Source organism: Sesamum indicum, linkage group LG11 (genome assembly GCF_026168435.1).
Source record: "Sesamum indicum cultivar Baizhima isolate 11 linkage group LG11, ASM2616843v1, whole genome shotgun sequence".
Taxonomy (NCBI): Eukaryota; Viridiplantae; Streptophyta; class Magnoliopsida; order Lamiales; family Pedaliaceae; genus Sesamum; species Sesamum indicum.
The window spans coordinates 9971143-10043231 of record NC_142667.1 but is presented as its reverse complement, the minus strand read 5'-3'; the positions used below and the strand labels follow the sequence as shown (position 1 = coordinate 10043231).

Genomic DNA, 72089 nt, shown 5'->3' with positions numbered 1-72089 from the left:
ACTTTTTGTCATTGCTAATGATTCAAAATTTTAAAAGAATTATGATGAATATAAATTAAATATGACCATCAACTGTTGTTTTTATAAGTAAATTAAAATATTAGTCATAATTAACAACCATGCTAAATATTAGTTCATCGTTGTAGGGAATGACCACTAGTACGTATTCTCTCTTTACTGTCCCACATTACTTTTACAAACCATTTCTTACTTGTTTGTATAAAGCCATTTGGTGCCACGAATTTGAAAAGTTAGGCAGATGCATTTTGGTGGAAAAGGCATATGCACGCGCGCACGCGGCCTGGTCCGGCCCGAGTTGGGTCATCAGTTTTTATATTTCGTGAAGAAAGAACATATATAAAATCTTACACTTATCCGGCCCTATTTTTCTCATAAAAATAAATGTTTTTTAATTATACGTATTTTCAAGGTTTAATTTAATAATTTATTTGATATTTGGGTCGATTTAATTTATTAAATGCATAGATATGTGAAGCATTAAATAATTATCTATGGATATAATTAATATGACAGTCCATTAAAAATAATCCAACTCGAATATGTTGAAAATTATCTATGTTTAAATATTTTATGCTTCTCAATACTCCTACAAATTTGAGAGTTTCGGCAACATAATTACGAAATTGGTTCTTAATTTTTTCATGATTTTGCGTATAGAATAAGACACTATTGAGAGTTGATGAATTTTTACAGTCATGATCAGCCATTAATATCTTCATGTAGGACAGCAATCATAACTTTAGGATAGAGACAATAATCGTGACTCCCCATTAGTACAACTTTCTAAATTTTTTGAGTTTATTTCGTTACTATATATACAGTGATAAACTAAATATTGATATTTTATAAATAAAATTATTTTAAAAAATATATATAATTATAAACACAAATCATATTATATCTACGACAGAACATTCTATTTAATGTAAGAAAACATATGTTGGGATCACAATTTGTCTAATCAACCTCACTAATTAAACAAGCACGTGGAAACCCTAGTTGTGAGTGTATATGGATATACATGGAACCAATCTAGATAAGTGCCATATGCTATTATTGGGCAAGCAAAAGAGTCCGCCAGTTTTAATTTAATTCAAATAAGCTTAGGTTAAATGCATCTCATGATCACTTAGACGTCTGCAAATAATTATGAATTTGATGGAAAAATATTGATTTCTTTATGATTCTATGATCGAATATGAGGCCATAGGTTCCACTATATTAGATGTGTACGTATTTATCTTACTTTATATAATTTAATTAGAGAAAAATATAATTTTAGTCCTCTAATTTATGGTACATAAATTGATTTTCGCAATTTAGTCCTGTAATTTTAAAAATTTGGCGATTTTTATTGGCCAGAAAATTACATGTGACTTGCACACGATCCAATTAAACTGTAATTTTGGTCCTATAACTTAGGGGACATTGACATTTTTAGTCCTATAACTTGGGACAATTGGCATTTTTGGTTGTTTATGAATTTATTTACAGGACTAAAATTGCAAGTAAATTGCAATTTCCGATCAAATTAGCTGGAGAAAAGGACTAAAATTACTAAAATTATAAAGTTAGAGAACTAAATTGCAAAAATTAATTTGTACAGGACTAAAAATGCCATCACCACTAATTTATAGGACTAAAATTATAATTTTTCCATTTATTATAATATATTATTTTTTTGTAATTTGTAATTTAAATGTTATTAAGCATTATATTGATGTTTTGACCATTATTTTTAAAAAAATATAATAATGTAACTATCGTTGTTACTAACAAAAACATAAGTCCCATTCCTTCACTTGGACAAATGTGTTTCTTTTTTTGTTCTGCTACTGTGGTAGTGACTGATTTTTTATCCACTTCGATTTCAACAACTTTAAAAAAAATAACACATTTGATCCAATTTCTACAAGTTGAAAATACAAATTTTGCTATGAAAGCGGTTCTCAAATGCCAAGCAGGTGCCTTTTTCTGACAGAAATTAGACCAAATATGTTAATTTGTTTAAGTTATTATTCTCAATTGCAAAATTGAATTCGACAAAGACCAAAAGTGTCACCCCACTATAGTTATATTTCAAAATATGTTTTTTTGAAAAATATTTTTCGAGCGAACTATCCAATAAATTAATTCAAAATATAAAGAAATACATCCATAATTCATCATTCTAAAAATTCATAACTATCTGCATTGGGTTCAAGATGACTTCATTGCTGTGATCAGACCCATCCAAAAGCAGAAAAAAGAAAAAGAAAAAAAAAGGGCTTTTGGATCTGAGATCTTAGTTCTTAATTGGTTTTCAATAAAATAATTAAAATACCTAAATATAGAGTAAAATATTAAGATGAAGTGAGTTGATATATGTCTGGAGAGCACAGACAATATTCACATTGTCCCCCATGGGACTGCAAACCGATGCTAGGAATATTGTCACTAGTTAACACTACATCCCACTACTCTGTAAATAAAATTATACACAAACCATCAATCATGATTATGTAGAATATAGTATGTAAATTCCCCATAAAAACAAATAAAATCATCAAGACTAGTACTTATACTTATGCCTTATATATATATATATCTAGAATATATATAGAATTAATAAAATAAATAAAATCAATGAAGAATAAAGATATTAATTACTTCTTGAATGTTGTTCTCTCATCAAGTATGGTTGAAGGGCCATACCTAATTAATTCCATTTTTTTTTATTAAATTTATTCACATGCATGAGCTTGTAAATGTATCACGCAATATTCTAATCTTAAAATGTGTGTGTATATATATATATATAATGGCATCAACGTTTTATTTTTCTTAAATTATAGTAATTCTTACAAATCAAGCCACATATATATACACAAACAACATGCAAGTAATTTTGAATGCATCAATTTTCACGCCTCAAATTTCTGTTTCTTTGTTTTGGTATTGGTGTATTGATTGAATCGATATATTACTCAATTTATTAAAATATTGATCTAACTATATAATTACAACTTAAATAAAAAAATATACATATCTTATAAATTATTCTAAATAAATTTAGCCCAACACCCTAAAAATCTGGTCCAAATTATTACTATTGGTGGATATATATATTACTACATATTCTGCACAAAAGTAAGTTGACAAAGTTGTAGAGGATGAGTTGGTGATGAAGAAACTTTTTGGCATGAATATGCATGAAGAATGAAGATTCTCCACGACAGTGAGTAACCCTTTTCTGACAACTTGGGAAAAAATAGGATCATTTTAATAATTATAAACTCCACAAGATTTACTAGAAATGGACATGTCATTTGAAGTAGTAATACTTTAGAAGATGTGGTAAGAGAGAACATGTTCGTTTACGATAAATGGAAATCTCCATGTGTTTCCTTTTCGGGAAAAGGCAAACAACCTGTCAGAATAAGTCCACTTGCCTACACCCACTTCACCATACTAACCCTAAAGCATCCTACATGACAAGAACTCATCAATTCTCATGATCACTCCTTTTTTTTTTTCTCAAAAAAGAAAATCTATATTTATGCCATAAAAATCAAGAAAAAGGTTAAAATTTTCATTACATAGTGGTTGTAATTTTAGTCTTGTTCGAATTCAATTCGACAATAAAAATTGATACATTAAAGATAAAATTTACCATACATTGTAAATCTAATCGGAATTTGACATATGCTCCTCATTTGAGCCTCGAATTTCGACCAAATTGTGATTTCTAATATATTTTGTCCTTAACGTATCAATTTCTTTTTACAATTGCATATATGCAAGTTTGATTGTCAAATTAAATTTCAATAGGACTAATTCCTCTAAAGTTACAAAATCAAACTTCCAATTTTACTAAAAATATGATACAGAACATTATTTTCGTAAATTCTTGAAGTTTTTCTTTAGGTTCTTGACTCAAATATATGCTACCATGAGATTTTGATTTATTTGCCAATTACGTCTAATCATGTTATGAGCTAATATTTGTATAACTTTCAATTTGAATAATCTAAATTCTTGAAGTATGAATTAATAAAAGGGTGTATATATAATTCATTTAAATCAGGGTCTCCCAACTAATAGGTATGGGATCCAGTTTGCTTTATTAGTGACATAATGTACGTAGTAGATAAGATAGAAAAATTGGAAAACACTTGTTTATGGTTGACTTTCCTTCCAATCTCTCACAAGAATTAGGGTTGAAAAATAGATCAAACTACTGAAATCCATCTATAAAGACTCATTCGAATTCAATTTGTTAAACTTACTCGAGCTCGATTGAATTTGATCCAATTAAAATTTGATTAGCGAAACGCAATTTCCCAATCTTGATAATAATTCAACAAGTTTGAATAATAATGTGTTCGACTTGATTCGAACAATTTGCAACCCGAAGAGAAATCAGTCACGTAATTGTGCATATACATAAGATACGATCATATATATGCAACTAAATTAAGGAGAAATAATTAAATTTAGCAATATTACAATAATCTTATAAGTTGTAAATCAAAAGGAGGGATATAGGGATGCATGTGAAGTCTGATATGGAGTAGCAGTAGCAAAATGGTATGTGGAAATCCAGCTTCTTGCCTTCACACACACAGCTCAACATAAATTATATTCTAGTATTTGAAAAGCTGTTTAAATAATATAAGATATTCTCATATGTCTGAAAAGATGTCTCTAAGTACAAAAGATAATATATATATATATATAGATATATTTGTGTGTGTGTGTGTGTGTGTGGAAACAGGGATGGAGTTTGAACTACGTACATACATACGTGTAATTCCCAACTTGGTGTATATAAATGTTCCATTGCCATTTGATTAGATTAAGTAATAAATGCCTAATTGTTAGCTTTGGCGTATGAAAACCCATATATAGTATGTGAAATCTAGAGTGGATTCGTGTAAAATATAAAGGGGGAGGAGCCTTGACAGTAGTGTTTCATGTAAGAACTAATTAGTGATCACTCCCATACTTCAAATTCAAATATCCAGGTTGGGTCGCTTTTCATTAATTAGAGTTTAGAATAAAGAATTTACGAGTATGCAAATTAATCGAGTGCACTCAGTATAAATGTACATGTTTATTTTGTTTACAATTTAAGAATTTCTGTGTGCTTACTTAAACTTACACTTAAAGGATTGGTCAGTCTGACCTAGTACCATACATAATTTCCCACCCAAAAATACATCACATTGTCTTCGGCACAAAAAGTTCTGGTCCTGTCCATCGTATCTAAAGACCTATTCACAATTCAGAATTTGTATCGCTCATTAATGCAGCCATAAGCAGTAAAGTGTACAAGTGCTAATAGCAGTAGTTAATTCTACATTAAGAATTTTCTGCTGTACATCTCGAACCATCAGCGCACCCACAGTGCGTGTATCTCTATGTACTCCATCAAATCGTTTAATGTTGAGCTCACGTCAGATATGGTACACACACCAGGCCAAAAGAGCACGGTAGGCCGTAGAAACATAGTATTTGCCTCTCCATCTGCTAGTAGCTCATAAGACATCAGTAGCCCAAACTCGGTTTGGCCAATCGAATCGAAGTGTGCGTTGAATCACCCTCAAGTAGCCACGCGAATAAGTGCAGCGATAAAAAAGATGATCATGGGTCTCATCAGCACAATCATAACAAAGTATGTAGGATCTATTAAGATGAGCCAACCAAGGCTTATTCATAGTAGAGAGTCTATTAAGGATCGTCAGCCATAACACAAAAGCATGTCTAGGGATTCTGAAGCGGCCCAACAATAGTGAAGCCCAACCTATCTTGGGCCCTTCACCCCGTAGTGAACGAATCATCATAGTAACTGTTAGTTGTGTATATTTTGACTGCCAAAGGATACGATCAGCCCCTCCATGGATAGATGGAAGGGAATGCAAGAGTTGTAGGGAGTGAGTCTCAGTGATAGAGGGCCAACACCAGTGCCCATCTAGAAGGAAAAAAACAACCTTGTCCGTCTCCATAGTATTTGTAAATCGAGGGCCCTACGGGAACTACTGGATGAGTGGACCAAGATCATGCCAAGGATTGTGTCATAGCGAAAAAGTAGTTTCATCCCCTATGAAATAATGAATAAAAGGCAGAAGAATTGGCCGTAAGCGAAGGAGTTTCCTCCAACCCCAAGAACCCCCTCACTCAAGGGTCATCCAGATAGTAACCTTTCTCAGATGTGTATGATAGATCCAATCAACCCAAATAGAAGTTCGGTTGCCGCGAATAATCTTCCACAATTTCAGTCTCATAAGTGCGCGGTTAAGAGTAGCAATATCTTGAATCCCTTGACCACCTTCTTCAATAGGACGACATACACAATCCCATGCCACCTTTGCATACCCTCGAGCAGATAATCCCTTCCATAAGAAGGTCCTCCAACCGTTTTTCTATCTCTCGAATGATGCCTTTGGGTAGAATAAAAGCGAACGCCCAATAGATACTAAGGGCAGTAAGAACAGATTTAATAATCTATACTCGTCTTGCATAAGATAAAGCCGTGCCCTCAAATCCTTTGATGCGCTGATCCAGTTTTAACAGTAAGGGTCGATAATTAGAAATAGTGAGCCGTGATGAGATAAAAGGAAGTCCCAAATAATTCATTTGCAGAAATCCCAAATGCTCGAGTAAAAAAATTACGTACTGACTTAAGTATTGAAGTACTGACTCCTATTTCTAGATTAATTCTCCTTTGGTCTTAAAATTTTATCAAAAATTTTTCAACACAATATAATATATCCTTAACCTCGATACGCATCAATACTAATAATGATTTATCACCACTAACAACATAAAGGCTAAATGCTCAAAAGCAAAATATCAAAAATCGGAAAACCAAGAAATTAATTACAACACATAGGAATCTATCCCCATGCATATATGGCTGTGGTGCATGGGAAGAAGCATTTTAGCACATGCTTGTGATTTATGAATGCATTATACATCGGCGATTCGGTATCCAAATCTAGTTCACATTCCAATTAGGGTAATATGCCAAAGTGTGTGCTGAACTATATCCAACACACTTACACGTCTGAACAACCAGAAACTTTCCAGCTTAAAAATCTATACTCAACAATCACAAAAGTATTATAAACCCTAAAAATATATACAAAATTAAAGTGATCTACAACACGAATATGGATCTGTAATGAGATCCACTGCATTTGTGCAAATCTTGGTGGTTGGCCTACTGCTCCTCCATTATAATACAACAACTAGCAGACCGTACTCTTTGATATTAATCATAAAGTGAGTTTAGAATTTATAATTAGGGTTTGTAGATTCCACACTCGATTGAAAGATGGAAGGCGTGAGCGATTCGAAATCGGAGCCCAACTTTCAAGAATCCGACGACCATCCTCCAAAAGCTACTTTAGTATTTTAAGAAAGCATTACCGCTTGAGCTCTCCATCGCGCCCACCAAATGCTAATGTCTCGGTCAAGAATGGTGGAAACTGTGTTAGAAAGGACTTGTTATATTATGATTTTCAAGAATTGTTGCAAGAAAGATAATATTTTGTTATATTTAATTGTCATGATTAATGAAGAATAATCGTATTAATAATAATTAGTCACAATTATGTTATGATTGTGGTTTTACTACAACAAATTAGGCCAATAGCTAGGAAAATTGGAAAGAATACTAGATTTAGCGACGAATAAGAATTTTAAGTTTATCTTGTGATTTTAAAATTAATATTAGAAACAAAATATTTTCGTATTTTGATTATGAAGAAATTTTGCTGTTGTAAAACTTTGTAGCCAGCCTTGACAAAAATTTGAAAAGTCCTTTTTAAAATTTTACTACTAAATATTTTCATTAATAAGATTTTTAGCAAAATTATAAAAAAAAAAAAAAATCGATGCTAAAATCAGCAACTAGTTGATTTTCCAGTAAATATTGTTCTTGTTAAATTCGTTGCTAAAAAAGTTTATGTTTGTTGTTAATGACATCATTTCTTGTAGCATTTTTGCTTTAGTGGGTGAAACCAAAACACTAGTTATAATTAAAAATCAGGACAAATATTTTTTTCTTTAGTTAAGGACCATGGTAATAATACTTTAATCAAAGCTAAAATCATATCAAAAATCAATTTAACCATTGTTAAAATTTAAATTTTTATGTTGACTTGTTTGAGCCGAGTTAATAATATTAATTTACCATTATTTTTAAGTTGTGTCTATTTGTAATATAGAGATTAGTCCAATTTTTGTAGCGAAAGCTGGCTCTACATCGAAGTGAACAGAAATTAAATTAAATGAGCAAAAATAACTTTATTTTTTTTCCCTATATTGTGCAAAAAATATGTATCTTTTTGGTACAAAATAATCTAGTTTTTGTAAAGCGAGCACTCTATAGTGGTCTTATTTCACCTTAGTTATTAGGGAAACATGTATTATTTTTGTACATTAATTTTGGAGATGACACTTTTTGGTCTTGCTACTTCAATTTCAGTCTTGTAATTAGGACAAAAACTTAAAAAAGAAATAGCGTATTGGGTCAAACTTTTGTCGGAAAATGTCCATTTTGTCAAAAAAGAAAAAAAAAATGGCAGTTCTGACAAAACTGCACTAAACGTACATATTAGTTCTTGTCTTTTCATTTATTATCCTCAATTATAAAATTCGAAATTGGAGTAGACTAAAAGTACCACTCCCATCATAATTATATAACGAAAAATGCATTTTTTTCTGTAATTTTTATATAAAATATTGCAACGCTACGAACGTTTATTGAATAACATAAGACCTCAAAATTTTTCCTAATTAATCAATCAAAAAATGGAACCTATTGTGATTAAATAACCAACGACAAGATTTATATTGCCATTTATTATTTTTTCCCATTAAAAATTCCCTTTTATTCTTCTCTTTCTAGCTAGTAGAGGCAATCGTGCTTCATCAAAATTATTCTTCGAATAAATAAAAATCCATCAAAGTGCATGTATTATTTTGCTAATTAATTAAATTATTCGTTAATGATGGCAGATTCACCATTAATAAAAAAAAAATCCTACAACAACAACAATAATTAATAATAATAATATATTAATTGAATCAAGAGAGGGCGTGCTATTTTGACTTCTTACATATATAATACAATGATGTCTTATGTTGACAAGAAGATAATGTATGAAAATTTTATGTAATAATTCAGCAACAACGTCAAATCACTCAATCAGAAATTAAGGTATGATTAGTATTAGATTCGGAAGGATTTGCAAGTCTAATCACAGAGACTCTAGAATTATTATTGATAGATCATGTGATCTTCAAAGAAAAAAAGTGTTGATTTTCTTGGCATTTAGAATTCCACCTAGATGTCAATGCTACCTCAAACCTGACAACAATTTTGGGTCCCATTAAAATTTAATCATAGGTCAATAACCAAGTTTCAAATCACAATTATAGAGCTTCTACCAAAGTTATGCCCCCCAAAGAAAGGAAATTAATAAAATAAATACATAAAATATTTATTATATTTTTGAACTATATGTCAGTAACATATATAAAATAAGATAATAGGATTTTATAAATTTTTCTATAAAAAAATAAGAAATTCTAATTTTTTTTTCTATTACTCACATCTCCCTGATTTAATTTATTCAAGTGCTTCAAGATTTTATTTTCTGTAAAAATTGTTTATGATGGAATTATTGAAGTCGTGTCGTGTATGAGCAATTGTCCTATAAGCGAACTCCAATTAATTTAATTTTTTTTTTTTTGGGAAGGAAGTTGAATTAAACGTTCACTTTAAATTTGAGAAAAAAATAAAAATAAAATGCACGTCAAGCATGTTTCACTCGTTATAAACGAGTTTTGGTTGAACAACAAAATTTCCATTAAAATTCAAAAAATAAAGATGTATGGCCTGGTGGCCGAAGCCTCCTGCGCCACCGTGTGGGCTTTCCTCCCCAACCCACCCATCTATCCATTCCAATTGTTTGTTGTAAAGGGTTTCATTATATAAACACACTGGCTTCAGCCGCACGCGACTCTCGCGAGCATAAAATTTTTAAAATATAAATTTGAATAGGTACAATTATTTTATTTCTAATTTAAGTGCACACAATTGGCATACTCGTAAAATTTTTAATTCTTATTCATGGAACTAATATATCACGAATTGATATTAAAAGAATGACCCAACTTAGGCCTAGAAATTATTATCTAACAATGGTGGTGCAGTTTTGTCATTTTAGCTGAATGGGAGAAAGGCTACAAGTAGTCATTACCAGTACTTTTAACATTTTATAAGGGGTAAAATGCAATTTATCTCTCCTGGTACGATAAATGAGCAAAAATATTCATGTAGAAGAAATTAGTAAATTATTCCTTTGTGTTTAGGAAAATATATCAAATTACCTTCTAATAACGGTTTATATATATAAGCGAGTAATTTGGTTTATTTTTCTGAACACATGAGATAATATGCTATTCTTTTTTTTTTTTTCATAAAGAGCTTTTTACTAATTTTCTATATCCTAAGGGATAAATTGCATTTAACCCATATTATAAGTTTCGAAAGAATGTATCTTTATATTCTATATTTATATCTTTATTTATATAACAAATAAAGATATATAATAGAATATATAATAGATATAACCCATATTGTAATAAAATAATAAATAACCCCTGAGATTTTGTTATATAATCTATATTTATATCTTTATTTATATATATCTATTATTATATATATATATATATATAAGCATGAATGGGCATATAAGTTTCTTTCTTTAACGCACCCTTAAAATTCTATTATTCATTATTGGATTAATTAATTAATTATATAAATCCATTTCTAACACCAAAAAACTCCAAGAAACTTAAAGCTACAATTAGGGGTGGCAAAACTACAGGGTGGGTTAACTTTGGGCCGAATTGAAATGGATCGGGTTGAAAATAGGTTCAAGTGGGCGGGTCCAAAATAAGTTGGTTCGAGTTAATACAAATCATTTTATTAATTTGAATTTAGATGTTTCAAAATTTCACACAATAAAAAGCAATAAGGATAATGTTTGGCCACAAACTATATGAACTCTTTTGTTTTTTTTTTTTTTTACAAAAATGAAAATATTAGAAATTTTTTATTTTAATATATATAGTAAATAGTTATAAATTATAATTATTTTTATTTTCAAATAATTTCTAGGATTTATTTTACTATTTTTAAAATTAAATTATTAGTTGGTCTGAAAATATATTAATATTTGAACACAAACTATAAAAATTAAAATTTATTATGAATAAAAGTATTAGATAATTTCATTTTATTAAATAATAAATTAATTTTTAAATTATAGTTATTTACATTAGAGATAAATATTAGAAATAAAATAAAATTTATTTCTTACTTTCTTCAGTCAAAGTTTATTAAAATAATTTTAGAATAAATAATATTTAATTTTAAAAATAATTAAAATATGCTACAATTTATCTAAAATAAATAATTATAAATTATAAACTATTTTATTATTTATATTAAAATAAAATTTCTTTATTTTTTTTAAAATAAATTTTATTCTTATAATTTATGGTCAAAGTTTATTAAAATATTTTCAAAGAAAATCAACATTTAGTTTAAAAAAATTAATAGTTGCTAAATTTATCTTGAATGTAAATAATTTTAATTTAAAATTTAATTTATTATTTAATAAAAAAATATATCTAATACTTTTACTCAAAATATAAATTTTAGTTTTATATAGTTTGTGATCAAATATTAATATATTTTTAGACCAAATAATAATTTAATTTTAAAAATAGTCAAGAAGATCTTAAAAATTATTTGAAATATAACTAATTATAACTTTAGAGCTATTTTGTTATATATATTAAAATCGAAATTTTGTAACATTTATATTTTTGTAAAAAATAAAAAATATCTTATAAATTATGCCAAAGTTGGTCAAAATAGTTTTTTTTCTTTGATTAATGGTACCAAAAAATACACTTTTTTGTTGTTTTGGTACCATTAAACATGATCTGTGAAGTCAAAAGTCACATGAGTGAATAGGAGGTTACGACCGTTAACACCCACGTGTGAGACACATGGTCTCTGTCGTTAACTTGGAACCGAAAAGACGTATTTTTGTGTTTTATGATACCAAAAACGATGCTCACCACAATTATGGTACTAAAAATAAAAATAAATCTTTTTTTAACAGGACTGAAAAATAATTTTGCCCTCAAGAAAAGAGTTGGAAAAAAGAGGAAGAAATTAAGGACAACCTACAAAAGTCCACAGAAACACAGCAGGAATGTCGTTCACGAGTTGCTTTAATTTCCAGTTTTGATGGATTGAATTTTCTGCTCTTTTTGTTGATTGAATTTTCGGTTTTTTTCTGCTTCAATTTTCTGTTATTGTTGCTTCAATTTTCTATTTGGTATATAGTGTTAAGGTATTAAGTTTAATTGGGTATTTCATTTTTATTAGTCATTTCTTATTACACATTTGTGTCTGAGCAACCTCGAAAACGACGTCAGGAGTTGGCATTGGTCCAAATCGTCTAAGTCACAACAACATTGCCACATAAACAAAATTCAAAAAGAGTTCATAAATTCAAAGGAAATCGGCAGTGATTGTTCGAATTTCCCGACTAATCACTACTTCGCAAGTTCGACATTATAATCGAACCGGTAACACAAATTTGTTATAAGTTTAACTGAAGGTAAATTATAAATTAAAGTCAAATTATAATTTAAAAAATTGAAAAATGTGAAAATTAGCAGCAATTTTGAAACACCCTTTGGAGAGATTTACATCCGAGGCTGGACTTGTTATTTTGGAAAGGACGGAAGGTAGTTTGTGTAATTAGACCTAACTTTAAGGATTGCTGATGCGATGTACCCATAAATAAATGTTAATTGATCCGTTTCAATTAATCTCTTGTGAATTTAGGTTTAAATAGCCACAAACACAGGGTTAAATGTCATCAATCAATTGGACGTGTTGATATTACAAACTTCTTCCATTTTTAAAAAAATATTTTTAAAATAAAATCTTACATCGTATAAGCTCTAAATATTATCTTATAAGATATATCGGTCAACTTCATAAATTATTTAAAATAAGTTCGGCCAAGCATTCTCTTAATAAAAAATTATACGCGGACAACCTCGGATAAAGGCTTCGTATAAATTATAAAAGCACTCTTTCATTTGTCCCAATTCATTTTACGCAATTGATAGACAAGTTTTGAGGAAAAAAAAACTTCTCAATCGCTAATATTTGTGATTTACTATATTGATCAGAAAATATTATGAGAAACTTGATTAAATAAAAATATTTGCTCTAGTTTTTAAATCATTTACACTATATACTTCAAGTATTAGAACCCATACATAAATATTACCGCTGAATTAATTTGATCAAATGATTTTACTTTTTACCCATTTGAATACATAAACACACACCCATATAATAATTTGCTCTAGTTTTTTAGTTAGTTTAGCAAATTTTGTCATTTTCTTCCACGATATATGAAATTTGTAAAATTACAAAATAAAATTGTCAAAAAAGATTCGTATAGGATTAAAATCGCCACTTTACGAAATAAAAATATAATTTTAGCTAAGAACAAAACAAGTGACAACAGGGTAATGATGATTAAGTTATCATCAACACCAATTATCAGGAGAGAACTTCATCAGTAAATGCTTCAACTAGTTTAGTAAAGTACGTTAAAAGTTTCAACCACTTTAATCCCTTGATCATATGTTCAGAAGCAATAAAGAGAAAGCAAGTTTCAAGTTAATTTGAAACACTCAACATGGTACCTTATGCCACTAACAAACATTTAAAGACAAAACTTAGGTACACTTACTACATAAAGTTACATATATAGTTGGCATTCTTTATACACCTTAAGTTGTTTTTAACTATATTTTAAGGATAATTATAATGCCCTCTTACAAAATTTGGTAGGAATAATTATAGTTTTGGTCGTCATATATTGTCATTAACTTGTTTTCAATCTCTAGACATATTGAAATTCTATTTTAGTCATTCAACTTTTAAGATATTAACAGTTTCGGTCCTTAGGCCTAATTAATGACTATTTTGTCATTTCAAAGAAAACATATAGTCCAACTATCTTTTCTCTATGTTCATGATCAGGCCCGACATGCTTTCGAAAATAAAATTAAGCCTTTATAAATTTATATATACTTTTTTTTCGACCTCTTTATTTTGAGGATGTTCCAAATTCTCAATATATGAACAAGATGAAAAATGCATTACATAATTCACGAATGATCAAATTCCGCAATCCATAAACTAATCAACTTCCCATAAGAATAAATGTTGAGAAAATAGACAATAAATTAATGAATAATAATTGAAAAGGCACATTCTTTGTATTAACTAAAAACTTAAACCGATTATTGAACCCAATACATTTATTGAAAAAAAAACTACAAAAAATAAAGAAACTAATCCACTTCAATGGAAGAAGTGTTTGATACACAAGGATGGAGCTTACACACGTAAAATATATTTTTGAAAGAAATCGATTACAAATATAATTATTCCTGTCAATATCAGTAGATAACAACTCCTACTATGCAGATAGATCAACTCCTGTTACACAGCAGGTAACATCCCACGCACCTGGTGGGGTTCAGACCCATGACCGCTAAGATCATGGAGCCTCAACTTCGCCAACTGAGTTAGGCCTTATTGACATGTAAATTATATTTTTTATCCTTATATATACTCACTTATTGTATTTGGTCCGTAATACGCGCCATAATTTAAATTTCAAACATTTACGAATTTGGTCCGAAATTTGACGGTATGACTAAGTCAATAAGAATTTGTAAATATAATGGACCAAAATCATGACAGGTGAGCATTAAGAACCAAAAGCGAATGAGTGCTATAATGTTGCCAGCCACTGAATTGGCATCGGAGCAAGCTCTCCGGTTGCGATAGGTCCGCAAGCAGCCTCTCTTAGAACCTGTTGTAACAAATAAATTAATGAAGTCAAAATTTCTGAAAGAGAATTAACTAAGCAATATATGTCTCTTATACACATGATGAACTGAAATTATTTGGTACCTTAAAATTGGATTTATGAACATATCTTCTTTTTTCTTTATTGGTTTATGAATATAAATTTTTCAAGGTATATGTGCTAGAGATAATTTACGAAATAATCTAGTTCTTAACTTAATTATTTCTTTGAAATATCTCAAATATATATATATATATATATATATATATAACGATATCATTTATTTTGTAATAACTCGATAGCTAATCCAACAATTTTCGCGAAATTTGATTGTCATTTGTTGGGTATTGCCACCAAATATTGGAGTTAGTTTTGCTTTACCTTCTTAGTTAATCACAACCATGCCATTGTCATTAATTATATTGTATTATCATACCACTAGCACGTTTAAGGTTTTTCATAGATTCGGACATTACATCTAGTTCTGTCCATTCTAAACTTTCTTGTGCATATGTGCAACAAAATGGCAATTGTGACTACTCCATCATTTATTTTATTATATAAGAAATTTTTTTATCGTAATAAATTTTGAATACTCGAATTTATTTTTTATTACATTTATTCCCTTTAAAAAATTTTGATCAGTTTAATAATTTTAATATTTTTTAATGATCTCATAATTATTTTTTTCTTAACTACCCACTACTTCATATTTCTCTCTCACCTTACTTCTTCACATTTATTACAAATTATAATTATTTGATTTCAATTTGTGACGAATGGGTTCATATTGTTGTATTGATTGAGACGATTTTTCCATAATGTATATATAGGACTTGCTAACAACTTTCTTTAAAACTATTATCCTTTAAATTCTGGAACCAACGAAAATTACATTTTTATATCTATAAAATTCCTATTGCTTTCATTATCCAATACTTTGAACTAAATATTTTACAAAATGAAATTGTTTTCCCTCAATTTCTTCTGCTGCCCGCTTATATTCAATTTCTTGATTTTTATTTTGAATTCCTTTGTTTTCGCCAAAGACTGAAGGAAGTTGAGAAATTAATTAGAAGAAAGAAAGTAAATAGAAGAATTCATCTTTTTTTTTTCCAAAAAATAAAAGCAATGGAGAGTTATGAAGAAAGAATCAAATAGAAAAGTTATTGATTTGTTCACCAATAATGCATTACGTAAAATATTGCCCAAGGCCCATTCACTTGTTGGATGGCTCTAATTATTCACCAGGCCCAACTCACTTCACTCAGCCCATGACCCGATCCAGTCCATCGACCCGAGTCAGTGAGTATTTAACTTTTCAAAACTTAACTCTAACTAATTTTCCCACTCCATTCTCTCCTTCCCCTTCATTGGCTGCGGCCGTCTTCTTCTCTCCCCCTTCTCCCGCCTCCTAGTCTTCTCTTCCTCCTCTGGTTCTTCAATGGGGGCTTTCCAATGATGTTGGGAACACCCTCCACTGCCTATCTCACCCTTCTCTCTTCTCTTTTATCAGTATAAAATTCTCCCACTCCTTTATGAAAAAAAGAACCGAAAATATTAGAAGCAAAACTTTGTGTTTTGAATCTCTTCGTGAAATCCTAAGTGGTTAGCTAGTTCTCCTTTGTGGCTGGTTCTAAGTGAATGATTGGTGTTTCTCTTGGTGAGAAATAGAGCAACTGTGAGTAGCTTGGGTTGTCGGCTTTCTTGTGGCCGTGTCTTGACCCCCTCCGAATCTCTGGTTCTCTCAACCGATATTTTTACTGCATTCTTTTATTTTTTTTTTAATCTGTAATTATTAATATTTGTTGTAAATCTGGTTGTATTATTTAATGGTTTAAAACACATAAATCTGTAATAGTTGGTTAGGTTCCTCATGCTTCCGCTTGAGGGTAAATACCCAACAGTGGTATCTGAGCAAGGTCTCTGATTCTGTGAAATTATTACTGTTGTTTGAGCATTTTTTATGTTGCTGATATCTGCTTTTGGCCGATATTTTTTCTGTTAAATTTTCTGAATTTTTCTTGTTGCTACTGTTTAACATCTGTTTGGGCGATAATTTATGCTGCTGTTAATATCTATTTTGGGCGATAATTTTCTGAAATTTCTGCCTCGATTTATCTCTGTTTACTGTTATTTTTCTCTATTTCGGTTGAAATAATTTTTTGTGATATTTTCAAAATATTACTGTTGGCCCATTCCCCGATCTCCCCGTCAAACCACTCACTTGGAAGAACCCTTTAGGTTGCAGGTATCTAGTTGAGCTTGACCGGGATCCTTTCTAAAATTCTGTAGTTTATTTGTTGTGACTGTCATTATTATCTTATTTTGCTGTATTTTGTTGAAAATGTATGAATATAACTTACAAGCATTTGATGGAAAATCTGAATTTGCAATTTGGCAACAAAAGATGAAGGGGATTCTAATTTAACAAAAATTCTTTAAGGCTATTGATGAAAAATACACATAAAATATTTTCGAAGAAAAAAGACTTGAAAATGCTGAATTTGCATACTTTTCTATAATTTTGAACCTATCAAATACTGTTTTAAGAAATGTAGGTAAACAAGATTCTGCTAAAAATCTGTGGAATAAATTAGAAGAACTTTGTATCAAAACATCGTTATCTAGTAAACTTTTTTTTCATGAAAAATTCTTTGGGTATAAGTTAGATTTGTCTAAGAATATAGACGAAAATTTAGATAATTTTACTAAATTAATTCAAGACATTAAGCTAACAGGAGATAAAAATATAGATGATTATACTCCTATTGTTTTATTAAATGCAATACCAAAGCCTTAGTGATGTCAAAACAACAATAAAATATGGCTTAAAAGGCTACTTAAGAAATTGGTTTTTTAAAGGAAAAGGTAACTGTGTTTTCTTATAGTCAATTAGGTATACAACTTTGCAAAAACCCAGTGTTTCATGATAGGACAAAGCATATTGATGTTAAATATCATTTTATAAGAGATATAGTTGGAAAAGACATCATTAACCTTGAAAAGATAAAAACAGAACTTAACCCAGGGTTATTCACTAGCTCTATTTATTCACCACGCCCAACTCACCTCACTCAGTCCATCCCCTTAACTCAACTCGGTGAGTATTTAACCCCCCAAAACATAACCTTAACTCATTTTCCCACTCCATTCTCTCCTTCCCCTTCACTAGCTACAGCCGTCTTCTTCTCTCCCCCTTTTCCCGCCTCCTAGTCTTCTCCTCTAGTTCTTCAATGGAGGCTTCACAATTGGGAACACCCTCCACCACCTATCTCACCCTTTTCTCATCTCTTTTATCGAGTTAAAATTCTCCTCCTCCTTTGTGAAAAAAAGAATCGAAAATATTAGAAGCAAAACTTTGTGTTCTTGAATCTCTTCGTGAAATCCTAATTGGTTGGCTAGATCTCCTTTGTGGCTGGTTCTGAGTGAACAATTGGTTTTTTTCTTGGTGAGAAATAGAGCAATCATGAGTGGCTTGGGTTGCTGGCCTTCTTGTGTCCGTGTTTTGACCCCTTTCGGATCTCTGGCTCCCTGAGCCGATATTTTACTACATTCTTTCATTCTTTATTTTTCTCTGTAATTATTAATATTTATTGTAAATCTGATTTATATTATTTAAGGGTTCAAAATTCATAAATTTGTAATAGTTGGTTAGGTTCCTCATGCTACCACTTGAGGGTAAATACCCAACACATTATAATATATATGAAGTCGGTACTTCTACGTGAACTCGTTATGAGAACATATAAAAACAAATTACGATATGAGATGGAGAGGACAAAATTGTGGAAAATGATTGTGGTGAGAGAATGAGAAAGAAAAAATTCTGTTAGAAGAAAGAAATGTGGGATGTGGGAGAAAAAAATATATTATATTTATGGATTTAATAAAAATATAAAAATTTGTAATAAAAACATGAAGAAGTTAGATGTGAGAGGAAAAAAAATTATAATTATGAAAATATTAAAAAAATTAAAATTACTATTTTGACCATTTTTTAAAATAAAAAAAATAAATTAAACGAAAAATTTGGATATTTAAAAGTTGTGCCAAAGTAGTTGTCGCACGAGGTCTCTACGAGCATATGAAAAAGAATTATAGTGTCGGATTAAGAAAAAAAAGGTTGTGAAAAGATATAAATGTATATAAGGTAAGAAAGAAATAAATTTGTTTAAAAGAACTAAATATAGGGTAAGGTGCGAGACCTAAAATTAAACTATAATTGTGGATCTTTATGTTATTCTTTTCTTTTTTATTGGAATCCAGCATTTTGTTTGGGTTCTTTTAAACAATTACTGATGGTACTTCCTTAACGTTGTTTCTCCAATCTGTTTATTAAGTTGAATGTTATTCTTGTTACATTGGTTCCACTGGTTTTGTACGATAAAATGTTAATGTTTTGATTTGCACCAATAGAATAATACAAAGGTTTGATTTGTTTTTATATATCGATATTATTAATCAAAACCCGCATATGAGCATAATACTAAAAACTATATGCAATATATTTGGCAAGAAGATAGCATCCCAAATTATTCATAATAGTGGAAGCTATTTCAATTCTATTCTGTATTTATTTATTTGTGAGCAGAATGTTAAGAGACAGAAGGCAAAAGTTTGTGAGGAAAGAAAAAACGTGAAAGTAGTGGGTTGAGAAAATTAAATAAGTTACAATTGTGTGGTTACTAATATTAATTAAAATTACTATTGTGCCTAACTTTTTTATTTTTTTTTTATTAAAACATGATATGCATGCTCAAAGTCAACTAGGGAGTATATTAGTGGCAGACGCAGTTATTAGCTCACCTTACATCTAGTTGAACTGCCCAATTAATCCTAAATCATTTATTACAACTTTTATAATTCTTTTGTAAAAATTTTCTCAATAATTAATTGTTTGTCGATATCTATCAATCTATCTATATTGTAAAGAAAATCTTTTTGTCATACCAACTTCCGAATACCTACATTTACCCTTCAATTCATTTTTTTAATTGTTAGAAAAATTGATCATTATAGTAATTTCAATATTTTTTAATAATCTCATAATTATATTTTTTTTTTCTTTCTCTCAACCTACCACTTTATATTTCCCTCTCACCTTCTTTATTTTTTTATTACTCACAAACTTTTACATTTTTAATAGATCTACAATTATATTTTTTTTTTGTCTCGCACCTTACCTTACATTTATTTCTTCTCACAAACTTCTTGTTTTGTCATCACCTTATACTGCGTTCAGTTCGGAAGTGGTCAGAACCTAATCAATATTTGTATAGTGAATACCTCAAATATTACAGATGGATGTCGAATGAAAAAGTTTGGTAGAAAAGAAGATCACAACAGAAAGTTATCGGTCGGATACATGTTGCATCACCAAATGAAGGAGAAAGGTTGCATTTGCACATTCTACTCAATCATGTTAGAGGACTAAATTATTTAATGATTTATTGACAACAAATAATCTACATTATCCGACATTTAAGCAAGCTGCTGAAAAGCGTGGCCTTCTCGAAGAAGATAATAGTATTTGTCAATGCTTAAGGCAAGAGTTAGAATGCCTTCAGCTCTCAGAAGATTGTTTTCCACAATCTTTCTTTATTGTCAACCAATTGGGGTAAGACAGTTCTCGAAAGAAAATTATCCCTATATGAATGTCTCAATAATTGCAGCAAGTTTGATTTGACACCATCTTAAACAGAATTTTAAATATTGTATTTAATTTTTTGTTTCAAAACTTAATACAAAATTAAAATATTGTATTTATTTGGCGATTTTTTTAAACCTTTTTAATGTTGAATTAATGCTAGGTGGGGGTTTTACGACTCCAACTCTCTTATAAATAGCTGTTGATTTTAAAGCACACCAACACCAACACAAATCTTATCTCTTTTCTCTCGGTTTTTCTCTCCAACATCCAAGATTGTTCTTCTATTTTCTAGAAGGTAATTGAGTATTGTCTGAGGTGTTTTCTGGTACAGTACAGTGCTGAAAGAACATAACCGTTTTATCCTGAGAAAAGTTAACATAGTACCCGGCGCATTTGGATACGTGGCTAAACAGAAGAATTTTTGTGATTTGGTTGGTAATTTGGACCGAGAATTGTTACGATGTAACTCTCTTGTAAGTTTTTTATTTAAATTTCTGTTATGACAACATATCTAATTTATTTTTTATTTGTTCCAACGTGTTTGTTTTATGACTTGATTTCAAAAACTGTTATTATTTAGATTTTACTGATTTTCAAATTGTACTGCGATTGACTGAACTTTTTCTAACAGTATAATTGTCGATCACGACTATGGATAACATGTGAATAAATTGACACCAACTTTGTGTATGTATTAATTGTCCATCACAATTTCTAAGATTCATGGATATTTCACCAAACAAGTCCGTCAAAAAGCCAATGAGCCCTAACTCAGTTGGCAAAGTTGAGGCCCATAGGCTCCAACCCCGCTATAAGCGTGAAATATTGTTTCTACTGCATAATAGATATGTAATGATAGATACTAGTTAAATGTAGTTTATTCAATATTATTAATCAGGATATGATTATTGTAATAGTCACTCTTAGTTCAAAAATTCTATCTTGAATTAGATCGCAAATATGTATTGTTTAACCTCCACATTTGCTATGGATTTGTGATGGGTCTTTTGTCACGAACATTACAACATCTTCCAACTGGTTCGTGATTTTCTCACAATTTCCTTGGTCTCATATTTTGTTACCACATATTTTTTACGAACGAAAAATAAACTTTTCATTGCAAAATGCCACTTTTTTTTTAATAATTGATTTATTAACTTGTTTTAAAAGTTATGGAAGTAGTTGAAATTAATCTATAACAAATTGTGACTTACGTCTACCCTTTTGGCGGACTTTAATAGCTAGTACTTCATCCTATACTTATTTTCTTGGTCTTTCCAATAATACTTTATCCCAATGTGCAAATCGACTTAGTATTTATAGCATTTAATAGGAGAAATAGCATTTATGATCTTATAAAGTAGGGCCGCTTCATTTTTGTCCCAGACGTTATGGGATTAATACTTTTAGTTTCTTAACTTATAAAAATTAGTACTTTTGATTCTAATTCACTTTTTTGTCTATAATTTAACGAAATAGATCACATGTTTAGCACTTGGCTGTTAAGTATTTTATGTTGGAAGGAAAATTGGTGCATTTTTCAACTGGGGACCACTTTTAGGGGGAAATGTAACTACATTTGGGGGATGAGGGGGTTCTGTTCTATTACAAAAATTGAATCTCATTCTTCTCATATTTCTATAAGTTAAAGCTGAGTAGAAGAATAATACAAAGAATCATACCTTCCACAAGTTAACCAAATAGGTTAAGTGGAGCACTCATATGCTACTATTGGAAGAAGGGTCAATTTTCCATCTAGTCAGAAATACTTAACAGCCATGTGCTAAGCATGTGATCTACACCATTAAATTGCATACGGATAAGTGGATTAGGAACAAAAATGCTAATTTTTGTAAGTCACGAAACTAAAAATACTAATCCCATAATGAATGGGGCCAAAAGTAAAACGAGCTTAATTTATGGGACTAAAAATGATATTTTTTTATTAATATATATATATATATATATATATATATAAACAAAGTTAGATGAAATTAATAAAGTCTATTTGGCCGCCTCACATGTCAAATATAATTGAGTGGATAGCTTAATGAAATAGGACATTAGGTCATGGACAAACACTTAAAGAAATAGCGAAAAACATATCAAGTGATAATTTTGATGTTATCGTTAATTATATATATGTAGTGATAAAACTTTTATTATATCAAAAATAATAAATTTTATGATTTAAATAATCATAGTTCATAATTCATTTGTGAAAATGGCCATAAGTAAGAATTATAGATAATAAATTGTGCGTAAAGTTATAACTAAAAGTGATAGTGACCATATTATTAAGTTGTCATTGTAAATATGTCACGTACTAATTATATATAATGACAACTTTATACACAAAATTTTATCATTAATAATTATATTGTGGCAATATTAATTTCACTACAAAAAAAATAAGTTTAGTGATAAAAAAAAAATATCAAGTGACAATATTAATATCATCACTAGTTACGTATATTTAGTGACGTCACTAATTATATTTAGTGACGCCACTAATTATATTTAGTGACAATTTTATACAAAATACTTGTCACTAATAATTATAAAGTGACAAGATAAAAATTATCACTTAATATATATTTTTAGTGATAACTTAAAAATTGTCACTTGAGATTTCGTCACTAATATTATATTTTCTTCTAGTGATTTAATTTCACTTAATATATATTTTCAATGATAATTTTAGAATTATTTACTATTTTTTCACTAATGTGATATTTTGTTGTAGTGAAATGAAATAATATAGTATTTATCATACATTACATATCTCAAGTCCTCGATCAAATTTCCAATTCATAAACTCACTATTAGTTCATTAAAAAATTAATTGATTTATTCCGACATAGTGAACTATCCTCGTCATATCGCAGATGTCGCGTTCTTAATTATTTATAAGAACTGTTTAATCTTTGTGATCAAAAGAAGCCAAAAGCGGGATTAGGTCTTTTTAAGTCTATTGGAATAAGGTTTTACTGCTGATTATGTTCAATACTTTTTGACCACTTTTTGTGCAAGAAATGAATAAATAAACTCGCATAATCCTAAAGCACGCTAATATAATAAAGTTTTGGGGAATAATTTGAGTTAACGTCCCGATTAAATATATTAATCTCCACATTCCATCACATGTTAATTCTCATTTTTTAATATACACGCCCCAATAATGACGATTTTCTTATAATTCTTCGCCATAATCTCTCTTAAACAAATGGCCGTCGTGAAAAAGATTTTCAGAAAGCTGCTTAATTATTCCACGACAGCCACAAACATATCGAGTAATTATTATGCTACTTGATTAATTAATTACTATATTTCATTACTTTGATTGAATTTTATGAATATTTTCAAAGGTCGGTGATAATTATGCATTTGGAACGACAATTTATTTATATATATTTATGCACATGGATCCGATTAAACAACAAATACGTTTACGATAAGATTATTCTATGCTAAGAATTTTGTAAAGTTTGATGTAATGTGTTGAGGAGGGCATCTTAATATGACTCCCACTGCAAAGTCACTTAACCTTTAATACTTTTTTCGCCTTTTAAATGTGCTAATATCATCGAAAACTCGCCGTCATGGCAGAATATTTGTACATCATGTGTTGTCTAAATATACAGTAATTGATTCTAGACAGTTTCTTGTTTGTGTGTGTATATATATAGCACTTTTGCACTTGCAAATGTTTCAAAGAAAAATTGCACTCGTAGTTTGTTGTATAAATCCTTAAACAAAGTGTGTCGTTTGAATCATTTCAGAGGCGATTAAGTATTAATTCTTGACGTCGAGTTAAATTTGGGAAAGGAGACATACGGCATTGGCTTCCGGAGGTTGCAATAAAGCTTGGATCACCATTTTCTTGAATATTTCAGTACGTATTTTCGTTCTGATTATATGCATTCGTTAATGTTTTATCGCAGTTTATTGCATGAATATCAATTATTGTGTAATATGTCATGTTATAGCCTCTTCTTAGTTTCTTTTCTTCATAAACATTCCCAATTGCTTAAACTAGGAGCATTTATTTACGGCACATTTATATGTAAGTTCATATCTTTTATTTTTGTATTGAAAAACCTAAACTTTGTTCAAGAAAATCTTAATTTAAATTAAGTCTAGTTAGCCTGAATTAATGGCATCATGATAAGTGCAATACACTTACTATGTAATTGATATACAGTTTCGAAAGAGCAATCAATCACATAGTATACCAGCATGTTAGTACACTAACTAGGTGATTATGTACAATTGGGAAGTTAATCAGCCTCTTTGCGACTTTAGTCTCATTGTTTTTTTAACTTACCATATAGCATCCTATAACTCCAAAAAACAGTTCTAATTTTAGTTCCAAAGCTAAATTCTGTTAAATTTCCGACTGAAACATTACGTGCATGGCAAGAGCTTCATTAAGTGTTGAGAGGCGTTTTCATTATAAATTTAACGGAATTAAGGTTTGGGACTAAAATTACAAATTTTATAGAGTTATGGATTGCAATGTGGTGAGTTAAAAAAAAATAATGACTTATGATTGCGAACGGACTAACTTATGGAACGTAAAATACAGTTTTTCCATGTACGATCACGAATCAAATTTGATCTGATTATTCACATGTTACGTGCTGATTTGTGGGAGTTGATGAGGGGCTCCACAGTTATTATGACACAAACACAACGTTGGTTTATAAAAGGCATTTGCTGGGAACGTCTGAGCAAAAATCAAACTTTTACTTTATATGTTCCTTTTCTTTTATTCTTCTTCCAACATCATTAGACATGACCCAGAACTACTTCGACGTTAAGCATTCCCACTTGTTTTTAAGGACAAGTTTCACAATATTTGGCTGAGCTTATAAATTTTTTTAAATATTTTATAATATATTTGAGAGTTTATAATTTTTTAAAATTATAAGACCAAATTTTTATTAGAAGGCTTATAAATTCTTTAAAAAAATTTAAATTCACATAAATATTTTTAAAGCATCTTTTAAGCTTTTTAATCTGAATATTCAATCAATAAAAAAAATGCATTCATGAATTTGTTAGTATTTCACTTTTTTTTTTATGTAATTGATGTTTTTCCCCTCAAAGCAAAATTATTTATTTATATAATTCTAAATTCTAATAATTTGATAGTTTCATCATATTTCTGGAGGGATTTATCTGCTTGCTCATTCACTTCTTGCTGAAGGGACTTACTTGGATATATACACTCTTATTTCAATTGATTAAATTTAAAATTATTATAGGCACTATAAAAAAAATTTGCCCTACGTCATAAATCACCACACCTTATAAACCGTAAATCAATACTATGGACTATGATTAAATTTTTACCATTGTTAATTAATATCTACCATGATTTTTTTAGCTATGTCCAAACAATTTGTCATGATTTTAGATATGGCTAATGCTTTGGCCTCATTTGCAAAAACAACTGTTAATGGCCGTTATAAAGCTATAATTAATCTATATTCACCATGATTTTTTCTTTTACCATACTAATTAACTGTAGCGAAAAATCTAATATCTTCAAGTGTGGTAAAAATTGAGCCTTTCCACTTGGTGTTCATGTTGTATTAATTAGAGGTTCTCTTTTTTTCTTTTTGAAATGGTAATTACAGAATTACATTTATATTTTAATAAATTGTATAGTATACCATTTTAAATAATACATTAATATAACAAAAAATATAATAAATTAAAATAAAGTGAGACAAATATCCACATGTCCAATAAAATTCGGACCCATATCAAATTAGTCCACGAGACCGTAGCTTTAAGTGTCAAGCTAAGACATCATCAGTGTATTAATTATAGACTTTAGAGTCTTAATTAATAGAATTTAGTATAAATCGCACCTGTTTCGAAAACTAGTCTGCTTGGATATTCAGATCCTAGTTTACTTTAGAACGACACTTTTAAAAAGTAAAAATTGGTCTACGTACATACATTATATTTTTTTTCCTTGGTATAACATTGGATATGCAACATTTGGATCTGTATGTATAATAATCATAAATTTGGTACTGTAATTTTTACTCCAATCACAAATTTAGTAGTCCTCCTATCACATATTTGGTCCCCTTAATTAATTAATTAATTAACTAACCCTTGTATTCATACATTTACCGCTCCCATAAATTTTTTTTCGTTGGAATTACACAGGTGAGTTGTTCTGGCACTAGAAAAAAATTACTATCGCCTACATTTTAATTGTTATAAATGGTGAATAATTATTATTAATTATGATTTAATAAAATCGATACAAAAACTTACTTTATTCATCATAGTAGAAGTACTCGTTGTTGCTCTTCACCATGGTAAAAATATTCACCATGACTAATATATATTATGTGGCCATGTCAACATCTATTGACAATAATTATTTTTTTAACTATAGCAATTAACCATGGTTAAATATTACATTTCTTCTAATATGACCTAATTAATATATTTAGTAGTACACATAAATACTTAGTTTTTATGAAACTGATATCAATAGGATCCGGAGGGTATTTGCTAATTTTATTTAAAATTATCTTACAAGCTCGTCTATCTTATAAGATGTTTTTAAAGTTTATAAATTGTTTAATCTTATTTCAAAAATAATTAATCTCTTAACGAAGATATTATTAAGATCGTGGAGCTTAATTATAAGACGATAGTAATTTTATTTCGTAATTTTTATAATCAAACTTCAAGGAATTTGTGAAAATCTTAAGAATTAGTTGGAAACTCCTTATTTATTTATTTTCCTAAGTTTTTTGTCTAAAAAATTTACAGAACAGTGTTCAACATCTTATAAACACTCAAACATTTTATAAAATATTTTGAAAAATTTATAAGCGCACCCAAACACCTCCTAAATCTAGTTGGAGAAGGGCGTTTGTGTTTTTGATAAGTAAAAACAAACCAAATCTTAGTTGTACGTGTTTAACTAATTAAAGTCGAAGGAAATGTCTTATTCATAAAAAATAATTAATTTAAATAAAAATATTTTCTCATGTTAATATACAAAACAAACCAATAATTAATTGTTTACTGCTAATCATCTCTTGATCAGTGGACCTAATTATAATTAGATAAAAGGAAGGGAGATAATTAAATAATCAAATACTTTAAAAAAAAAAATAGTAACTTTCTTTTCCCTAATAGGCCTTTAAAGCATTAATCATGATCTCATGCTAAAGAATGATATTATATATAATTTAACAGCGATATTGAAAGCAAATTAAAGGAAAGTAATTATAATACTACTTTTTAAAAAATTCTAACACAGATCGGACATAATCAGATCCAAACTAATTATATGATAAATATAATATATTTATTACGTAATTGTTGTACAATTCAAAAAAAAAAATCATCACACCAAATATATCACATTCACCGTATAATAATCTGATTCTTTCACACATAATTTGAGTAAAAAAAAAATCGTTTCCGTGCATGCATTGTTCTTTAATATATATTGCCTTTTGGTTTGGCCACAAAACTTGGTGGAATAATGCAGCAAAAGGAGGGTAGAGAGAGAGAGACAACAATTAATTAAAATATAAAATAGAGATGAAAAGGGATATGGTGCCAGCCCATTGGAGCAAAAGGAATTGTCTTCTAATTCTACCAGATCTCATCTGCAGCTGCAATTTGCTACGCTGTATTCTTTTATTTCTAGTGCTTCAGAAAATACATTAATTTTATCAAAGTAGTAGATATGCAATATCTTGTATATCCCATTAGAATCTTGTCTGAAATTAGCTGGAAGCTAAGATCTAAAAGGATTTTCAGGTAGCAAATTGTGTAATAGCAATTTTCTATTTAATCTGCCCAGAAAATTAAAAATTTGGTGTAAATACGGACGAAAATTGAATATTTTTAGGGAGTTCTTGGGTTAGCATATAAAAGAAAAAAAGAAGAAGAAGAAAGAAAGAAAAGAGGAATAAAGTGTGAAATTTCCCAACAAAGATTGCCCATATTTGGATGTCTGGCTAATTTTGAATATTGGTCAAGCTGGAATCGTGTCAAGGTTAAGAGGTGCAGAAACTTCAATAGTTTAGTGTGTATATATATTTTATAATTATCTGATGAATCTGTTTAACAAATCATTAAGTACCTCGCGATCTTTGATAATTATTTAAAAGTTCATTAAATTCTTAATTTAATTAAAATGCTTTCTACTCTGAAAAGGGATCCTTCGGAAACATAAATCTCGTAGCTTGTTAATCACTCTGATTTAATTATATCATGATTTATCTAAATATATTCTACTCATCATAAAAATAAAAATAAAAATTGACCCCATCAATTTTACTAAATCCTCCTGCACTTTGCTCTTCTCCAATGTTGAGGCCTAAGGACAAAATTGGCCAAGGAGCTCTTCTTTATGATAAATGCAGATGTCTTTTACCCAAAAATTGTTGCTCACGTCAAATTTGGTCGAACCAAATTAGCGATATAAAAAGTGTGATACGATCGATTGTTTTTTTTATTACAAAAATCACACGAAAAACTAATATATTTCATTTACCATATAATTGATTTTGATCTGAGCAAATCCAGTCTAGATTAGAATTTCCGGTCTTCATTGCCTTTCAAGAATTAAAGAATTGGATACAAAACCATTCTAAAAGGACAAAAGATGATATCAAAGCAACATCACCTTGGCAATAACCAACAAACGAAAAGCAAAAGAGAAACCCTACTTGCAAAAGAGTTGTACATGATGGTTTCGTGGTACTGATTGTGACCTCCACGCACCAATGCACAAATAATACAACCCCACATACAAACATTTGAATATTGAGTCATGCAAGGCCTCCATCTTGCTCAAAAACTTGCCAACTATTTCTAAGAGGAAATCAAATGCTTTTTTGCTTACAAGAAAGTGATCACCTTTCTGTCTATTCTTGTTTGTGTTTTTCAGGGAAATTTTCAAGGAAGAGCTGATCATCAGTACATACTCTACTTTCAGTAGGAGAGTATCAAAGAAGTCTAATTAAAAATGTGTTCTCCAAAGAAAGGAGAGACGGCTGCGGACAAGGGGAGAAGTTCATTGACTATCTTATTCAGATATGCGGATGGGCTCGACGTTTTGCTCATGCTGTTGGGCACATTTGGGGCTATCGGAGATGGCATGTCGACAAACTGCTTACTCATATACGTTAGCCGGCTTTTTAATAGCTTGGGTTTCGGTAAGTCATCGCCTGAGGACCATGGGAATTTCATGGATGAGGTTGTGAAGGTTAGCATTCACAAATTAATTTTCTTTTTTAACTTCTAATTTTCTGAGTTTTTCATCAGTAACTTGTTATAAGTCAACCATTTCTCACAATTGTTTTTGTGGGATTGTCCTAACAGTGCAGTTTGTTCTATGTGTACTTGGGGATAGCAGTCACGGCAGTAGCATTTATGGGTAATTTCTTCTCATAATCATGCTTAATTTCTTAGTTCTCTCTTCATTATGTGCTGAAATATTAATTAATTACTGATCAATTTAGAGGTCTAGACCAACTTAAAGTGGTCCGTAATGTTTGTATAACATTGCATGAAATCATAACAAAGTAATAATAACCTTATCTCCCAACCAAAAGAAAAGAAAAAAGATGACAAACTATCAATGAGATTTATGTATATATCAGTAATCAACATCAAAAGTAGGCAAGAACCAAGAATATTTTTGAAACCCTAATGTTTAATTTAACTCTAAAGCATCTTTTGATTTGTGATTCAAACAAAGTAGCATTATATGTGAAGAAATATATTTTCCTGAGTGTTGATCATCATAAAACAATATTATTCTACTGTGCGCACCGCAGAAGGCTACTGCTGGAGCAAAACGAGCGAGCGCCAGGTTCTAAAGATCCGGTACAAGTACTTGGAGGCTGTACTTAGGCAAGAAGTTGGATTCTTTGATTCACAAGAAGCAACAACTTCAGAAATCATAAACAGCATATCCAAAGACACTTCTCTCATACAAGAAGTCCTTAGTGAGAAGGTAATAAACGTAGGCCGAAAATCGTTTTGGTTTTCACATATTACACACAATATTAGTTAATTACAATGTGGGTTTAACAAATAAACCATGAAAAGCTATAAATTCATTTCTGATCATGATTATCTGCTAATTGTAGGTGCCAATTTTTTTTATGAACATGTCAATGTTCATCACAGGGCTTGGATTCTCAGCCTATTTCTCCTGGAGATTGTCCTTAGTGGCCTTTCCCACTGTCTTTCTCTTAATCATTCCTGGACTGATATACGGCAAATACCTTCTTTATTTATCAAGAAAGAGCTTCAAGGAGTACGGCAAAGCAAATTCCATCGTCGGGCAGGCTCTCAGCTCAATCAGGACTGTGTACTCATTTACTGCTGAAAGGAGCATAATTGAGAAGTACTCATCGATATTGGACCGAGCTAAGCATCTTGGAATTAAGCAAGGAATTGCGAAAGGTCTTGCTATTGGAAGTACGGGACTTTCTTTTGCTATATGGGCCTTGCTTGCTTGGTACGGGAGCCGTCTTGTCATGTACAAAGGAGAGAGCGGAGGAAGGATTTATGCAGCCGGCGTTTCCTTTGTCTTGGGTGGACTGTATGTTGCCTCTTCTCAATTATAACATGCATGCTCTTTTCATATATTTCTTGAGTTTCTATTATTTCCTCTTCATAATAATAATGCACAAAAGTTGAATTGGAATTCAAGCATCAATCACCATGATCCTGAATACTTATTAATTTGCTGTTTTCATTAACTTATAGATAGCAAAAGTCCATGAAATATGTACTTAGGAAATCGCCCTTTAATTTCTTCAGATGATAAGATTGTGCAGCATTTCATATTCTTACATAGAATTCTCATAAGAGTCTAACTCTAGTTATCACACACATGTACACGTCACACACACACACATATGTATATATCTTGAGGTTTCATGTAAAAAAGGCATCTTATAACATCATCTTAACTTCAAATGTACATGTTCTTGCTTTTAAGTATCACTTAAATAGAGATGGAGAAATATTAGAAGTAGTGAAGTAAAACAAAATAAGATCTGACAGAATACTCAAAGAAAATTTGCCCTCAATTGATTTCATGTTCTTGCATCATTATTTATATAAATTGCATGTTATATAGAATAACAATTACTGCTCCACTTGTTTTATGTTTGTCAAAGATATTAGAATAGGTGATTTCAAAAGAAAAATTAGATAGATAAACTACTTTAAGCTTCCTCACTGTTCATCAGAAAAGTTGACAAGCAACCAAGAATTTCCCGTTCGTTTCATCAGTTTCTGACATCTAATTCCACATGCAATACTATGCAGAGCCCTGGGAGCGGCACTACCTGAAGTGAAATATTTCACGGAAGCTTCAGTTGCAGCCTCAAGAATATTTGACAGAATCGACCGTATTCCAGAGATTGACGGTGAGGGCTCAAAGGGACTTGTGTTGGACAAGATAAGAGGAGAACTTGAATTTGATCATGTTAGGTTCACATACCCCTCCCGCCCTGATGCTATCGTACTTAAGGACTTCAATCTCAAGATTGAAGCAGGAAAGACTGTGGCTCTTGTTGGTGCAAGTGGGAGTGGGAAGTCTACTGCAATTGCATTAGTACAACGATTTTATGATGCGAATGGAGGAACTGTGCGCATTGATGGTGTGGATATAAGAACTTTGCAGCTGAAATGGCTGAGAGAGCAAATGGGGCTGGTAAGCCAGGAACACGCACTTTTTGGGACGTCAGTTAAAGAAAATATCTTGTTCGGGAAACTTGATGCAACGATGGATGAAGTAATTGCTGCAGCCATGGCTGCAAATGCACATAATTTCATTAGGCAACTTCCCGATGGTTATGAGACTAAGGTCAGTTTATATTCCGTCCCAACTAAAACTTAGAACTAGTTCTTATTACAATCACATGCAGTACACATGGTACAATTAAATGTTTAAAATCTTGCTAGTGAATATTGAGAAGTTAGCTGATGATGGTCTCTTTCTCACCTATAGATTGGAGAAAGAGGAGCACTTTTATCAGGAGGGCAAAAGCAGCGGATCGCAATTGCTAGAGCCATCTTAAGAAATCCTGTGATTCTTCTCCTTGATGAAGCAACAAGTGCACTTGACTCTGAATCAGAAACACTTGTTCAAAATGCCCTGGATCAAGCCTGCATGGGCAGAACTACTTTGGTACTGCCTTAGTTTCTATTAATCGTTTGCACATTTTAAGTTGATCAAATTAACCTCCTTTCTGACTCCTTGGAATTAGTTATACATATAGTTTTTCGTTGTATTTCGGTAAAACTAATATGGGATTGTTTTGAACGTAATCAGGTCGTCGCCCATAAGCTCTCAACTATCAGAAATGCAGATGTGATTGCAGTAGTAAGTGGCGGTAGTATAGTTGAGATTGGTACTCACAATGATCTAATTGACATGAATGGTCACTATGCAAGATTGGCTAAACTCCAAAGGCAATTTAGTTCTGTGGATCAAGAACAAAGTGTTGAATCTCGCCTCTCTTCAGCAGCAAGAAGCAGCACAGGCAGAAAGAGTGCAGCCAGATCCAGCCCTGCCTCTTTTGCTTCACCATTGCCTGTCCATACTACTCCAGAACCGCTATCTTACCCTCCCCCATCATTTTCCAGGCTGCTTTCGTTAAACTCACCTGAATGGAAACAGGGGGTAATGGGGAGCCTTTCAGCTATAGCTTTTGGCACTATACAGCCTCTATATGCACTGACAATAGGTAGCATGATTGCGGCATTTTTTGTACCAAGTCATGCAGAAATGCAAGCTCGAATCGAAAGATATGCTCTGATTTTCAGCTCACTCTGTCTCGCCTCCATTACCCTGAACGTCTGCCAACATTACAATTTTGCTTACATGGGTGAGAGCCTGACAAGAAGAATAAGACTGAAGATGCTCGAGAAAATCCTGACGTTTGAAGCAGCATGGTTCGATGAAGAGCAAAACTCAAGTGCAGCCTTATGTTGTAGACTTAGCAGTGAAGCATCCATGGTCAAGTCACTTGTTGCTGACAGAGTTTCTCTATTGATTCAGACCACATCATCTGTAACAACTGCAATGGTAATTGGACTAATCGTGGCCTGGAAGCTTGCTCTCGTGATGATCGCAGTCCAGCCTCTCACAATTTTGTGCTTCTACACACGAAAAGTTTTACTCTCCACCATCACAAGTAATTTTGTCAAGGCACAGAATCAAAGCACTCAGATTGCTGCTGAGGCCGTCTACAACCACCGCATTGTGACCTCATTCGGAAGCATTCCAAAGGTTCTTGAGATTTTCGATGAAGCTCAGGACGAGCCAAGGAAGGAGGCAAGAAAGAAGTCATGGCTAGCAGGGGTGGGCATAGGGTCAGCGCAAGGCCTAACTTTCATGTGCTGGGCTCTGGATTTCTGGTACGGAGGCACATTAGTTAACAGAGGAGAAATATCAGCAGGAGATGTGTTCAAGACTTTCTTTGTTTTGGTGAGCACAGGAAAGGTTATTGCTGAAGCCGGGAGCATGACTTCTGATCTCGCTAAGGGCTCAGCTGCTCTTGCATCTATCTTTGAAATTCTAGACAGGCAATCACAAATTCTTGGATCTTACACCGTAAGTAGATACTTTCCTGTTTCAAGCTATAGTTTCACTTTCTTATTGTTAGCATTGATGTCTTCTTGAATGTGTACTCGTTTTGGATTAGGCTGGGGACGACAATGGAGGAATGAAGCTAGAGAAGATGACAGGCAGCATAGAGATGAAAAGGGTTGATTTTGCATATCCGGGGAGGCCCGAAACACTTGTGCTACGTGATTTTAGCCTGGAGGTGAAAGCAGGCACAAGCATTGGACTCGTGGGAAAGAGTGGCTGTGGAAAGTCAACTGTAATAGCCCTGATTCAGAGATTTTACGACGTTGATCGTGGTTCGGTTAAGGTTGGCGGGGTGGACATAAGGTTACTGGACATTCAGTGGTACCGGAAACACATGGCACTTGTTAGCCAAGAGCCGGTCATATACTCGGGCAGCATTCGCGACAACATAATGTTAGGAAAGCTAGGTGCCACAGAAAATGAGGTGGTGGAGGCTGCCAGAGCAGCCAATGCTCATGAATTTATCTGGTAAGCATTGTCCAAACTTATAATACATTACATCCTGCAGATAGAGCATATTGTAAAAATACCTCCCTAAACATTCAAACTTTAGGGAACGTCAATGTAATTATCCCTTGGTTCTTGATTAACATTAGACAGAGAGATGAACTGGTTTATCTGATGTCTATCTGTAGTGGACTAAAGAACGGATACGATACAGAATGTGGAGAGAGGGGAGTCCAGCTATCAGGAGGTCAGAAACAGAGGATTGCAATAGCCAGAGCCATCGTTCGGGACCCAACAATACTATTGCTGGATGAAGCAACCAGCGCACTCGATGTGCAGTCAGAGCAAGCCGTCCAGGAAGCACTGGACCGGATAATGGTGGGAAGAACCACGTTGGTGGTGGCACACCGGCTCAACACCATCAAGAATCTGGACTCCATAGCTTTCGTTATGGACGGGAAGGTGATCGAGCGAGGGACCTATAACCAGCTCAAGAATAGGAGGGGTGCCTTCTTCAATCTTGCTAGCCTTCAACTTCAAGGTGCATAGCGGCCCGTGTAAAACTCTCTCTGCAGAAATATTCTATGTAGCAAGTAGTTCTTCATGGGAAGCTTATATTAGTAGCACAAGATACCAAGGCTAAGGACGACATATAAATGTATTCTAATGGTTTTGGAGCCTTGAGTTGAGAATGACTAGTAATAAGTAATGGCAATAACTGCAGGTTCTTGTTGGGATGGTTCCTTTGGATCCATCGTATTTTCGATTACAAATTCTACTCCGTATTCTATTTCGTTCTACATACACATAATACGCGTATAAAACCTTTCTTTAAATAAAATACATAATACTGTCTTTATACACGTTGTGTGTTTATCTTGAACCAATAAAAAAATGGAATAGAGTCTGAAATAGAAAATTCAATCCGTCGCAGAAGCTTGAGCTGGAAATTATTTCCTAAACTGGAAGATTTTTTTTTTCTTAATTAACTTTTTAAATAGTATCAAATAATATATTGTTGGAAGAAAAAATTTTAAGTAGTTTATCATAATTAATTAAAATAAAAATATACTAAGTAGATAATTTTTTCATATGTAATGAGAATTAGAAAATCCAAATTATTTGAATTATGCAAAATATACCAAGTCATACCTTATGTGTTCTTATCATCAAAATATTATAAATAACTAATGAAATACAGTTTTGTAAGTCCAATTAAGAAATGATAACATGGGCAAAGTTATATTTTTTGGTCGTATAACTATAGGTCGTTAGCACTTTTTTATCCTATAACTTACCCTATTAACATAATAGTCCTCTTTTTATGAACTTTTAGTCCTTAACATCTCACATCTGGTACTTTTTTTAAAAAAAAAAAAATTAGTTTTGTATTGACAATTTTGGTCTTAACGACCTGTACCTATAGAGCCAAAAATAATGTCTACTCTAATATGAAGAAGATCAAAATTATCAACACGGAAATAAATTTGTCAAAAAATGACCAAACGTGAGATGTAAATAACTAAATCTGTAAATAAACTAAGTTACAAAACAAGAAGTACCAACGACACCTATAATTACAGGACCAAAAATATAATTTTGCTTTATCAACAGAGAAGCCATTCTTTTATCTCTACTAATAGCTTATTAAATGACCTAATTAATAGCTATTTTTATAGTACCCATTGCAATCTTATTAGCAACTCTATTAATAAAACCATAATTTGTTGTACAAAAATTTTCCAATCATTCACAATTTTTATAACAGTATAGACAATATCAATGGTACTTTCATTTATCTTTCAAAAGACTTTAACACGACAAGTGTTCTAACTAATTATTGTTTATACTTACGGTAGGATATTTCTCCATACAATAAATATTTTTAAATTTCTCATGTATTTTTTCATCATTTCGTATTATACCACCAGCGTATTTCTTGTCTAATAAGTATATTATATTATAATTTAATATAAAAAATAATAAATAAATATAATATGCTGGAGCAACATTGATTGAGACAAAGAGAAGAGAAGTAATAATTTATTCATCAAATACAGCACATGAGATTCTGATTGACCGCATCTTACAACAGCAGAGACACATCAAACATGCTTCCAAGCACAATACAAAAACGATACATTATATGGTAAACGACTGCTTCAGCGGTAGCTTCTGTAGTTTGGAGTGTACATGCAGCTCTCAGCATACTTAACCAAGTCTGCGGGTCGAGGGAGTCGCGTTGCCAAACCTGAACAATGCAGCAAACTTGTCAATGGAAATATACTCTTCAAGTGTATAGACGTAGTATTGATCGAAAAGAAAGGGTACGAACCAAGTTCATATGCTTTAGCAGCTACGTTCGCAGCAATATGAGCTGAGATCTTTCTTATATTGGAAAAGGGAGGATAAATCATCCCCTTGTCGTAATGTTCCTGTGTCACTTGACCAGCCAAAGCTTCCGCTGTTTCAAGAATGGCAAAGAATCAGTATTAAAGTTGAAGGAGCTTGTTAAGATTTGTGAATACCGTAATACTTTCTAAAAGAATTTATAGACCCCAAACATCTTATTTTTTCTAAAATAAAATTTATACAACACTTTTCAATATCTTATTTTGAGGTGCTTTTAACTATCTTCTGAGTCAGTAAGAATATGTTTTCCTGCTTATGATTGCAAAGCAGACACCCGAAAAGCGAAGAGAACCCATAAAATTATATAAATAAAACCATCAGACGATCTAAATATTGGCCTATTCTAGGTGTATCTTTTCTGATTATATACTTACAAGCTGCCAGAAGCATATCATCATGCACGCGAATAGCACCAGAAATGACCAACCCAAAACCGAGCCCTGGAAATATGTAAGCATTGTTTGCCTGATGATTTCACATGCATAGGAAAACATAATCGTTATGTTCCAGATGATTATCAAGGCACGTAAGAAAGTAAAATACATACGGTGAAGTCAAAACAAGAAAGCAGCAAACCTGGCCAGGCATAAAACATTTTCCATTGAGTTCTACAGGGTCAAATGGACTTCCACTGGCAAAAATAGCACGACCCTTAAGCAAAACAAGGAAAAGAAAACGTCAATATAGAAGCAAAAGTGAAGCTATTAACATTACTACGAAAGGAATCATAAAGAGACCTCAGTCCAGGTATAAGCTTCTTCAGCCGTGCACTCAGATTGTGAGGTTGGATTTGAGAGGGCCAATATAAGAGGTCTCTGCAGCAATAATGAGTCAGAAAAATCTCATGTAAAATCATTGAGCAGGTGCACAAACAAACACTCTCGTACACTGAGGAGAGAGAGAGAGAGAGAGAGAGAGAGAGAGACAGAGAGAGAAACCTCATTTAAGGAGGCCATAGCCTCAACAACCTCCTTGGTGAATGTTTTTCCAACACCAGATGTTCCAATCAAAACCGTTGGTTTGATGGCCTGGTAAAATTTGAAAGTGAAAAAATAAGTACATCCAAAAAACTCGGTTCTGTCATAAAATGTAACATGTGAATATCAACCGACCTTGACTGCATCTAAGAGATTGTTAACAGGTTCATGCTCATGAGCCCAAGGTTTCTTAAAGTGTTGAAGAGATCCCTTGCGAGAACTAACAATCAAACCCTGTAAATGATCCACAGATCCTTTCATCAGAAGAAATTATCCGAGCAAACAACAATTCACAAATGACTAAACAAGATGATCATTGTATTATGCAATCTAGTAGAAACGCATTACCTTTGAGTCTACCAGCCAAATCTTTTTTCGTGTTTCCTCCAAAGGAGCTTTAGTCTATGTATTACAAACATCACGGAAGGAGAATTACGAATGCTTACAGTTGTCAACAACAATATGAGGCAGCATAGTAACAAAAGAACTCACCTGCTTGGAAATCTCGAGGGCTATAAGCTCTGCTATACCAGTTCCAGCCTGTAATTATAAAAGTAACCCTCAGCCAATGGAAATGCCTTGTGGGGTAGAGGCAGAATATGGTAGAGTGCGAGTACAAGGGAGAAAAACAAACTAAACAATAATCCCTGGGAGTTATTACAGTTACTAGGTACACCCTTTTCTCTTTTCAAATTACAAAGAACATCCTTCTAAGTTTCCCAATGATAATACAAATCGTACAACTTCTTGCTTTTTGGAATTAGATACAGAATTAATACACATCTCTGTTTCTGGAAATATAATGCTCTCGTCCAATTATATTTTAAGAGATTACCAACTGTTCAAGTGCAACATACTCATATCTCAACATCATTAACTTGGAGGCAAGGTTTGGGTGGTCCAAAAGGGGGGAAGGATATAGTCTGTACTAGTTCTAAGGAAGATCATATAATTAAGGGATAATTACATTTGCACCCCTGACTTATAGTTTGTTTGCACAAACCATCCCCTATCTTTTACATAATTACAGAAACCACCCAAGACAGTTTGTGCAATGATGTTGACCTTTTTGGGTGTGTATGTGTAAATTTTTCAAAAAGTAGTAAGGGTGGTTTATGTAAATAATGTTGACGTTTTCACTTGGGTGTATGTATAATTATCTAAAAGACAGATAATTAGTGTAAACAGACCAAATGAGGAGTTGTAAATGTAATTATCCCTATAATTAACTCTAATTATTAACTCCTGTGTACCACATGCCATGTAGTCTGTTTCCTATCTTGCCATCTGTTCCTCTTTTTGAGATGCTACAATCACAGAGATAACCAAAGTAAAAAGGGTGGAAGTTATGTACTTCTCCAGCACCAAGGAACAAGAATTTGTGATCCGCCAAGGAACCACCAAGCAGCTTAAGCGATGCTACAAGCCCAGCAAGCACCACAGATGCTGTCCCCTGCAGGAGAAGGATTTTGAAGAATTATATGTCAATGCAATCCGTGAAGACATATCAGCTGAAAACTCATATTATACCTGTATATCATCATTAAAGACCAAGTGGGTGGTGCCATATTTAGCCAACAGCTCAAATGCATTGTGGTTAGCAAAATCTTCAAACTGCAATCACACATTCACCAATGTTAGAAGGAAAAGCCTCTGAAGCTGGGGGCAGGGATTAATAAAAGTTGCTAACCTGTATAAGAACTTTTTCACCATAGTTTTGTTTCACAGCCGTCATGAACTCATGTAAGAAGTCGTAGTATTCCTGGAAACCATAAAGTAAGAATTAGATTGTTATTTTGGTATAAATTAGACAATAAGTTAAGATTAATTGGATTACGGTCAAGCAAACAGAAACTATGTATAACCTTTCCAGTTGCCCGCTTTTGTCTTAGCCCAATGTAGAATTCATCATTTAGCAGCTGCTCGTTGTTTGTTCCGACATCAATTGTTATAGGCAAACACTATGCAGCAGAGTGAAAAAATTAATGAGATGTAAAAAGTAAAAGATATTAGAGACATGATTTCTGCAGTCAATTCGCCATATATGCTTACTGCAGAAGGTCTGACCCCTCCAAGGGCAGTGTACAAAGCCAATTTCCCCACTGGTATTCCCATTCCCTGTATTACCAAATCAGAATCAAGATCAGAAACTTTTCTCTTATTACAATTTTCTCAAAACAAATTACTTATGTTATATTTATTGAAAGAACAAAAAGGAGCAGTGTAAGAACAAAAGGAGGTCACCTGGCAGCCGAGATCCCCAAGTCCCAAAATCCTCTCACCATCAGTGACAACAATGACTTGAATAGCCCTCTCAGGCCAGTTCCTCAAAACCTCGAGAATTCTCCCCCTGCACACCACAAACTTGCATTGCCAATTCAGACTAGTTCAAATAACAGGATTATTGGTTAATACAACCACAAGAAAAACATACTTTTCCTTCAAACTTATGTATAAACCCTGTGGCCGCCTGAAGATACTTCCATACTTTTGGCAAGCCTCGCCGACCGTTGGAGTGTAGACAACTGGGAGGAGCTCCTCTACATTATCAATGAGAAGTTTGTAAAACAATCTCTCATTTCTTTCCTGTAAACACTAAAAGTTAGGATTCTGAATAGGGAAGCGAAACAGGCATCAAAAAGGTTTAGCAGTACCTCCAGTTCCATCATGGCCATATATTTGTGGAGAGGAACTTGATACTGACGAAGACTGTGCATTAACTTTTTCTCCTGGTATGTTGGATCATCAAAGTAAGTAAAAAGATAGATCAAATCAAATAAGAGGACATTAGTTGCAATTGAAAAATTAATCAACCTGAAGCTCTTGGGATATAACAGCTGGAGGCAGAAGACCGCGCAAGTAGTGGGCATCTCTCTCTTTCTCCGTAAATGCCAGCCCCTTGTTGTGATGGGGGTCTCTCAGCAAATTATAACCGCTAGTTCACACAATTGAGAGAAACACAAAGGATTTTCAGCCTCTCAATTTGATGAATAAAGCCAATGCCATATCTTGTCTACTGAATACTTTGTTCTTTACCCAACAAGAACATGGATCAAGACAACCTTGAATCATTTTGTTCGAAGAAAAAGCAAACCGCAAGATCAATGGTGCATTAGAAATTCAACAATCATCTCAAATTCTCACTAGAATCCATTAGTTTGATCTCAAATTACAAGCAAGCAGCTGAAATCAAAGTGTAAACACCATCATGAATCCATAACAGAGCTTCATATGATCAACAAAATGCCCAAAGAAACACCATGAAAGGAATCAGAAAACTACAACAGTATCACTCAACTACACTTACAAACAAACCAGCCACCACCAAGCATATCACAAAATTATATTCCTTAATTTCATGCTTCACAATGAAAATGAAATAATCAACAATACACCAAAATCAGAAAGAACCAAGATTCAGAAAAGAAAAAGGGCAATCAAAAACACACACACAAAAGAAAAGAATCATGCTATCACTGGTACAAACTCAAGGCAAAACAAGTATACTACCTAGCAACAGAGATAGTCCAGGGAGTGACCAGCTGATCTTCAGAGGCACGGTCCTCGCCATACACATCTTCCACACCTCCCCCAACCGTCGATCTCGGGCTCAAATCCAACACACACTCCCCTCCCCTTTGCTCCTTCAAGAAACTCTCCATCCTCTCTCTCCCTCAAATTTTTTCACACACTCCACTAGGTGTCTGCTCCTCGAGTCCCCTATGCAATCATATATAAATATCTTTCACCGTATACTCAGCGGAGTTGCAATGATTAAACTATATTTGTATACCACACCTACTTTCAGGCAGCTTCAAAGTCAACAAAAACATGCTATAATATACAATTGAGAATGGATATATACAAGTTCGTAGTGGCATTACTGTTGACATACTTAGGCCCAGAGAAACAGGAAAATGCGAGGAAAGTGGAGTTCAATCATATGCGATTCTTGAAATTAAAGAAGAGAAAAAAAGATTATATTTTATTAATAATGGGGAGACGTGGAGCCAGCTCTCCACCGGGCGCCTACTAGATTTTTAATAATATTTTCGTACAACATAATAATATCATATCAATTAGTGAAGCACGCTTTTTGTTTTTTAAATTAAAAAATATAATTATAAATTAAAAATAAAACTCCATATAATATATATACATTATCGTAATATCAGCACATGATACGAATATATGATAGAAGAACTTTTATCCCAATAAAAAAAAAAAAAGGGCACTAAGGATTTGATTGGTTAGTGGAGGTAAAATTGGATATATAAAAAAAGTTTGGTATTTGATTAGGGAGAAGGAGAAGTAAATTTGAAATTATATGAAACCCTTTGTAGTCTAATTTTGTTTTTATTTAAAATTAGACGAAAAAATAACATATAAGAGCAAAAAGATAAAAAAGCATATATTTATAGTTTTATTGATTCTATTACTCATATACGTAATTTTGCTCAAATTCTTTTATTATTCCTATTGATAATATTGGTACACAATTTTTGAAAGAAAATAACTAAATCACCAATAAAAGTGCTGATATTTGAATTTAAATTCTTTATTTGAGGGTATTAGTAGTAATTTTTATTTTTAAAAATAAATAGTTTAAAATAAATGAGCAAAACTCGACTTTTGGTGAATATTTTTATTAATAGAAAATATTTGTGTTCTTGTTTGAAGAATATTTTTATTAATAAAATTTTTAAATTTTTTATATACTAAAAATTATTTTAATATAATATTAACTTGTTTATTTTTTATTACAAAACAAAAACAAAAAGTTAACCAGTAAAATTAGAAAAATATTTTTTTCTTCTCAATCCATTTTTATCGTACAAAATAAAGAAAAGTATTTAAAATTTACTTACCTTCCAATAATACCAAATAATTTGAAAGAAAACTATTATTGTCTCCCGTCCCTCACCTTTTCACTTACCCTCCGGCTTTTACTTCCTCTTTCCTCTAATTTAAACCAAATGAGTCCTAAGAAACTGTAGAAACATTATTAGTGTAAGTGTTAATTATACTTAGACCCCATCTTTCCCCCCAAAAATATTTTAAAATTACACTTATACCCCCTCTAAAAAAAAATTATTTACACAATGCTTCCTTCTAGTAGCGTTGGGTGAAAAATGCTGATGTCAACAAACAAATTACATAGACTTTCAATTTTGCATCTCACTTAATATTTTTATTTATATTTTTGTACTTAAGAAGATAAATATATCACTTATATATAGAGTGAGGTTAATATTATTATATTTTCTTTCCTTATAAGTGTAAAATTATTATATATGAATGCTAAATGAGTGACAAAATTGTAGATTTATGTAATTATTTTGCTAACGATATCATTTTTCGTCCAAACTATAACGAAAAGGGGTTAAGTGCAAATAATGAATTTCAAAAGGGCTGTAAATATAATTTTTGAACCTTTTCTAGAGAAAATACAATGTAGTCAAGAATCTTGGAAGGCCATATATGAGACAAACCGAATATTTGTAAAAATATGTTTTTTGGTCATAAAAATAAATTGTAAAAAAATAATGAATTTAGCTGTACTGAAAAGTAAGAGTATTAAGAGTGAAAAGTTAAAAGAACATTGAATTAACCTTTCACGAAGAAAAATGGGAATGATGATGAAATAGTCAAAATAATTTTCAAAATATTTATAATTTTACTAACAAGTTTCACAAGTTGATGAAATAAAATTAATCCAAAAGTATAAATTTTAAAATCATAAAACTCATTTTTTTCACAATTTTCAATAAAAAATAATAAGTTCTTAAAATAAGCCCGTGTAAATAATGTGAATCTTTTATCACATTTTCGTATTTCATATTAATGATCTCACGTCAATGGAATATATTTTTCTTTTCAAATTAAAACATGCAATAAAATGAAATGAAAATTGAAAATAAGACTGCATAAAATATATGCATGAATACGAGGCTGTAAAAGATTCCCATCGAGCCGAACACATACTAATTCAATTTTAATTTAATTATTATCGAATCTTAAAAATTCTATTTGAATTTAATTTTATTATTAATCTAATCAAACTTAAATAAATTTTAATTAAATTAAACACAAATCGAACTAAAATAATTTAAAATCTTTAAATATATATTATTATTTTTACACCAATTCAATTAAATTCGAGCCGAGCTTGAGAGTTTACTAAACAAAATGGTTAAGTAAAATGAAAGCACAATAATAGTGGGAGAGCACACAATGTGGACGTGTTAATGTGTGACATGTGTGTGACAATAATATTTTTTAGAGAACTTTATAATCAATATTAAATTTCAATATGATTATTTAATATCTGTACATATATATTATAAGGGCACGAGATACGGAGACAGAATATTAGCTGATGAGTATCTAGGACAGGCCTAGTCCACCTTTTGGACATGTCTATGTTTTTACCGTTTTGTCCCTAGAATGAGATAGCAAGGGACGATTGTTCAAATTGGATTTCATGATTTTGGAGGTTAAAATTGTAAAAGTTCATTAGATTTTAAAGTTTTTAATGTTCATTGGAGCGTCTATGATATTAGATTTTATGTTAAAAATATATTTCTTGTGGAATATTTGATAAGATAGTTAAGATCGTAATTTTATTATCAGATCTGAATCAGGTTTAACAATAAGTTCGAAAGTCGTATTTTTTTTAAATAGAGTTTATAAACATTAAAAATGTGATACGAAGAATATTAAACATGTACTTGTCCCTAGTGCACATGCTGCCAACAAAAAGCAAGAAACAACGAGAACAAAACTCAACAGCTATGTGTGGTTTCATGTTTTTATATTTTTCCAAACAAGATAAAATCACTCAATATTTATTTTTGTATTTTTGTACCTTATTTGTGTGTTTTTTTGTTTTTTAATTTTCTACATATAATATATATACACTTATATATATAATATAGAAAAAACATGATTTGACTATAAACAGTTATTTTTGTCTCCGAAAAATACAACATTAAACATAAAATATTTATATATATAAATACATATATAAAATATATGATATGATAATGAATAGTGATGGTGATAAAATAAAACCCTAGGTCGCGAACAGTGATTCGATTGATGATGAAATATAGTTGATTGCTTAAATTTGTATTTAGTCACTTTGGCTTTTTAAGTTCATTTCTTCACTTTCCTGTTCATAAACTTCAGTTTTTGTCTTAATTTGGTTCCATTAACCATTTTTTAGTAAAAACTGAAATTTAATTTTTTGGAGTGTAAAATGGTCGGTTTAAGTTATTTTTTTTTTAATTTAGTCCCTTAAATTTATAAAATTATCAATGAGTCCTTGTGCGGCAATTTGGCAAAAGTACTGTCCTCCTAGACCGACGGAAACATAGGATGAAGGTCTTTTTATTGTAAAAAATAGGGGGTAAGATGTTTCTCCAACATTCTTGATATTAATTTAGAATATAGAGGTTGATTTCAAGCTTTTGACGTGTAAGAAGCTAGAGCATTCTAGTAAGTGATATATGTGATGTGATGTGATGTGATGTGATGTGATGAACCAATCTCATCTCAAATATTTTGTTTTGTCCTAACATCTTAATCCGCCCATAAATAATTGAAAAGTTTGTAAAATCACGATACAAGAAGAATTTTTAATAAAAAACATGATTTGGAGGAAAGTTTGTTTTTTTCGTTCTTTAATTTTACTCCTTATTAGTTTTAGTCCTATAAGTATGCTTTTTATTTTTTTAGTCCTGTAAATTATAAAAATGATGTCAATAGTCCGAATTAGGATTTTCTAGCGAGATTTTGAAAATAAGCCGAAAATTGCAGCATGGCAAGCAATTTGTTGAATTTTCGATAATTTAGATACGTGTACAGCCATGTGTGATAACACATAGCCATCAATGATGACTGCTCATTATTTGAATACCAAAATTCCAAAAAATGTTTGTAAAATTTATTTTTTTATAATTTAAATTAAAATTAGAATATACAAATTAAATATACTTTAATAATTATTATATTTATTATATATAATATTAACTATATTTATAAATTAAAAAATAAATAAATAAATTTTCATTAACTTTTAAAAAAAATTAATTTTCGTTAAAACTTAACTTTTTCTTAATTTTTTAATTGCTTTTAATTCATTTAATTAATATTTATTTTTTAAAAAAAAATTGCGATCCACCACCACTGCAGAGGAGTGCGGCACGCCCTCCTCGCCCAAATCTATTTGTTTGGGCGATCGCTGTCACCACCGCAACGGAGGGCAACGGACTCCACCTCTGGGCGACTGGCGTCGTCGCCTCCTATGCGTGAATGTTGGGGGATTGGGGAAGAAGGTCGGTCGCCAGAGGGGGGTTGGGATGAGAACTTAATTTTTCTTTTAAATATTAATATAATTTTTACATATTATAATTATATATATAATATAATTTAAAATTTATTAATTTTTATCCCTTTTAAAACATGTCCAACATGTATTCCAACTCATACTCAACGCCACACAGGATTAAAATCTCCCAAAAATTGTTCAACTCAGTTATCATGTCACCTTTTCGGTCAAAAATTAAAATTTCGATGACCAAAAGACTATTTTTTATCATTTTTGTAATTTACAAGATTAAATAAATAAAAGACATATTAATAAAATTAAAACTCATAGGAGGTAAAATTAAAGAATGAAAAAAATAATTTTCGTGATTTGAAAGGAAATACATTCTATGCACATAGAAATTCTACATTATAGAACAGGGTTGTGTTGTGTAATACGGTCTGGGCGTGCAACTCTCGGGACACCAACACCAGCAACACAACTTGTCTAATTATTCTGTCTTCTTCACTTCACATAAATCCCCAAGTTGGTAAACTCCCTTAATTCTCAAGTTACATGCAAACAGACAACCAAGCATGTATGTATATATGTACACATCGACACACATTTGTTTAAAACCTTTATATATGTATATGTGTACTCATATCTATATATATAAAGTAAAAATTACAAACAACTCCTTCTGATAATACAAATAAACAAATGGGCTCCTTGATGCAAGGATACAAAATGTTTGGCGGATAATGTCTTTTTCCTTTCAAAACAATTTTGAAATATTTACAGCAGCGCCTGGAAGCTGGAAAAGCTGGGTAGATGCTTCTTTGAGATTCTAGCTTTTTTCACAGCTTAATTTTAGTGATTAAAAAACAGAAGCAGCCATTACAAACTCCTTTCTAGTACTTAAATTAAGCTAATAAGTACTTAAATTAAGCTTTTGCAAACACCCACTGAGTCATGTACCGGAAAATGGTCTCAAACTGAAATAAAAACTAAAATTTAGGTACGCGAAGAAGTGAACTTAAGAGATTATTACAAATCCGAATGAACCAACTTTACTATGTACGGTTATAGTTAATATACGCTGATGAAAATACTCTTACAGGCTTATGAGATAGAATTACAGTAAAGAGAAATAAAGATATTTCTGTATGTTTACATATAATTTAGATTAACCTCCTCATCCTTAATATAACTTCTATTTAATAAAGCAAATTCAACTACGACATACATCATAAATCAAGAAGCCATTTCTACACAAGCACAGGTCTAGTTCCTATATAAACAGATTGATCTTATGTATGCTGCTGCTAGTTCAACACCTCACGGATAACAGAAGGCAAAATTGTCAGCGGCTTCTCCTTAGGACCAGCTGTTTTCCAGGCATACAGGTTGCAGAGGGCAGACCCTCCTACCTTCCATGCAAAACTGCATTTCCCAATATCATCCATACTTTTTGCGTAGTCATATGTTACGTGATATATAGCGAGGGCCTCTTTGTAGATCACCGTCGTATCCTTGCTACTCTCTTCCATGTCGGGAGCATCATACAAAAACTGCACTTATTTTTAACCTTGTTAGAAGAATCATTTGGGCTGAGAGTTGCGCTCTTTCTTTTTCCGATAGAAAGTTAAGTTACCTCCTTGTTTTTCTTGATCACGTCATTCGCTGCATCTTTCTTTGATTCGTAGTTAGAGTTCAAGGCTTTGGCCATTTCTCTGCGGTAGTTTTCGTAGTTAATTCTCCACTTCTGAATGTATGTTTCAGGTATCGGAATATCAAAACATGGTAATTTCCATATTTCTGCAGAAAAAAGAGAAACAACGGAGTGTTCTTGTTTCTTAGCCGTGTATATCATTCAGGAAAACGCGTTCAATCAACTAGTCAGTTTTATTGATCGATGCATAAGGTATATTTACCTTTCTTAGGCACCACCTCATCTTTGAATTCCTCAATCATATCATAAATTCGACCCAAGATAGACATTGAATGGTAGCTATATTCAGGCCCCCTTTCCATGTGATGAGGATACATCTCTGGTCTCAGCTCCTTCGGTAAGTTGACCTGTTTCACAAGAACTGCATTTGTAAACAAGTTGTTTAATTGTAGTATTCACATCATGTATATGGGAACTTAAAAAATTGAATTTTAACTTTCTGGTAATAGCCCCATTCAAATTATAATCGCCTGTTGGTTTGGCATGCCCGAATAGCCAACAATACTTAGTAGCATGTCGAAAACAGGAGCTTCCCAAGCCTTAGTAACACCAGCGACGCTTACTCTTTTCAAACAACAGTTGTTCGCTGGGTTTTGCAGTATCTAATGATAGCAAGATATAAATGAAGCTAAATTGTCTGAAAAGCCTCCAACATCTCAGGGAGACAGGGACTGCTGCCACACGATTTGGAATTTTTGTGTTTCGGAAATTTAAGAAAATATAAAGAGTACTCGCAAAATAATTTTTACTTTACCCTTTTCCCACTTTTAGGTGCATCTAATGCATCATAGTAGATGTCAATCAGGTGAATCATCTTTTCCCTTAGACAGTCCTTTTCAAAGGTGCGATCATCCCCTAATGTCAATAGTCGATCCATAAATGCAAGCCAGCTATCAGCAGCTGTCGACATTTCAAAGCTGGAAGAGGAGAAGTCCATCAAAATGACATTAAAAACAGCCAATGTTGGAGAAAGTTCATACATGGAACCAACAACGATTAGTAAATATACAGACCAGTAACCAGAAAGGGGAGAATGAACAGAAAACTGATCAAGTATTATTACTATTATTCAAAATGGCATACTTACAACAGTTGAAACCAATTTGAGCAATGAAATGCACCATCCAGAAATGATGCAGGTTTTGATTTGCATCTATACCAACATAGACATTATATAGGCAGTGGACCTAAACTGTCTCGTCACATAGAGAGTGGAACTTGCTTTTACGAAAAATGACATGAATCAGGTGGAATTCACTGAAAAATGGATATACAGAGTAGAAACCAATATTCTCAAAATATTAGAAAGTTAGAATTAGAACTACAATCCATCACTCGTAACAAACCTCAGTTTGCAAAACAACATACCTTGGCTTCCTAGCTTGAAGAAACAGTCGAAATAGTTCACGTTCCAACTCCTCAGATGAAAGCTCTTTTGGATTTTTGCTATTTGATTCTTTTGTTGAGTAGACACGAGCCCACGGTTCACTTGCTTTAAAATTCTTCAACAACTGAAATATGGGGAAGTGATCAAATTGGAAATGTCATATTTTGTAGATGAAAGGTGTAATTTTCAAAAACATAAATCTCCCCTTCCGCCCCCTACTCATATATCAAAAGAATGTTTTAAAAAATAGGATAAATTTACATCGAGCTCTCTTGACGTACACAACTTTACAATTACCGATACCCTCTTGATATGCAACATAATTTTGTAACTTTACCCTTGCTAGAATTTTGGTTTTCCTAAACAAAATGGACAAAATATAAAAAAATTTGATGTTCAACGTGCACTAATATAAAAAAAATATGTAAAATTTGATGTTGAACAAATGTTATTATAAAAAATATATATGATTTTTTTTTTAAAAAAAATGTAAATTCATAACTCATGGTCTAAAAGGACACTTTGGGCAATTCAATACAAAATTTTTTGAATGAAACCCTAAGATTGGTACGACTGTTGGACGGATATTATTATGAATGGGTATCGATAATTTCTCAAACAACGACCATATATTTTTAATTATATCGAATTTTAGGGCAGTTAACGTAATTTACCTTGAATAACTTACAAAAGATATTTTATTCTCAATAACTAAAAGAAAATAAAAAAACACTTGAAATATGCACAACGCTTGCGTATATCACTGGCTAATAAAAATATATAGCGTTTTGCTGTTCCTGATATTAAATTCCATTATTACTGACTATGGAGATTCCTACTGTTGAACTGGCATATGAGGATTTGTGAAGTCATTCCACTTCATCATCCATAGTGTTACAAGTGTTGCTGATTCCTAAACCTTCACGTTTCATCCACTTCAGGGAATGTAGCTTCAACAACTTATGTATGACAAATCTCTTTTCCAACAAAAGGACATGCAACAGAAGCTTGACACAAGTCCCAACTGCTATATCAAATCAGTTGGCCACCTTCCTAACACTGTCCATAACTTCAAAATGGACTATAGAATTCACGAATCAATTTCCACATCCTAATTTTTTCAGGAGAATAGTAGCTTCTAAATATGAAAATATCCAAATTCCCGACTTCTAATCTTATTAGCAACCTAAGCCACAAAGGGGTGGTGTATCCTAAAAGGGTTGTGTAGTGCAGGGGGAAATAACATTTTTTGTCCCATAAGTTAGGCTCGTTTCACTTTTGGTCTCATTCATTATGAGATTAGCAGTTTGAGTCCCGTAACTTACAAAAATTAGCACTTTTGTTCCTCATTCACTTTTTTGTCTAATGGGACTAAAAGTGCTATTTCCCCTGCATTGCAGCGTGGTAGTTGATGTTGTCAAGGATAACCAATTCAACCTTTCTAGCATGTGTGCTGTTAACTAACAATACATGCCCACATGCCCATTAGTGGATTATAGATTGTACTCAACTCATGTTGCACAAACCCAACAGCTACACAATGCTAATTGATCAATTGGACCTTAACCCTAAGGTTCTAGAGTAGATAATATTTTAGGTGGGATTTTCCTATGGTCTAAAAGCATAGAGAAAAAACTCTAGCATGATCACATATAAGCAGCAGAATCTTCAATATATAGTTGACATATAGTAGCTAATGTGTGATTCTACTAGACAGCGGAAAAAAGAAAAATAGATGGATACTACTAACCTCATGATGTCTTGAAACCCAATACATGTCTCCATCAAAATCTCCGGTTGCCATTTCATAAGGCGCAGACCTACCTCCCTTTGTAGAGAAAAATATGCCATATTTGGAATCTCCAATATAATCTTCCAATTGCTGAACATATATGGCCTCCATAACATGAATATCCCCGAAGTGCAATCCAGGATTCCGGTACACCAATACCTTCCCCGAAATTTGACCATTGTCTCTGCATAATTACCAAAACTTATAAGCAGGTCACAGTTTCTTTAATTTTATTTATTTATTTATTTATTTTGGCGAACTTGTCAAATTCTTTTCTTAAGAAAATAAAACTGGCTAATATCTTGGTGAAAATTCACCCAAAAAGAGAATGTAACTGAAATTACAGGATCTGAAATAAAGTTCTCACATACTTCAAAAAGAATTCGCAAAGGAGATAGAAATCAGCAAAGTTTTTTTGAACTAATAGGCAAGAAACTCGTGCTTGTAAGTGAAGCATGTGATTATACGGGGGAGAAAATGGAAGTGTTTATACTTTGTGAAAAAAGATGATCTATACTAGGGATAGGGGTTTTGTAGGAGAATGTTGTCGGTCACTAGGGAAGGCTATCTATATACCTACAAGAACGAGAATAAAGTTTTCCAGCAAGGTAGAACAAAATACAAACTCTGAAGTTTGACTTAAAAAGTTCAACATACATAAAGCATAACATGGAAAATATATCAGAGAGGTCGAGAAGAAAGTGGGATTGAAGGACTTTGTTTACTTACAGGACAACACAGACTTGATCATACTCTAATACACCAGTTGGGTCAGCTGTCCCCATCAAGTAAAAGCTCTCACCAACCGGAACCTTCCCTTTTCTAAGTTTAGCTCTTTCATCTTTTTTCAGATTGCAGAGACAATGATTGAGATATGGTTCATTGAGAGGTATCCCACATGAAATCATTAATTGTGCAAGATAACCGAAGTCTAACCCGTCATGATTGGAGGCAACTGCAAGAAACACATTCTAAAAATAATTATAGTTCAATTGATAATGTAAATGAGACCTCAAGAAGTTAATATACTATGAAGAAACACGACCCACTAAGGGTGTAGGAGTAAGAGTGACGTAAATTCACGTCAGTTAGTCAAGAAATCTCTAGGAAATAAGAACAAAAAGTAACTCATATATCTATATATCTATAAAAGTATACATACGCTTAAAAGTTTCTATCATTTTTTTATTCGATTAAATTAACCATGTAATATTATTGCTAGGTATAAAAATGGGGAAAAATGCAAGCAACCCCCTTGTGATATCGCAAATAAGCAAATTGCCCCTTTATGAAAAAACAAATAGCAATTCACCTCCTTATATTTTTTAAAATACCACAATTTACCCCCCTATGATTTTTAAAATAAAGCAATTTACCTCCCTATATAAGGAGGTAAATTGCTTCATTTTAAAAAGTATAGGGGGGTAAATTGCTATAATTTTTTCATAAAGGGGTAATGTGCTTATTTTCAATATCATAGGGGGATAAATTGCCATTCACCCTATAAAAATGTAAAATAGTATAGTTATTAATTTCTACTAATCACTTTCACATTACATTTATTTATTCTTATTAATTACTTTCACATTAAATTTATTTACTCTTATTAGTTACTTTTCATATTATTCATATTTACTCCTAGTAATTACTGTCACATGATACTTGTTTTTTATATATTCATAATATAATTCACATATTAGATTAAAATACTCTTAAGGTATAATCCAAATAACTAGAAATTTTCTAGCATAATTTCCAAAATAATATAATTTACATATTAGATTAACATACCTTTAAGGTATAATCCAAATAACTAGAAATTTTCTAGCATAATTTCCAAACAAATATAAATGATAATTAGTTAAATCATTTGTCATTTTAAAATCAGATAACGACACATGAAAATCAAATAAATAAATTATCATGTAAAACAAACATTTTGAAAGACATCTAGTAAATAACTTAAACATCTAGGGTGTGATTACTGAATGTTATATGATTTTTATTCATCTATGATATTGTAGAAGCAAAATGTTAGTGTAAAATATTCAATATTTTCAATAGTATAAGATAGAAATTGCTCATTGTAAGAAAATACATTAAGGTATAAGAGCCACTCCTGAAGCATCACCACATATACCTATTTTCCATAAAAAGACAAATAATAAATAAAAATGGACATGCAACCATAGAAAACATAGTTATGCCATTACAGAAAGTATGAATTGTTAAATAGGTGGATTAAAATTTTGTATTACACATTATAATTTTATTAATTCAATTATTAATGAGATTGTAACAAGAATCATAAAAATATCTATTACTTAGATCATTTAATAAGTTATTAATAGAGACCTAAGAATAATCTATTGGCACCTATTAAAATTTAAATGACTAACAATATTCCATTTCTTCATTTTCTTTTATTTCGCAATATTTATGTAGTTATCATAAATTTGTTCAAGGTTATTCGAAAGTCAAATAAACTAATTTTCTTATAAACAAAGTAACTAATTGATAATTAGTAAGCTAAAGCCTGTGAAAAGGACACGTTGAATTGTTCGAATAGATTATTAATAACAAAATTAATACAGTATATTAATTATCGTAAACACGTGTTACAATTTCTAGGGGTGTTCAAAGTTTGATTAAATCGATCGAATCGAATTTCCGGTTCGAACCGAAAAATTCAGTTTGGTTTTTTATTTTTTTCTTTTTTTTAAATCGGTTTTTCGGTTCCATTTTTTTGGTCACCAATCGGTGACCGAACCGAACCGGAAAAACGAAAATTTTTTATTATTTATATTATATTAAAATATATTATTATATATTATATTATATATATTAATATTAATATAATACAAAATAAAGATAAGTAAAAGAAAAAGAAAAGAATGAAAAGTGAGAAAAGAAAACACAGACGACGACAGCAGCCACCAGTGACTTCTTTCCTCTTCTTCTTTGTTCTCAGGTAATTTTTCTTTCTTTGTAAGTAGAAGAAATTCAAAAAATTTGACTTACAAATTTAGCTTCGAAAGTGTTTGAGAAATGCCCAATATATATATATATTTTTTTGGTACATGTATTATAAGATAAAAATTGATATTTTGGCAAATGTATTTTTGAATAAAATTGAAAAAATACGAAAATTATTTATATACATCATTTAAAAAACCGATTTCGGTTTTTATTCAAAAATACCAAAATTATTTATATATATCATTTAAAAAAACCGATTTTTCATTTTTTTTTAAACCGAAACCGGTTCAATTTTCCATTTTTAAAACCGCCGAACCGAACATTCGGTTCGGTTCAGTTCACTTCATTTTGAAGGTGTTTGATGAAATGCCTAATAGAAAATTTATGTTTTTTTTGTTTGGTACATGTATTATTAGATAAAATTGATATTTTGGTACATGTATTTTTGGATAAAATTGAAAAAATACCAAAATTATTTATATATATTATTTAAAAAATTGATTTTTCAATTTTTTAATTAAAGATGAAGAAAATAATTAATGTTAATAAAAGTTTTTGAGCCTTGACATCTGGAGAGATAATAAAAAATCTTAAAAAGGAATGAAAATTGAGGCAAATGGATTAGCGTTTCAAAATTTATATCATTTCGAATTTTTTTCTTAAATCTTTTTTGTATTGAGTTGATTTGTGCTTTGATTTGCAAATTTAGTTTTAGTTTTTTTAATTGTTAAAGAAATCTATAAAAAGTTATATAAGATATGGTTATAAGAAAATGCATAGTAAGAACTACAATATGAAACGATGTCATTGTTGTAAAATTAAAACTGTGTTTAAAACAATATCAAATCTACCAATTGTAATTGTGATAGTAAGGAGCAATTTTTTGTTAAGCAAAATTCTAGTACGCTTCTCCAAGATTTATTGAACTGAAAAAAAAAAAGAATAATTGAAATTTCGAAAATAATAGTAAGATAATTCTACTTGGGTTAGGTTCAAATGAATGATTATTTACATCTTTCCTAATAGCTTAATAGATTAGATCTTTTATTTGGATTTTAAGATAATGAGAATGTATAATAGAAGAATTGTTACTAACGAAATGTAAAAAATAGTTTAATTCGATCGTAAAAGAATCTATAGTTTGATTAAATTAAGGATAAATTAAGAATATATGTAAAAAATAGTTTAATTTGATCGTAAAAAATTGAAATAAAGTTGAGTAGAAGACAAATTTTCTTACTTATTTTAATGAAAAGCACTATAATGTTGAAATTAAGGGAATATTAGTGCTTTAAACTTGATCTATAAAGTTATCAAATTGACTTCAAACATGTTAACTATAACATGAATTTAGCTACAAAGAGAAGAACACCCTATATATTAGTGACCAAAAAAAGAGATAATAAATGTGATAACAAAATATATATAATTTATTACAACCTGCACTGTCAAAAATCTATTTTTCTTGGTACTTTTCGTGGAAAAATCAAAGTTAGAATTATATTGCTCAATAATTGCACGAAAATGGTTGACTTCATGATATACAAAAAAGAATAAGAAATAAAATGAACAAATCAATAAAATGAAATTATATATTCATTATGAACATTTTATAACAAAATCTTAATAGTTATAGTTATTATAAGACGGGAATTATTTCACTTTTCGTACCCAAAGTATACCTCTTTTTCCATTTTAGTACCCAGGTTTCAAAGTTTTTAGTTTTCATCTGTCTGAGTACCCTCCATTAAGTTGACTGTTAAAACGAACGGTCAACCTAATTTTGAAGAAAAAATAAGGCAGGAATTTGTCTATGTAAGGCCATGTTTGGCTTCCAGTTTATTCAACACACACAAAAAAATTTATTTTAATTCTTTTTAATTTCAATTTCATAATTAAGGATAATAATTGAAAGAGAATACATATTTAATCCAATTTCTATCAAAACATACCAATTTTACTGGAAAAAGCACTTTTTTTTTCTTTTTTCATTTTGCTTGGCCACAACGCAAATATTATCATACTCTTGATGCTATGATTTTTCATACTTTTCTTTTAATTATTTTAACAAATATTTTTTTTTTTTTTTTTTTTGCTTCTTTTGTGACTAGTGAAATAAAAGGTTTTAATAAATTTATAAACAAAATTCTCTTCGCCAAAAATAATAATTGAAATGTAATTTTTATTTTGTACACAACCAACTGTATAGTATATCAAAGTATGGATATGCAATTTTATTTGACTCAAAAGTACATTGACACCCTTTAAGTGGCTTATTCAATTTTTCTCTATTTATTTTTCGCTAACAATGCTAATGGGAATTGAATACTAGACTCTGCTAGTTTTCTTGAATTATTGCTAGGCGATTATTTCTATTACTCTGCATTTAGCATGCATTTTTATTTCCATAATGATTTGAATTGGGAGGAAATATTTGAATTGGTACTTCCATAACTATTTGAATTAGTATTTTTTATACAATTAAGTTAGTTTTTTTTTACATTGTCCATAATTATAAAATTAAAATTAAAACTGAAATTTTTTGTGTGTTGAATAAAATGGTAGCCAAACATGCCCTTATATAGACAAGATCTTGGGAAAATTATTCTAAAAATGCAGGAAAAAAAAAATTAAGAAAATGGGATTTTCTGAAAATATTTAGAAAAGTAAGTGGCACCGCGGTGCCACAATTTATATTTTTTTAAAAAAAAATTTGTATGAGTGACCGCGGTGACAAAGTTTTTTTAAAAAAAATAAATTTTTAAGCTGACCGCGGTGGTTGCTTTTATTTATATAAAAAAATATATATATTTGTGAATTGCAATTCACATTGTGAATTCCAATTACAATTAATATTTGTGAATTGGGCCAATTTGGCCCAATTCACAAATTTATTATTTTTTTAATAAATTAATTATATTTAATTAATTTTTAAAATATAATGAAACATACAAATGTAATAGTGTATATTTTTCTATACAATTCTAAATAAAATACAATGAACCATACTAATAAGTTTGCGACAGTGTTGTAATCCTTCGATTGAAACTTGAGGTCAGAATTCAAAATTTAGAAAAAAATACAAGTAATTCTTGTGATACAATAAATTATCTTATATAAAAAATTAGCAATTTACTGTTATTTATTTTTTAAAATACAATAATAAATAAAGTAATTTATTTTGTATTTAAAAAAAATATTTTATATTTAAAAAATAAATTATTTTATTTTAAAAAATACAAAGAGATAAATTGCTATTTTGAATATAATAAAGTAATTTATTTTATATTCAAAAAATAATTTATTTTAAATATAAAATAAATTATTTTATAAATTATTGTATTCTAAAAAATAAAAAAAATAATAAATTGCCAATTTTTTTTATAAGATAATAATTTATACAGATATAGTATCACAAGAATTACTTGCATTTTTTTCTAAATTTTGAATTATGGCCTCGAGTTTCAATCGAAGGATTCCAACACTGTCGCAAACTTATGAGTATGATTCATTGTATTTTTTTAGAATTGTATAGAAAAATGTACATTATTATTTGTATGTTTCGTTGTATTTTAAAAATTAATATAATTTTAAAAATAATTAAATATAATTAATTTATTAAAAAATAAAAAATATATAATTTGTGAAATTGAGCCAAATTGGCCCAATTCACAAATATTAATTGTAATTGGAATTCACAAATTAAATATTTTTTTTTATAAATAAAAGCAGCAGTGATCGCGGTGGCTTAAAAAAAAATTTTTTTTTTTAATAAACTTTGTCAATGCGGTCACTGACCGCGATGGCATACAAATTTTTTTTTAAAAAAATATAAATTGTGGCACCGCGATGATTACTTACTTTTCTAAACATTTTCAGAAAACTCCATTTTCTTAATTTTTTCTTTTTCCTGCATTTTTTAAATAATTTCCCCCAATCTCACCTAATTTTTCCTCCTAAATTGGGTTGACCGTTTATTTTAATGGTCAACTTAACGGAGGGTACTCAGGGATAAAAATTAAAAACTTTGGGTACCAAGTCTGGTAACTTGAAAACCTGGAGGACTAAAATTGAAAAAGGGTATATGTTGGGTAAGAAAAATGAAATTATCCCTTATAAGACATAATAATTTTTATATTAGCTCTTAACAAATAATTATTCTTAATTATATTTTTCAAAACAATTCAAAATTTGTAATACGTTTATAATTTTTATTATTATCTCTTAAAGATATTAATAAAAAGTAAAATAAATGTTAATTGTCCACATGTAATGTGCATGCACCTTACTAGTCAATCCAAAAAGGGTGGAAAAGAAGGGGGGGACTGGTGTTTGAAACACAAAAAGACATGCACTTGCTCTTGTAAAATTACCTCTTAGAGCTGCATGCCTATTGGAGTAGACTTTTTGAGTGTCTTCCAGAGCATTTGTCAGCAATTCTAGGAAGACTTGTTGAGGAACTCCACCATAGTTCAAGAGAGAAATCAAAGTTTTTGATAGGAAAGTTCGGCCAGGTTTATGACTGAAGATGAGTATCAAAAGTCAGCAAGTACTAATCAAAGCAAAATCAAACTTGAATAACTGGGAAGACCTAATGAGAAATATATGATATACATATATATCAATATAAAAAGCTTGCATATCAGAGAACAATCTGTACGCATAGAGTGTTATTTCAATAAAAATTTATGCTTACCGAATACTTTGCTAGAAAATAAGAAAGCAATGAGTTATAGAGATCCTCTAATTAATTTATTAAGTAACTTCAATGTGGTGAGTAAGTGCCACAAAAATGTGTTTTTCTTTTTTGTTTTTTAGACTTGAAATGGAAAATTTACAACCTCCCTTTTATGTTGAAAGATCAAAAGGCTAGTGTGAAGACGAACCTCTCACACAATTTTCAAATGCATGAAACCCCAATTCAGTAATATATCCATCAAACAATTCAGATGAAGCTTTAGCAACTTTGTGACACTCAAGCGCATTTTGTTGTGAATTTTACAACAGAAAAGATGACAAGCTTTACTGTTGAAGGAAATAAAAGAGAAAGAAGAAAAAGACAGGCATACACATATCCATAAAAGAAAACGCTGCAGGAAGACAAGGAATGCAAGGGGGAAAGGAAAAAATGGATTATCCGGAGGTAAATACCTAATAGCAACAATCTCCAGCGAGTTAAAATTCCCTTGCACTGGCGCTGTACAGTCTCTCTCAACTTTAATCATAGAGGGTCGAATCTGAATTTCTCCTAGTTTAAGCTGCAGTAGTCGGGTATTACATGTTGCATCACCAAGAAGGACAAGAAACAAAAAGCTATCATAGTGTTTGGATTTATTTTCCGAATGTTCTTTTGTGTTTTGTGGAGATAGAAAGAGAAAAACAAAAATAAATAAGTATGGTTTAGAGATAGTATGTATGTTTGGATTTATTTTTGGAGATAATTTAAAATAAATATTGTATGTTTAATGTTGTGTTTTAGGAGACAAAAATTACTGTTCATTGTCAAATCATTATCAAATCATGTCCTTTTTATATATATTTATGTATATGTGTGTGTATACATATATATATATATGTATTTATGCTAAAACAGTTAAAAACATCCAGATAAGGTGTTTCTGTGTGATGGCAAACATTAGATATGTTTTAACTCATCTCGGTGATGACTTGAAAATGAAAACAAACATAGTGTATAGCTCTCACCAAACAACAAAGCTATTTTACTTAACAAAGCTGGGTAATCATCAAACTCAAATTACTTAGGGAATAATAATGTTGCGAAATAAACAACTGAGAAATAATAAGAGAGACCGACAATTGTGTGATGATACCAAATCAAGAAAATTTTGCACAAAGAAAATCGTGGAAGTTTTACTCTAGATAAAGAAAATCAATTTTCATGGCCATCATTTCTTAATTCTGAGTATATTTTTCGTTCCTAATTTCACTTTTTTTAAGTTGCGAATATTAAGGGGATGGGGAGCCAAAACTTTGCATCTGAATCTTATACCATTCCTTCTAGATGGCGAAAATATGTTTATGTTACCAATTGTGATGCATTCCCTGCTGGTTTTACAGCAGATTGCAAGATATCACCATTGATTGCTTGATATGTGCAAAGATTATATTGATTTTATAGCAGCTGATCATGAGTATCTATGCAGTTCTGATAACAAAGAGCCAGTTTAATATAAAGGAAGGTTGAGTCATGATTATAGCTCCAATTACTAGAAGTTTGTGTTTTGGTGGTTACTTAATACTAATCTTCTGTCCATTATATGACTGATTTTGCTGCATTCTAGCCGAAGCCAGCAATAAATTTGTATCTTCAACAATAAAATTTTCAGAACAGCAAAGATGTGCAATAAATATATCACATACCTTTTTATTGACAAGCAGAGTTCCCTTAACAGCACAACCATTGTAAAACAAACGGCATTGCATCAATAAAGGCTGAAAGAATGGATAAAAAGCAGACATCTAGCTAAGAATTCAGAAATAATGGAGAGAGAAGATTCTGGAACTTTGCTAATGAAAGAAAAAGAAAAAACTATTCAAACTTAAAACTTTACCGCTTCCTTATTTCTTGATTTTGCTAGCCTTGTCTGACAGGAAGCATCGTCAATGTCGACAAACTCGTGGTATGTCTAAAGTTGCAAAAGGAAATGAGTTAAGAGAATATATGAATTAATGAAGTTCCAGAAGCATTTAAACAGAGTCTACAATATATATAATAGAGTTCAACAAATGAGAAAATTGTTCAAATAGCCCCAACTCCAGCATGAACAGCTTTCGGAATTTGGTAAAATTGAGGAGTTTTCAATTCCATTGAGTTCATTGTGATATGGGCTTAATGCAGCTTCATCAAGATCAAGAACTATGTCCTAGCTATAATTCTATGCATCCAAAGCAAATAATGAGAAAATGACCACAATTCGCAAGGGAACCAAAGAGTATGAGAACATACAGTGAGCATATAATTTTCCCATTAACCAAAACTAGAGTAGAAAGATAATAAAATATCAAGGTTTTTTGGAGCTCTGCTTAGAAAGTTGAAGTAAAGCCAAAAGTAGCTTTCTATGATACTGCAAAATTAGGAAGGATGGTGACATTCTATTTATCATGCATGCTTCAGAGAAATAGTTCAATAATAGATCATATGACCTAAGAATCCAAAAGAGGAAAACTCATCAAGTTCAAGCTGTAAACAATTAGGCTATGAACTTCAAAATCCAAATAACATACTAAAGCAATAAATATCAGCGCACGCCAGACAGTGATTGATAAAATGGCTTTCTAATACACTCTTCAGACACATATATTTCTTTTTCTATTTATATGATCAACTAATTCCTACTAAACATGAAAGTCAAAATCTTAACCTCAAAACTATTGTCTGTAATATACTTCGCTGCAGAAAACTCTTTTGGACACTTCATTGCCAAGTCCTCTGAAATGTATCCTGTTCCATCCGTATGTAAAAGAGGCTTCCCATCTTCATCGCAGATAAGAGAACCAGAATCATCCTAAAATTATGGAACAAGAAAGATAAATGCGAGTCTTTAATTGAAATGAAAAACAAGCACATGCACACACACACATATACATTGAAATGAATACAAAACAAAATGGAAGAAATAAAAAGTAATTACTCTGAAAGGTATATCTTGAATCGTTTCAACTGTAATAGCACCAAAGTCAACTTGAAGCTTTATTGTCTTTGACAGGATCAGGGAAAATCTGAGGGCACCAAAAGCAAGAAACTCCATGTTTCATAAGAGGATCTCAGAAAGATATTAACACGAAAGGGGAAAATAATAACAGAATAAACCTGGCCATATATTTCTCCATGGTCAAGACAGTGTGCACATGCATAAAAAGGCGCCTCACTTCACCGACACTTTTCCCGGACAATATATAATTATTATCTTCAACAGGATCAACAGAATCAATTCGAACAAAGAGGCACTTAACAGCACAAGAATAGGCCTTTTCGTTCTCTATTTGGTTTTTCTTCCGTCCTTTTCGCTCATCTTTGAAGACTGAACAACAATTACAGTGGATATTGACTAACATTCTTACTAAAAGAAGCAAACTCCTACGCTATCACCCAAACCAGAGTGTTCAAAGCATGCAGCAAAACACAATAACGTTGTTTGGAGTGAGAGAGCATATGACTATATTCCAGAAGTTAAACATTAAAAAGCAAACTATTCAGATCACAAAACTAAAATAGAAAGTGATATTCTTTTCTCATCATGTCTGATAATAGAGGTATATTTTGGTTGTATTATGTGCTCCAACCTAATCGTTTCCATGTAAGTGTGTAAAGTCCAATAGACATGGACCAATCTTGTTGGACTGCATGTCCCTCGGATGCAAGAGGCGAGTTGAGGTAGATTGGCCAAATTTGCTGATTAGGAAGTGAACAAGGAATAGTGGAAATCTTTATGGTATGGGATCACTTGAAGACTTCTGCAATGATATGGAAATAGGTTACAAAGTACAACTTATCGTCCCCTGTACTCCTTCATAGAGCAGCAAACATGTGAATTATGTGATACTTTAGAGCCCGTTTGGTTGTGTTTTCATTTTTATTTTCAGTTTTCAACAATTAAAAATGTGTAAAAATGCTTTATTGGTTTTTGTGTGAAAATTGAGAATATGTTTGGATTAGTTCTTTCCAAATATAGGTATATAGGTGTGAGAATGTTGAATATAGGTATATGTATTTTTGATGTGACAGATGACCAAATTGATTGAATATGTGAAATTATAAAATAATCAAAATGAGTCTTGCCATTTGAAATAATTTTAATTGATTTGAAACAAGAAAAGACATGCTGACAAGGTAAGACAAGTATGACAAACCCATGTGACCTATAATTTCAAGAAATTGAGAATTAAAATAGGAATGCATTCTCAATGAAAATGGCTTGACCAAACAAAATCCCAACTACCCAAATAGTGAAAAGTGAAAAAAATCTCATTGAAAACACAACCAAACGGGCTCTTAATATCCTCGACAAACTTTATTCAGGCATGAACATATGGGAAATATGCTGGGGAAAACACATATGGATTCATGGTGGAAGTCCCAAAGATATTTTTGACATTTGATTCTCTATATTTTCCACTCTAGTTCAATGTCTACTTCTAAGAACAATTTTCCCACTAGGCAGTACAAATGGTATATCCAATCTATAACCAAAACGAATACAAAATAAGGAACAAAATGGGTTCCATAATTAATAATCTCTGCTCTTTTAGACAAGCAAAATTTCACGCTCGATTGAATAATGACAAGTGTAAAATAATATATTAATTATCAATTATATTTCTTTTTTTTATATTTTGGAATGCATTGAATTAATTACAAGTGTAAATAGTACATTAATTAATATTTTAATATATATTTTGTCATCAAATCAATGACCGACAAATGTCAAAATTGAAGTGTTTCATCCAATCAAATCATGCTTTTCAGTCAAAGATTTGAACTAATCAAACAACCCAACGTGGAACAAATGCATGTACGTTCCAATCAAGTCAAGACAAATAATTTGATACTTATCTCTTTAGAAAATACAAATCTTAAAGAGAACGTCAAATTGACCAGTCATGTCATGTCAAATATTTGATGTATTTATTTCTTTAAATTAAATTATAAAGAGATAATACCAAAGTTGTTCAAATACATCATAACTTTTCCTCTTTTGACACCTATATAAAGGGGTACTTAAAGCTCATTCAGATGACACATATATACATAGAGAACAGAGGGTGGAGCAACAAAAAAAAACCAAAAGAATTCTGTCTACGAAGTTTCTCGAGTTGAAGAATATTGTTGAAACCTAATAACCTTTAAAATATATGATCAAGAGGACGCAATAATGTGCCTCACTTCAAAAGATGCCTACTGCACCATGTGCCAAGGCTCCAGGGAGCTCTACGACTTGGTGCTCTTTGAGCATATAACTACTGTAAATGATAAGAGTGCCAATTATTCAAAGATACTGGAACTTTGATGTTAATGGTATTTGTGAGAGTGTGCAGACAGGTTACTTCACAAACTTGCTAATCTAACTTATGGCAAACACAAGAGCTTGAAAATATCAACATAGAGTCGGTTTGGTCCGTTTGGAGATAAAAGAGTAATAACTAACAAGTGACAAGACAGAAAACAATGTCCGAAAAATTAATGAAATTCCTTTTGCAAGAGTTTGGGCATTACTTGACTTTATATTATCCCATATAATGAGGTTGAAGACGTTTAGCTCATGAGAAAGACAAGGACAGGTGACAGAAAATGTGAAACAGTCAATGAAAACATTTAAAGGAATTACCCAAAAATCGGAAGCGCCTCAAACCAACAAGGATTCCTTCCTCAACAATATTCACGCCATACATGTCGTCCTCTAAGAACTTCACAATCAGGATGTTATCATCACCTAACGACCTTTGTAAGTGTGTTCTCGTACTACTCAGACATGGGCCCTACATTTAAGGAAATTTTGTTGCAATGACGGCAATCAGCAGATTTGTATTCCCATTAAAATATATAAAAAACCATGCAAGTAATGGAGAAGTCACGCCAAAATCCCTGCACTCTTACAAAGCTATATAAGTTGAAAGCTATTCTTATATGGAACTCTATAAATCAGTTTTGATAATTTAAAAATGTTGAAACTCCCATCATTCATTGAGTCAACAAGGAGTAAAAAGAAAATCATAAAATGTGATTACATGAAAATACATTTAGGTGGACCTGTACCTTGAAGTGATAACTTCCATCTTCATGAACATAACAGTAGTAAAGGTGGGTTTTCCCAAAATCCCAATCTAAATACTGCAGGAAAACATCTGAAAAAGTTAATACATACATGAGAAGAGCTTATGCAAACTTGGGGGCACTAGATATCCTCATCATATCTTACACATCATTAAATAAAATATATATATGAGTAAAGGACCATAACAAGTTTAAGTAAAAATATTCAGTATAATTTTCTTTTGCGTTGAGAAGAAAAAGTAATCCATTGGTCCATAACTTATGTCCATTTTTTGCGTGTTCAATGCTCTCTTTCTACATTGGTTAACTTTTGTACATAAGTAAATATTATATTTAGAGTGAAAGGTAAAGGTGCATGATATCTTCATCTTCAAATACTAAAACTCATAAATTAATTTAGAGGAACTTTGGACAATTTGGAGCTCAACAAATGAGTGTATTTGGACATCCACAACAAAAGGGGAATTCTTGAGATGTATATCTGACCTCACTACGATCCGACTTGTTGCAATATTTGTTTCCATAGGTGTTCCAAATTGCAGTTTCAAAAATAGACATTGGCAAATCCTTCTTTTGAAATATGTCATTGGCACCATCTACAGTCATAACATTTTCCAACTTGTGCCTAGACAATGAATCATATTACTTTAATTTCAGAGCAGTACAATAAATACACCTAACACTATAAAAGAGATGAGTACAACTAACCTGCCAGTGTAGCTTAGTACCAAGAATAGTTTCCTGTATTCAAGTTTGCTCAGAATTCTTAATTGCTGGCTGATTGTATTAGATTTTGTCATCCCTCTAAGTTCACTATTTTTAAGTTCAACAGCAGTTGATGTCTGGTGTTCAAATATAGGCCCTCTCGTTTCTTGAACGTCATCTTCAAATGATAGCAAGCGACCGATTTGTAGAGGGCCTGTGATGCAGCACTCCAAGGATTATTCTCATTTTATATTTGACATTGGAGAATTCAGATTCATTAATAATCCATGAAAGAAATATCATATAACCATGCAACAAAAAAGTTGTAGGAAACTAGTGCTTACCATTCTAGAGAAGAACAGAAGAAGAAAACTTAGAGGAAACTCTCACGCACTACAAAGAACTCAATTTACAGAGATCCATTATCGTGGTTTGAATAATTTTGTTTATATAATGAGTAAAAGACTCACCAGACTAGTCAAACTGATTATGGAGTTGTTTTCAGTAGAACCGAGAAATTATAATGTAGAGCTGAAAATGGCTATTGAAGAGGAGAAGTATATGTAACATTGAAGGAAACAAGTGTATATTTTTACAACTGAACATGCCTCATCAAAATTTTTCCATTCTAAATTTACTTTTGGCAATAATTATTTTCTTACCAGAAATGGATTTTCAAAATGAAAACAAGTTTAAAGAATCATCCATAAGATGGCATGAACCACACAGATCACAAGAAAAAGAGGGGTCACAACTCTTGGGAAAAACTGCTACAACAGACACAATTTCACAGAAAAAAGTCATGTGATGAAAAAGACATGAGAAAATCCGAGAGACATTCCTTCTGGAACACGAGGAAAAATTCACACAGGTGAAGGGCATTTTCTTATTCTGGGGGTGAAGTTCAATTGTGTGTTCATTTGAGGGGCAGTGCTAGTCAAGCTCTTATAAATTACGTTGCGATCAACTTGTCCCCTTGTATTTGGGTTCTTAGTCTGCTCCTTTAGCCGCCTCTGTCAAGAGGTAATTACTCAAAGAGCAGATCATGATTTTGTGACGCTTAATATACCCATGATTTAAGCAACCATCCCAGTACAATTTAATCATAAGACCAACATTGTAAGATGGTGGTTGATATGAAAGTTTATCATGTCAAAACAAAGGGGTTTCTATATAAAACTCAGAATTCAGAGCCATATAACACTACCAAACAGAGCCATCGAATAGTTATTCAAAATGACATGCAAAAATTTCACAGCAGAAGAAGAAAAGAAGTCTGCATTTTCTCCTAGAACATCAAGAACAACCTTAAACAGTACCAAACACCACCACAAACCCAAAATAGCATGGAAAGAGAATAACTTCAAAAAAGACAGCACCCCACCACGCCAAATACTACAGACATAGTAAACAGCAAATACAGAGGCAGAAAATTGAAAAAAGAAACCGCCAAATTATGAGAATTTCCATACTCTTTTTCAGAGAAGTGTTGCGGGGAGAGCTAGAGGAAGGTGACAGCGACCTTTTACTAGGCGAGCTGGGAACAACAGCAGGGTGGTATTTTTTCACCAGTGTGATAATGTAACCAGAGAAAGATTTGGTAATCCGCTGATTTGAAATCCTGGCGAGCAGGTCCGAGGCAGCCTTCTCACCAATATCAGCAAGCAGTTTCCGGGCGTAGGAGCTGATGGGAGGCTGGGACTGATCTTTGCAGATTTTCTGAATGGTTTTCTCAATAGAATGTGGTAGTGGAGCTTCTTGATGAGGAGAGCCATCCATCTTTGGTCTTCCTTTCTGATTCTAGTCAATGGAACTTGTGATTACCAAACTTTTTCTGGAATTTTTGGGTTTTCAGAGGGAAGTGAAAGTGGGAATTTACCCAGGAATTTGAAACTAAAAACAGGAGGCGGGGAGGTGTACAGAGCTCTGGCACTGAAGCTTATGAAAGAAGTTCTGATCACTGTTGTACGGAGTGCTGGCACGGAAGCTTATGGGAGAAGTTTTGCTCACGGAGATTTTAAATTTTCATTTCATTGTACTTTTGATTTGATTTAACGTACAAACATTATATTATTTAGTTTATTTAAAAAATTTATATGTTAAATAGAGTACAATGTTAAGAAATTTATATGTTAAATAGTTTATTTAAAAAATTTATATGTTAAATAGAGTACAATGTTAAGAAATTTATATGTTAAATAGTTTATTTAAAAAATTTATATGTTAAATAGAGTACAATGTTAAGAAATTTATATGTTAAATAGTTTATTTAAATATTATATTTTTCAATTTATTTAAAAAAAATTCATTTCATTGTACTTTTGATTTAATTTAACGTATATTAGTTTATTTAAAAAAACTATGGGAGAAGTTTTGTTCATGCAAATTTGAAAACTTTTATAATAATCGTAATTGTATGGTGGAATACACTTACTTTATGATACACTTGTCGTGTGATAGGTGACAGTTTAAAAAAAATAATTAATTACATAATAAGTCTGATACACTTATTTTATAAGTAGTTTGATTCCACCAAATCTAATTCATCCGCCTTTCTGTTTGTGATTAAAAGCGGGATTGCCAAGTACCATTTAGCACTTTCTACATGCAAGCATTGTACCCTATTAATTTTTTGCCGTTTATTTTTTATTATTAAGTCGTATAAGTAATTTAATATATTTAGATAAAATATTTATTTTATATGATAGATATTCGACATACTAAAAAAAAATTATGTAAATAAGATCGTTTTGGAGCTCAGAAGATCTTGGTAACGAAAATAATTTGTAATTAATTTTGACGGAATTTATTAAAATATTATAAATAAGCTAGCAACTCATTACTTTTTTTTATAAAAAAAAATTATAAGCTCCTAACATCTTATTTTTAGAACTTAAAAGATATTTTTAGAAAAATAGCTTTTAAAGAGTTTTGTTACTTGGACCAGGTTTTGATCGAATCAAACCAATTACAAAGCAAATGTATCATACTAGTTAAGTAATTGATTATTTTATATGAACTATACCAATCATACAATAAGTATACTGACCTAAAATTATAGGACAATCTCATAGATTCAACGAGACCAACTGCAAATTGAACTCTTAGCTCATTTTTACATTCAAGGATGGAATTACGGTATTATTCATTAATGCATGACTAAAATTAAACAAAATAAAACAAAATTTTATGGTATATTATATTAATTTATGTAGTGATAAAATAATCTGACATAAGATTTGGTGGACCTGACATTTTTTAAAATAGTCTGAACTATATGGTTTAGCCATTTAATTTAAGATTAATATTGTCATTTTAAGTTTTCGTCCAAACTTGATACCCCAAGGAAAAATTCTTATTCGGATCAGGTTTAGCCAAACTAAACCAATCACAATGCAAGTGCATTACAATTGATATGTAATTTATCATTTTTTTTGAACGGTACATCAATCACACGACAAGTATATTATACTTACCATATGATTGGTTCAAATTAGGTCGAACCCGATTTGAATTAGAATTTTCCATGTGCCATGCTAGATTATTTGTCCCGTATCAAGAAGTGAGATTGTAATAGAACATTTATCCAACATTCTAGTGGGTCGTGTGCAATAAAATCGTGTCATGCAAGATTATTTGTCTGTGTTTTCTTTTTCAGTTTGAAACAATAATGAAAATGAAAATATATTCTTTTATAGATATTTTTATTGAAAATATAACGATTTGACACGAAAGTTCAATATAAAACACACTCTCATTAATTTAAGTATATTTTCATTGCACAAAAAAATTTATATAAAACCGAAAACACATATTTTTCATTGGAAACTGAAAATAAAAACACAAACAGTAAGGCTAAGTCTGGACCTTTATAGCGATCTGGATATTCGATTTAATTGAATAATGCGGGTTTTATTCGTAAAGCCTCCCATAATATGTTCAGTCGGGGACTTCCTACTCCGGCTGCTCCAAGAGTTTTCGGTAGTTGAATTGCAATTGCATCCAGTAAATTTCCTGTTCCGCTCCTTCCCCCCCCCCCCCCCCCCTCTGTTATTTGATTTGGGTTAGAATTTTTACTTAATGGACATACTTATTTATGAGTTGAACCCCCTTGCTGACTTTGCTTAGGGTGTCTTTCTTTGTCTAAAAATTTCACCTTTCCCATTTCATGGTTGTAATCAGACAAAAGGACTCTATTTCCATTAAATAAAGGGGAAAAATTCAGAGGCCACCTGTGAAGGAATGTTAAAAAAAATTCCTATGAAAATTAAAATATCAAATACCCCCTTGTGATATAAAATAAAGTTAAAAAAAATTCCTCCGTACAAAATTTAGGTCACACGCACTTTGACTGCGATTTTTCTATGAAAGTACCTTTTTTTTTTTACATTTTTTCCCTTCTCTCACATTTAATATATAATATTATATATATTTATTAATAATAAAATATTATCTTTATAACAATAATTTGAAATGTTGTTTTGATAATAATTATTTAATTAAAATATTATATATTTTTATTAATAACAAAATATTAATTTATATAATAATTATTTAATTATTTATATAATAAAATATTATTTAAATTAAATTATAAAAAAAATTACAACTGCGGCTGCGAAGGAGGGCGCCGCACCCTCCTCACCCCTAGGTAATGATTTGCGAAGGTGACGCGATCGCCCTCGCTGGGGAGGGAAGGGGGGTTTGGAGGCGAGTGAGGTGGGGGTGGGGGGAGGGGAAGAAGAGGGCGGGGGAAGAATGGGGAAGAAGACAGGGTAGGGGGTTGGGGGTGGGGTTTATAATTATTATTGTAATTTTTTATAAATTATTATTATATATATTATAAATATATTTTAATAGTATTAAATTATATATATATTATAAATTTAAATAATTATATACTAATAGGCCTAATTTGACCAATTGATTAGAAGGGGTATTTTAATCATTGTTTTTAAAAAAATAGGCTCAAATTAATTAAAAGGCGGTGTGATTATTTATTCGTAACATGAGGTAATTTTTTATATTAAAAATTTTATAGGGAGATTTTTTATATTTTTATATATACCAGGGGATCAAAGTAGATTTAACCCTTAAATAAAGAGAGCATTAACGATAGATCATGCAAAGAAAACGAACCCCTTTCGGTCAGGAAAATGCTAACTACTTTTATTTAAAGGATAAGCACTGAAAAAGAGAGAACAACTTTGGCTTTGGATGAACATCCTATCAATAAAGAAGAGGCAGAAAGCGATGGAAAATTATGATTCATGAGCCTCAAAATATCATTATTGGAGCTCAAACTTAGTGATGAAGTCTAGTTGAAGTAGTAAAATATTTAAAATCTAAAAATTATGAGGTTATGAGTCCCTACATTGTGCATGAAACGTGCATTATAAACGATTAGTGAAATATATAACGACAATTTTGTGATAATATACAACGATTAGTAAAACATATAACGATAATTTTGTGATAATACACAACAACTCAGTAGAAGAAATACGCCTTTTTGTTATGATTAATTGTCATGATTAAAAACAAAAATTTTGGTGATGACTAATTAACTGGAACGGCGCAACGGTTATTAGTTTTTGTTTTATACAAAACCATGATAAATGTTGATTAACCTATGGACGGTTAGATTGGGTCAAGGCCTCGACATTCATTTCCTTAGGCAGGGCACTCTTTATAATCCTTACAATTCCCTCGCCCGTTCCAGGAACATCTTGCACAAATTAGAGCACGACACAACTCAGGAGGGTGACCTCCTCAAGGTTTGTTTGGGTCCTAGATGGACCAACAACATTTTGTTAAGGGTTTCAACTGTTTTTGAAAATGCGCAAGAAAAATTATCGTTGGTTTTTCACAGACGATGTCAAATATTATTTAAGGTTGAATCTATCTTAGTAATGCTCCAAAAGTGCTTTGGTGAATTGAAAATCCCACAGCGTGTTCTGTAAGAAAGGAACACGTAAGAACTACATCGAAAAGACCTTAGTTATACCCTTTCGATGGTTAAGTAAGCAGGATCATAAGAGGAGATAGTACAAAAGCCATAAGAATGTCTAGGGTAGCAAAAGTTGTAATTGGAACATGAGTATTAATATCGACAAATACTCTAAAACTGTATGATTTTTCATTAACTATTGATCTAAAAATAATCTGATAGTCATCATGAGTTCATATCTATCCAAGTTCAAGTTGGTACGAGACCAT

At 31.2% G+C, this 72089-nt stretch overlaps 3 protein-coding genes across 5 annotated transcripts; 1 reads left to right on the top strand and 2 right to left on the bottom strand.

Moving 5' to 3' along the window:
• Positions 1-20896: 20896 nt before the first annotated feature.
• LOC105173549 (putative ABC transporter B family member 8) lies at positions 20897-35582 on the top strand. Its single transcript, XM_088875889.1, has 11 exons — positions 20897-21128; positions 24438-24550; positions 29603-29920; positions 30037-30091; positions 30495-30673; positions 30810-31267; positions 32002-32542; positions 32687-32866; positions 33011-34294; positions 34386-34801; positions 34969-35582. The coding sequence occupies exons 3-11, from the start codon at positions 29681-29683 to the stop codon at positions 35327-35329; spliced, it is 3714 nt and encodes a 1237-aa protein (XP_088732015.1). The 5' UTR covers positions 20897-21128; positions 24438-24550; positions 29603-29680; the 3' UTR covers positions 35330-35582.
• Positions 35583-36795: 1213 nt separating this feature from the next.
• LOC105173548 (NADP-dependent malic enzyme) lies at positions 36796-42004 on the bottom strand. The gene is made up of 19 exons (XM_011095331.3): positions 41680-42004; positions 40984-41104; positions 40824-40898; positions 40604-40755; positions 40414-40519; positions 40222-40287; positions 40035-40130; positions 39860-39931; positions 39700-39783; positions 39524-39622; positions 38662-38709; positions 38518-38571; positions 38305-38403; positions 38131-38220; positions 37930-38007; positions 37769-37843; positions 37567-37657; positions 37116-37244; positions 36796-37031 (listed from the first exon to the last, which is right to left on the bottom strand). Exons 1-19 carry the CDS (start codon positions 41829-41831, stop codon positions 36943-36945), a joined length of 1776 nt encoding a protein of 591 aa, XP_011093633.1. The 5' UTR covers positions 41832-42004; the 3' UTR covers positions 36796-36942.
• A 5601-nt stretch (positions 42005-47605) lies between these two features.
• Positions 47606-67870, bottom strand: LOC105173547 (putative RNA-dependent RNA polymerase 5). 3 transcript variants are annotated; one of them, XM_011095330.3, is made up of 19 exons: positions 67343-67865; positions 65874-66084; positions 65652-65790; positions 65148-65222; positions 64720-64870; positions 62205-62415; positions 62026-62113; positions 61756-61899; positions 60946-61020; positions 60755-60826; positions 59525-59631; positions 58747-58895; positions 52124-52349; positions 51353-51578; positions 49584-49726; positions 48970-49132; positions 48418-48562; positions 48138-48301; positions 47606-48054 (listed from the first exon to the last, which is right to left on the bottom strand). In XM_011095330.3, exons 1-19 carry the CDS (start codon positions 67647-67649, stop codon positions 47809-47811), a joined length of 3042 nt encoding a protein of 1013 aa, XP_011093632.1. In that variant the 5' UTR covers positions 67650-67865; the 3' UTR covers positions 47606-47808. The 3 variants fall into 3 exon arrangements, with proteins under 3 accessions (XP_011093632.1, XP_020553693.1, XP_088731923.1); XM_020698034.2 differs by having other exon boundaries at positions 67393-67533; XM_088875797.1 differs by lacking the exons at positions 47606-48054; positions 48138-48301; positions 48418-48562 and adding an exon at positions 48653-48889 and having other exon boundaries at positions 67343-67870.
• Between the last annotated feature and the right edge of the window lie 4219 nt (positions 67871-72089).

Coding starts and splice junctions, on each gene's coding strand:
- LOC105173549 (XM_088875889.1), top strand. CDS start 29,681: ATGTGTTCTCCAAAGAAAGGAGAGACGGCTGCGGACAAGGGGAGAAGT. Junction 32,867..33,010: donor GCATGGGCAGAACTACTTTG/GTACTGCCTTAG, acceptor GAACGTAATCAG/GTCGTCGCCCATAAGCTCTC. Junction 34,295..34,385: donor AAATTCTTGGATCTTACACC/GTAAGTAGATAC, acceptor GTTTTGGATTAG/GCTGGGGACGACAATGGAGG.
- LOC105173548 (XM_011095331.3), bottom strand. CDS start 41,831: ATGGAGAGTTTCTTGAAGGAGCAAAGGGGAGGGGAGTGTGTGTTGGAT. Junction 39,784..39,859: donor GTGAAAAAGTTCTTATACAG/GTTAGCAACTTT, acceptor GTGTGATTGCAG/TTTGAAGATTTTGCTAACCA. Junction 37,032..37,115: donor TGCTAAAGCATATGAACTTG/GTTCGTACCCTT, acceptor TGCATTGTTCAG/GTTTGGCAACGCGACTCCCT.
- LOC105173547 (XM_011095330.3), bottom strand. CDS start 67,649: ATGGATGGCTCTCCTCATCAAGAAGCTCCACTACCACATTCTATTGAG. Junction 61,021..61,755: donor TTACAGACAATAGTTTTGAG/GTTAAGATTTTG, acceptor TTGCAACTTTAG/ACATACCACGAGTTTGTCGA. Junction 52,350..58,746: donor TAGGCATGCAGCTCTAAGAG/GTAATTTTACAA, acceptor TGTTTCTTGCAG/TTGCCTCCAATCATGACGGG.